Raw genomic sequence first — 60,948 nt, 5'->3', positions numbered from 1 at the left:
TGAGGGAAGCTGGCAGAGCTGGGTGTGTGGGGAGCTCAGAGCTGGGCTAGCAGGGGCCGTGGGTCAGGGTTAAAGGAAGTCGGTGGGGCTGGGTGTGTGAGGACCTCAGGGCTGTGCTAGCAGGGGCCGTGGGTCGGGGATGAAGGCGGTTGGCAGGGCTGAGTTCGTAGGGAGTTCAGGGCTGGGCTAGAAGGGGGCCATGGGTTTGGGTTGATGGAAGTCTGCAGGGCTGGGGGGTGGGCGGTCTAGCAGGGGCCATGGGTTGGGGTTGAAGGAAATCTGCAGGCCTGGGTGTGTGGGGAGCTCAGGGCTGCTGTAACGATGCTGCCTTTGGTGGGACACTTCTGAGAGTATCAATTCAGTACAAATTGCTTAGAGCAGGGCAGTTACAGCCCAAGGCTGGGGTTCCTTTGCACAGACAGGCAAACCAAACCAGCCAAACAGAGAAGACTTCAGTTTTACCCCACTGGCTAACCACAAGTCACACAAGCAATTCCCTTAGACACTCCACTTTCCCAGTATCACCACCAGTGCCACTCGTCATGGGGATGAATGGTTATGAAAACGAATACGCCAGTAAAAGAAAAAGGTCCAAAGGCCCAAGCCCCAGACCCAGGTCAATATACAAATTAGATCTTACCCACAAATCATGCTGTTGCCAATCCTTTAGAATCTAAAATCTAAGGGTTTATTCATAAAAGCAAAAAGATATAGATGAGAACTAGAATTGGTTAAATGGAATCAATTACATACAGTAACGGCAAAGTTCTTGGTTCAGGCTCGTAACAGTGGTGGAATAAACTGCAGATTCAAATCAAGTCTCTGGAGTACATCCACAGCTGGGATGGGTCATTCAGTCCTTTGTTCAGAGCTTCAGTTTGTAGCAAGATTCCTCCAGATGCAAGAAGCAGGATTGAAGACAAAATGGAGGAGTTTCCATGGCCTTTTATATTTTTTCTCTTGTGGGTGGAAACCCCTTGGTTCTCCTGTGCAAGAAGACAGTAAGATGGAAGTTTGGAGTCACATGGGCAAGTCACATGTCCATGCATGACTCAGTTCTTTACAGGCCGACGCCATTGTTTACATGCTAGTTTGAACCTTCCCAGGAAAGCTCAGATGTGGATTGGCGTCTCCATTGTCATTAAGTGTTTCTTGACTGGGCACTTACTGAGAACAGCCCCTTCTCAAGAAGCTGACCAAATGCTTCACAGAGGCTACTTAGAATTAAAACATATTGATATACAAGTACATAGCCAATATTCATAACTTCAGCAACAAAAATGATACACCCATACGATAGCATACTCATAATCAGCAAATCATAACCTTTCCATAGACACTTTACACAAGAACCTTAGTTCAATATGTGCTGCAAATATATGTGTGTTGCAACAATGATCTATATGGTCACAGGTTATCTCAGTAACATCACAGGGGAGCTCAGGGCTGGGCTAGCAGGGGCCCGTGGGCAGGGGTTGAGCGAAATCGGTGGGCTGGGTATGTGGGGAGCTCAAGACTGGGCTAGCAGGGGGCTGTGGGTCAGGGTTGAGGGAAGTCGATGGGGCTGGGTGTGTGGGGAGCTCAGGGCTAGGTTAGCAGGGGGCCACAGATTGGGGTTGAGGGAAGTCGACGGGGCTGGGTGTGTGGGAAGCTCAGGGCTGGGCTACCAGGGGGGCATGGGTGAGGGTTGAAGGAAGTCTGCAGGGCTGGGTGTGTGGGGAACTCAGGGCTGTGCTAGCAGGGGCCGTGGGTCGGGGTTGAGGGAAGTCGGCGGGGCTGGGTGTGTGGGGAACTCAGGACTGGGCTAGCAGGGTCCATGGGTTGGGTTTGAGGGAAGTCTGCAGGGCTGAGTGTGTGAGGGAGAGTAACAAAAGTGAGAATTGTCTGTAATACTTTTCTCAGGAAGAGGCATCTCCTTTCCGCCATTGGCCTTGGCATGGTCACCTGCTGGGTGCGAAGGGGTTTTCATTCTTCTCCTGGCACAGAGCCAGAGGCATGAGGCCTTTGGGATGGTAGCTGGCTGAGGTGGTAAGACTACACCATGATGAGCTGTTTGCAACTATCACGTGCTAACAGAGGAGACAATGGCCACAGCCAATGACCGACTATACCAGCCATCAGCCCCAGCAGGCGGAATGGGTGTAAAACCCGAGTGCCTACGGCTATGATCCAGGCAATCGCAGAGGGGCTCAAGGCAAAGAGGGGTCCCCTGAAAGCCAGATCTGGCCCGCCTGGCATCAGCTGCTCTGTCTGCTCACTGTCCTCTGTACAGCGTGGCCTGGCAGGTATCATATATGGGAGCACCCTAGAGTTGCTGTTGGAGCCCCCTGGCACAAACACCGTCACTGCTTCCGGTGACTGTAGCTAGATGGATGGACTCTTTCTTCTGTCTCCCTAGCCATGTCTACACTGGGGGTTAGGTCGGCCTAGCTGTGGTGCTCAGGGGGCGGGGTGGGGGGGTGCATTTTTCACACACACACGCACACACACACACACACACAGCGTGGCTTAGCTCGGTGGATCTAAATTTGGGGTGTAGGCCTGGGTGAGCTCAGCAGGACTGGAGGAGTCAGGAACCAGCATTATCAGGACAAGGTTCCCAGACACACAGGAGCTTGGCTTGGGACAGAGGCTGTGTCTACACTACCCAGTCTGTGCCAGCACAGCTCCCGGGGTAGACATACCGTAGGCCAGTGGAGGAGCCTTTCCTGCTGCTGTAGAGATGCCATCTCCCTGAACAGCGTTCACTAGGCCAATGGCAACATCCGTCCATCTGAGTCCACTCTGGAGGTTGTGCCAGCACAGCTACTCTGGGTTCCCTGATGTTGCCGTGCCAGTGTTTTAAGTGTAGACCAGGCCTGAGAGGCAAAGGGACGTAGCAAGCCAGAGCCACAGCGTGGCTGGCTGGGGCCCTGGCTGCTGCCAGGCTGAACTCGGTCTCTGTGCCGAGTGAAGCTGGCCCGCTTGGGGCAAGGCTGCCTGGTGCTTATGCGAACACAGGAAGCTGTGCCCCTGCCAAGGGGAAAAGCCTCTGCACCAGGCAGTGCTAGCGGGGAGAAGCAGGAGGGCTGGAGGATGCAGCTGTGTGGCCTGTCCGTGGGGAAAATCACAACTTCTTGGGGGGCTGGGCAGGAAGAGGCAGACCCAAAAGACCAGGGACAGGTCCCATGGGAGCAGATCTCTGAGACAAGATGGCTCCAGGCTGTAGTGGCCAAAGGCCGAGTGAGACCCGATGGCCGGAGATGGAGGCTAGAGAGATTCAGGGCAAACCTAAGGCAGGTTTGAACAGTGAAGGGGATTCTCCCTGGGGACAACTCACCCAGGCGGGGGCAGATGCTCCGTCACTCAGAGTCTTTCAGTCCAGGCTGGGGTCACTGTCCAGAGGCTGCGCTCTGGCTCTGCTGAGGGGGGAGGCAGGAGCCCCTGGGCAGGGCCGATGCCCGGTGTGACGCAGAAGCACAGACAGACGGCGCAATGGGCTGCCTGCTCTTGGAGTTTACGGAGCTCTGCTGGGACTAAAGTCAGTTCCATGGCAGAGCCCCCACATCAGCCCCCACTCATAGGCTTTAAGGTCAGAAGGGACCATCATGATCATCTAGTCTGACCTCCTGCATATTGCAGGCTAGAGAATCTCACCCACTCACTTCTGTAATAGACCCATAACCTCTGGCTGAGTTACTGAAGTCCTCAAATCATGATTTAAAGACTTCACATTACAAAGAATCCAAACCTGCAATTGACCCATTTCCCATGCTACAGAGGACAGCGAAAAAACCCCAGGGTCTCTGCCAATCTGATCCGGGGAGAATTCCTTCTCAACCCCAAATATGGCAATCAGTTAGACCCTGAGCATGTAGGCAAGATCCACCAACCAGACACCTGGGAAATAATTCTCTGCAGTAACTCAGAGCCCTCTCCATCTAGTGGAGTTTCTTCAGGTATGTTGGCAACAAGAAGAAAGCCAAGGAAAGTGTGGGCCCCTTACTGAATGAGGGAGGCAACCTAGTGACAGAGGATGTGGAAAAAGCTAATGTACTCAATGCTTTTTTTGCCTCTGTTTTCACTAACAAGGTCAGCTCCCAGACTGCTGCACTGGGCATCACAAAATGGGGAAGAGATGGCCAGCCCTCTGTAGAGATAGAGGTGGTTAGGGACTATTTAGAAAAGCTGGACGTGCACAAGTCCATGGGGCCGGACGAATTGCATCCGAGAGTGCTGAAGGAATTGGCGGCTGTGATTGCAGAGCCCTTGGCCATTATCTTTGAAAACTCGTGGCGAACGGGGGAAGTCCCGGATGACTGGAAAAAGGCTAATGTAGTGCCCATCTTTAAAAAAGGGAAGAAGGAGGATCCTGGGAACTACAGGCCAGTCAGCCTCACCTCAGTCCCTGGAAAAATCATGAAGCAGGTCCTCAAAGAATCAATCCTGAAGCACTTAGAGGAGAGGAAAGTGATCAGGAACAGTCAGCATGGATTCACCAAGGGAAGGTCATGCCTGACTAATCTAATCGCCTTTTATGATGAGATTACTGGTTCTGTGGATGAAGGGAAAGCAGTGGATGTATTGTTTCTTGACTTTAGCAAAGCTTTTGACACGGTCTCCCACAGCATTCTTGTCAGCAAGTTAAGGAAGTATGGGCTGGATGAATGCACTATAAGGTGGGTAGAAAGCTGGCTAGATTGTCGGGCTCAACGGGTAGTGATCAATGGCTCCATGTCTAGTTGGCAGCCGGTGTCAAGTGGAGTTCCCCAGGGGTCGGTCCTGGGGCCGGTTTTGTTCAATATCTTCATAAATGATCTGGAGGATGGTGTGGATTGCACTCTCAGCAAATTTGCGGATGATACTAAACTGGGAGGAGTGGTAGATACGCTGGAGGGGAGGGATAGGATACAGAAGGACCTAGACAAATTGGAGGATTGGGCCAAAAGAAATCTGATGAGGTTCAATAAGGATAAGTGCAGGGTCCTGCACTTAGGACGGAAGAACCCAATGCACCGCTACAGACTAGGGACCGAATGGCTAGGCAGCAGTTCTGCGGAAAAGGACCTAGGGGTGACAGTGGACGAGAAGCTGGATATGAGTCAGCAGTGTGCCCTTGTTGCCAAGAAGGCCAATGGCATTTTGGGATGTATAAGTAGGGGCATAGCGAGCAGATCGAGGGACGTGATCGTTCCCCTCTATTCGACACTGGTGAGGCCTCATCTGGAGTACTGTGTCCAGTTTTGGGCCCCACACTACAAGAAGGATGTGGATAAATTGGAAAGAGTCCAGCGAAGGGCAACAAAAATGATTAGGGGTCTAGAGCACATGACTTATGAGGAGAGGCTGAGGGAGCTGGGATTGTTTAGTCTGCAGAAGAGAAGAATGAGGGGGGATTTGATAGCTGCTTTCAACTACCTGAAAGGGGGTTCCAAAGAGGATGGCTCTAGACTGTTCTCAATGGTAGCAGATGACAGAACGAGGAGTAATGGTCTCAAGTTGCAATGGGGGAGGTTTAGATTGGATATTAGGAAAAACTTTTTCACTAAGAGGGTGGTGAAACACTGGAATGCGTTACCTAGGGAGGTGGTAGAATCTCCTTCCTTACAGGTTTTTAAGGTCAGGCTTGACAAAGCCCTGGCTGGGATGATTTAACTGGGACTTGGTCCTGCTTTGAGCAGGGGGTTGGACTAGATGACCTTCTGGGGTCCCTTCCAACCCTGATATTCTATGATTCTATGATTCTATGATTCTAGTGTCCTCTCACCAGCCCTTGGAGATATTTGCTGCTAGCAGTCGCAGATCAGCTATGTGGGCAGTCCCATCATGTCATCTCCTCTGTAAACTTATCAAGCTCAGTCTTGAATCTTAGGCTTTTTGCCCCCACTATACCCCTTTGAAGGCTGTTCCAGAACTTCACCCTTCTGACGGTTGGAAACCTTCACCTAATTTCAAGCCTAAACTTGGTGATGGCCAGTTTATATCCATTTGTTCTTGTGTCCACATTGGTACTTAATTTAAATACCTCCTCTCCCTCCCTGGTATTTATGAGCCATCATATCTCCCCTCAGCCTTCTTTTGGTTAGGCTAAACAAGCCACACTCCTTGAGTCTCCTCTCATAAGGTAGGTTTTCCATTCCCCAGATCATCCTAGTAGCCCTTCTCTGCACCTATTCCAGTTTGAATTCATCTTTCTTAAACATGGGAGATAAGAACTGCACACAGTATTCCAGGTGTGGTCTCAGCAGTGCTGTGTATAATGGTACTAACACTTCCCTATGTCAACTGGAAATACCTCTCCTGATGCATCCTAGCACTGCATTAGCCTTTTTTCATGGCTAGATCACACTGGCAGCTTAGTCATCCTGTGATCAACCAATACACTCAGGTTTTTCTCCTCCTTTGTCACTGGATATATCCCCAGATTATAGCAAAAAATTCTTGTTGTTAATCCCTAAATGCAGGACTTTGCACTATTAAATTTCATCCCATTTCTATTACTCCACTTTACAAAATTGTCCAACTCTTCTTGTATGATATTCCAGTCCTCCTCCATGTTTGCAATACGTCCCAACTTTGTGTCATCTGCAAATTTTATTAGCACACTCCCACTTTTATCAAAAAAGCTGACAATCATCAAAAACTGCATATAGGTAGCTGATGCAATGACAAGTGCCCATCATTGTTACCTTCATCTGCTCCTTACTTTTTGCTTTGACTGTTACACCCACTTTCTACAGCTTAACTTTAGACTGTTAAGTCTTTGGAGAAGAAACTTTTTACTACACATTTGTACAATGCCTAGCACAACAGAGCAATGATCACAATTATGTACTCGCCTCAATCACTTTGCCTATGATTTAGGTTTCAGAACTGTTACTAGTAAGCGTCCAGCAAATCACTCCTTTCTTCTTACAGCATATTCACACTTTTCTTGCTTTCTCTCATCATTTTCAGTACCCGTCATTTGGAGTTCAGAGGCTAAGGTCCAATCATAAAATTTAGTTGGATACAGCTATGTCAGTCAGGGACATTGTACGATAAGTATAAAATTAAAGAAGTAAAGTTAGCTTATTGGTTAAGAAAATATATGTGCGTTGTAAAGAAAGTCCCTGACTAGCAAGTAGAACAGGGGTTGGCAAACTTTTTGGCCTGAGGGTCACATCGGGGTTGCGAAACGGTATGGAGGGCCAGGTAGGGAAGCCTGTGCCTCCGCAAACAGCCTGGCCCCCACCCCCTATCTGCCCCCTCCCACTTCCCGCCCCCTGACTGCCCCCGTCAGAACCCCTGACCCATCCAACCCCCGCTGCTCCTTATCCCCTGACGGCCCCTCCAGGACCCCCCCACCCCTGAACGTTCCCCAGGACCCCACCCCCATCCAACCCCCCCTGCTCCCTGTCCTCTGACTGCCCCGACCCCTATCCATACCCCCGCCCCCTGACTGCTCCCCAGAACCCCTGACCCATCCAACCCCCCCCACACTCCTTGTCCCCTGACCACCCCGTCCCGGGACCCCCATCCCTAACTGCCCCCACAGGATCCCATCCCCTATCCAACCCTCCCTGCTCCCTGTCTCCTGACCGCCCCTCCCCCTGAACCTCCACCCCATCCAATCACCCCCTGTCCTGACTGCCCCCGGGACCTCATGCCCCTTATCCAACCCCCCCACCCCCTTACCATGCTGCTCAGAGAGGCAGGATAGGCTTATTGGAGAGCCTTGGAGGTGGGCGGGCGCAAGCCATGCAGCTGCAGTGGCATAGCTGCAGGGGGACAGCGGGGTAGGGGCTGGGGGACAGCCTCCCTGGCCAGGAGCTCAGGGACCGGGCACGGGCCATAGTTTGCCCACCTCTGAAGTCGAAGGAAGGCCTTGGAAAGAATGTGTTATAAGGTTGAAAAGAATGAAATAGGGAGGATATCTGGTTCAAAAAATAACTAATGAAATAGGGGGAAGTTTTGAAAAAGAAGGCCTGTGACTGATAGGGGTGACTGCAGATGGTTTTAAATTAAAACAAAGAATCTGTTTTAAAATGAGCCAACACAGCCCTTCCCCAAACCACACACTAACGTTAAAACCTGTGTAAACCCAGGTGCAAAGAAAAACTGTTGGTTAGCAGGAAGGAGGGGAAGAGATAAGGAGGAAGAGCCAAAGGAGTTTGTAAATCTTATCTGGATTAAGACTGGAAAAAAGGGTGAACTGATTCAAATTGTTTTTTTAGCTGAAGACAGTCATTGGCAATGACATCACTTGTTTGTTAAAGGGTATAAGAAGTAAACCCTTAAAGGGTTCATTGCTGATATCTGCCTGACCATGTTGGAGCCAAGCAATATGGGTCTAAAGCACCCGCAGGTTTAGCCTATTTGTAAGTATCTTATTCAAATGCTTATAATTCTTTTGTTACTGTTTGGATTTAGTAGATTGCTTATTAGACATACTTTTTAGACATGTTTAGAACAACTGTATAAATATCATTTGGCCTCTGGATTTAATAAAGGAATTTATGGTTACATTAGTGTTTGGTGGTTTCAAATATCAATATTAATAATTTCAGATATTAATAATTCCAACTACTGTAAAATTCCACGCCCCTGAGCAGTGTAGCTATGCCTACCGAACTGCCAATGTAGGCTCAGCTAGGTCAAGGGAAGGATGATTCTGTCAACCCAGTTACAGAATTGGGGAACTGGTGATTCCACACGAATGGAAAAAAAATCCCTCCATCAGAGTATGTTGCATCTACACTACAGGGTTATATTGGCATAACTATAGCATCATAGCTATCCTGGTGCAGTCCCTGGACCGTAGACCCTGAGTGTTGAAACAGTATTTCACAACAGTTGAAAAAGCAGTTTAAAGAATTTACTGAATGGAATTGGTGTTAACATCTTGTATTTCTTTGTTAGTAGATTTAACATAACTCATAATATTGCCATAATCCGAATTGAATGTTGGAAAACACAAATTTCAATTTAGGGGAGTAGGAGCAGAAAAAAAATCCCTTGTTTAAATTTAAAACTATAAAGATCTGGCAGTTTTGCATAGCCATGACCGTAAGAAACCTGCTGGTAGTTTTTGTGATTCCAGCTGGTTCAAACACTACAGGCTGACTGCTCTCTGGGCTCTTTGTTGAAAGAATGCATCAAACACATCACTGAAGGGCAGTTTTTCCACACAGTCAATATTTCTTGACCTGCTGTTCCCAAAGTACAGTGTTAAGGCTGTCAGTGCGTAACATGCCTCCTCAAAGGAGCCACCAAAAGTTCACTCAGGGTTCCACACGCTCTCCAGGGGTTGGAAGTAGGGCTCATAGCACCAGATGAACTCTGCAAGGGACACCAGTGCCAGCCGTGTGTGTGTGTGGGGGGGGCACTATGGGAAGTGGAGGAAGCCCATTTGTGCCCCAGGACTCAGCACTGGCTAGTCCCCCCAAGGTTCTGGGGTAGCTCGTAGGTCAGAGCTCAGACTGGGTGTGGGGGTGTCGCAAGCCATGAGGTGCGAGGGAGGGGGGAGGAGCACAAGGGGCTGGGAGCTGATAGTGGCTCTTTCCCCAGCTTCCTGTTCCAGCCCAATATAAAGGGCTGGGATGGCTGTAGCCATCGGAGCTTGCTGAGGACCCACAACCATCACAGAGGTGTGGGGGGGTCTCTGGGTGACCCCAGGGGCTATGGTGGGTGATGGGGACCTGCTCCAGAGTGGGGTCACTCGGTTGGGGCCTGGCTCTTACAGCAGCCAGCGCTGGTTTCCTTGGAGAGGTGACTGCCATTATTCACCTCTCTGCTCCTCCCTGCCTGACTCCAGGGGCTGCTCAGCTCCTGCCCTGGAGACTGAGATCACGATGCCTCACTGTTGGCCACTGAGGCTGCTCTGATGCCCAGAAAGGCCTGGCACTGCTCAGTGCTCTTGGCCCCTTGTATCCTGTGGCAGGATGTTCCACAGGCTAACAGTACGTGCTGGAATTTTCCTGACTGCTTCTGCCCATAGCCAATGTGTGCATGTACCCCCTTGTCCCTGTGTTTCTGGGCAGGTGAGTGAGAGCCCCTCTGCTCCCACATTGAGCCAAGGACCCGGGTTCCCTCCTCCCCCTTTGCTTGGCCCAGCCCTACCTTAGCTGGGAAAGGCTGCCTTGGTTGGGGGGTGGTCATCCACCCAGGGGAGCTTGGTGATAGGTCATGGCTCAGTGATTGGGGTGTCCCTAGACGGGGGGGGGTGGGGGGGTCAGTCTGAGCTAAGTGGAGGGAGGGAGTGGACTCTAGGCAGGGGCGTCAGTCTTGGCTCAGTGATTGAGGGGGTCTAGATCGGGGGGGTCAATCTGTCTCTGTCTCACAGCGGTCCACCCCCCCACCCCCCAGGTCTGCCCAAGATGAAGCTGTCCCTACTCCTTGCCCTCCTGGGGGCCATCTCTGCTCGCCAGCTCCGTAAGTCCTAGGGCCCAAGACCCCGTGGCTACAGCCCCTCCCCGACACTGTGGGGAACCTGACCCACAGGCCACTGCCTCCAATGGGAACCTCCACCCCCGTCCCCAGCAGACACTGCATGGACCCCATGGGCTTGGGTCAGACCCCAGCAAGCACTGTACGGGGCTCCGATACCCCAGACCTGTGCTCGGTTAGTCCCCAGCCCCACTCTGTTCCAGACATCTGGGTCCCCTGCCCCCAGTAACCTTCTGCCTCACCATAGCCTGGACACCAGGGTCCCCTGGCCCCGCAATGACGCCCCTACCCTCTCTATCCTGGACACCTGTGTCCTCGGCTGCTAGAGCTGATCCTGCCTCCAAGGATTGTTTGAGATCTGGGCTGCGTCTTGCGGCTGGAAGGGCCAATTTGTGTCTCTCGCACCCACCCTCAGATGAGGGCACCCCAGAGCAGGAGGTACCAGCCGAGCAAGGCGAGGAGGAGCTGGGGGAGCCAGAGCCACCATGCCCCATGGAGAGTGAGAGCTTCAGGATGATAGTGCCGAGCACTGAGGGCCACACCTGTCACTATGTGTTTGTGAACAATTGCCAGCCATTTTAGAGAGCCCAAGTGAGTGGGGCAAGGGGACAGGTGGTGGGGAGGACTCGCAGAAGAGTCAGGAAGTGGGGTGGAAAGCCCATGGAGCTGGTGAATGGCCCATGGAGGAGGCATGGGGCTGGTAGAGGGGTGGCATAGGGGTGATGGGGGCCCATGGAGGCAGTGGAGGAGGCACGGGGCTGGTGGAGGGGTGGCATAGGGGTGATGGGGGCCCATGGAGGCAGTGGAGGAGGCATGGGGCTGGTGGAGGGGTGGCATAGGGGTGATGGGGGGGCCCATGGAGGCAGTGGAGGAGGTATGGGGGCGGTGGAGGGGGCATAGGGGGTGATGGGGGGGCCCATGGAGGCAGTGGAGGAGGCATGGGGGTGGTGGAGGGGGCATGGGGTGGTGGCATAGGGGTGATGGGGCGCCCATGGAGGCAGTGGAGGGACAGTAGATGGAGGCAGTGGGGTAGTGGAGACAGTATAGGGGCAGTGGAGGGGACGAAGGGGTGACATGGGGGGCATAGGGGCAGTGGATGGTGCATGGGGCGGTGGCCGGTGGATGTGACTCTGTGCCTGGGCCCTGACTGCCCCATGTCCCCATCACTCTTTCCCCACAGAAACTGTGTACTCGCTGCTACCGTGGCCGCCTGGCCTCCATCCACAGCCATTCGACCAATGAGCGCCTGCGCTGCACAGCGCACGCCCACACCAACCGGGGCCAGGTGTGGATCGGAGGCGTCACCTCCCGCTGGGTAAGGAGAGCGTCTGGCCCTGCTGCCCCCGTTCCTCCCTGCCTGGGCCTGGCCCAGAACACACACACCCCGACTCCCTCATCAGGGCCCTGCCAGCTCTGAGGCTGGCCTCCCCTCCAGTGCAGAGCGGACAGGGGGATCCATCCTCCACTGCAGCTCAGTGTGTCCCCAGCTGGGACCCCGCTCAGGGCAGCCCCAGCCCACCCCCCGCTTGCACCCTGGGAGGTAGGCCTGGGCAGCTCAGGTGTGGGTCCCGGCTGACCCCCAGATAGCTGGCAGTATCCTTGTGACTCATTGACCTTGGCTGCCCATGAGGTGCCAGGGCTGGTGCCAGAGCAGAGACTGGTGCCAGCAAGTCACAGGTACTTCCCAGCAAATCCAGAGCCCCTCACTGTGGCCCCCGGCAGGCTCCAATGCAGGGGCTGGAGGGGAGGGGATTTCCTGGGACACTCTGCAGATGGGACAGCACAGATCCTACTCCAGCCACTTCCCCACAGTTCTGGCGTGTGCGCTCCTGCTGGATCAGCCACAGTCCCTGGAACTACTCCAGCTGGGCTGGAGGGAACCCCTGGTGCTTTTGGAAAATGTGTGTTGCCCTGTGCACTGCAGGTGAGGATCCCGCTGCGGGGGGAAGGGCGGAGGTGGTGATCTATTCACTGCTTGTGGGAACAAGAACCATTGGGCAGGGAAATCTGGGATCTGAGTGTAGGTGGGGTCATGGGGTGTAGGGCAGGGGATGCGAGGGGAGGTGAGGCCGTGGGGTAGGGGATCTGAGGGTAGGTGGAACCGTGGGGTGTGGGGCAGGGGATCCGAGGGTAGATGGGGCTGTGGGTTTGGGGCAGAGGATCTGGGTTAGTGGTGCTATGGGAGTCTGGGGCAAGGAATCCAGGGTTTGCTGTGAGCTGGGTGCCAGGTGCCAGCTGGGAGGGGACTAACCTCTCTCTCTGCCAGGTGATCACTGAAGAAGCGTCAGCTGCCAAACTCGCCTGCCCTTTACCTGCAAGTACTGAGGGGGCTGTTCCCCCCCACGGGATCCTGCTGCCCACACCTCTCCGCTGGCCTGAGACTCCCCACTCTGCTCTGCCAGAAACGCCCCTGCTCCCTGGACTCAGCTCTACTCCCGGCCCTGCCCCAGCTCCCTGAGGGGGCAGCCACTACCCTCCACCCTCGCTCATTGCCTGTGACTCACTGCAATAAAACAGTGCTTCACTCATCACCCCTGATATGCTCCTTCCTGCCCCGGGACAAAGAGGGCCCTCCAGGGGGCAGGGCCAGGGTGGGGGGAGGGCAAGAGGTGGCCTGGGGGGAGAGAGGCTGGGGGTTACCTCCACCCAGGGATGGAGTTGGGAGGGGGAGTTACCACTTCACAGGGCATTATGGAGCCTACTAGTGGGAACCGCATCCAGTTCTGGGGTCCCCCTACCCCCGGGACATTCCCAGCAAGCAAAGGGCTCAGAAAAGCCCAATCAGAACGGAGCTGAGGGCTGCAGCCCCTGCCATAGGCTGCACCATCAGGAAGTGCCAGCCATTTTGTTCAGCAAGAGCAGCTTTGGGGGTTTTTGTGCCCAGTCTGTGCGCCCCGTCGGTGGGAGGAGATTTCTCACAGCAGAGGCTCTTCAGTCTGGCAGGGGCTGGGCACAGGCACGCACCAAATTCAGACCACAAACAGGGGGCATGTTTTTTACATGGAGGGTATCTAACTCCTGGATCCTCTTCCCAAGAGATGGTGGGTTTTCCAGCGCCTGGGGGCACCGAATCAAAACCGGACGCCTGTCTCAGACAATACGCCATACTGGAGCCTCTTGGGGGGGGGCAGCGGGGGGGGAGAGCGCTGTGGGAGGTTCAGGCAGTCAGACAAGATGGGCACAAGCCGGGCAGAGTGGGCCAGGGGCCTCCAGTGACCTCTGGAGAAGGTTAAATGCAGATCTGGATTAGTTCCTCGTTAGCATTTATGTGATTTCAGGGAGGAAGGCGCTGGGGTGTCCTGCTCCCTCGCTTTTACAAAGAAGCACAGAAATAAATCTCTGTAATAAAAGAGAAGGAAATAGGGGGGATTGAAATACACCCTGCCAATAAGGGGAACTAGAATACACCTCCCATCCCCCCTCCCTCCGCCACACACCCTGGGAGGAGGGAGAGGGAAAGGCTGGATTTATACCAACCGAGCTATACAAAAACCTAGAAAATCAAGTATCTGTAAAAATAACCCATCGTGACCCCCCACCCTGCCGCTGGAGAGGAGCGAGTGTATGGCTGGAGCGGATGGTGACAATGCTGGGCTGGAGGGACACAGCTGGGGACTGGCTGGGGCTCAGCTGCACTCCTAATTCCCTTTCCTCATTCCCTTTTGGGCGGGAGGAGCCCTTGAAGATTCCTGCTGGGGGTGGGGGGTCTGTTGGATGACTCCACACCAGCCTTGGCCAGGGTCAGGGGGTGTGAGTCAACGTGTTGCTTTTTCTGCTCACTCTCCCGGTGCTGGTACTCCCGCAGCACCACCAGTGGGCTGATGAAGGCCAGGAGGATGACGATGATGAGGCCAATGTTCACCTGGATGGGAAAATCAGGTTCTGAACAACACAGAAGTGGGGTGTCAATAAAGTTCCCCAGGTCCTGTATGGGGCACCCCCTGTCTCTCACTGCAGGGTGTCGATAAAGTTCCCCAGGCCCCAGACAGGGCATTCCCCGTCTCTCACTGCAGGGTGTCGATAAGGTTCCCCAGGCCCCAGACAGGGCATTCCCCGTCTCTCACTGCAGGGTGTCGATAAGGTTCCCCAGGCCCCAGACAGGGCATTCCCCGTCTCTCACTGCAGGGTGTCGATAAGGTTCCCCAGGCCCCAGACAGGGCATTCCCCGTCTCTCACTGCAGGGTGTCGATAAGGTTCCCCAGGCCCCAGACAGGGCATTCCCCGTCTCTCACTGCAGGGTGTCGATAAAGTTCCCCAAGCCCCGACGGGGCACTCCCTGTCTCTGACTGCAGGGTGTCAATGAAGCTCCTCAGGTTCCAGATGGGACAGGACACTCACATAGAAGGGGTCATCGCTGAGTGGTCCCTTGATGAGTGCGAAGCAGGGGTATTGAAGGAGTGACACCACAGCTGACATGCCCATCACCAGCCCATATAGCTTCCCAAAATGGTCCAGTGGGAACCTGTGGAGAGCCGACCCGGGGGGGGCGGTAGGGGAGGAGGGTGTTACAGATGCGGGGGGCATTGCTGTGAGACAGGCCAGAGGTGTACCCTGCCCCACTGCCAATGGCTGGGCATCTCTGTGCCCTGCCATCCCTCCCCTCCATTTCCTTTCCTCCACCCCAGCTCTGCACCCCTGCCCCTTTCTGCCCCGTCCATGTCTAGGATCTTCCCTCCCCCAGCCTGTGTCCCCCAGGTGACTCACGCGATGGCCAGGAAGGCGGCATTGCCCCCGTACAGGAAGGAGCGGCTCAGCACCTGCAGGATGAAGGTGGCGTACTGCACTGGCAGCACTGGCACGGAGGCACACACCGAGAAGGCCACGCACTGCAGCACCGTCACTGCCAGCGACAGGACGCAGGAGTGCAGGTCCGCCAGGGAGTCCGAGCCACCTGAGAGACAGGAGACACACTGGCAAGAGGCAAGGGAAAGGCATGGGGCACTGGCTGCGGGGAAGCTCGCAGCACCGGGATCCCGGATGGGCACTGGCTGCGGGGAAGCTCGCAGCACCGGGAGGAGCAGCAGTGGGCAGAGCTGGGTCCAGCAGCTGGTGATGGATGGGGTGATTACCTTTGGCACTGCCATCCTTGCTCTTCCCACGTTTGTGCCGGTCTAAGATGAGCCCGTTCCAAGGGGCGCACAGGACCCCACAGAGCTGGGTGAAGGCGAAGGCATTGGTGTAGGTGCTCACTGGGAACAGAGACAGGCAGCAAGACATAATGCTTGAGACTCCACCCCGCATGCTCTGCTCACTTCCTGATCCACTGGACAGGAGGATGGCCTGCATTGGCCAGGCACTCCTGGGTCCCGCACCCAGCCCTGGGTGACCTTGGCTAAGCAACTGCCCCTCCGCCTGCCTCAGTTTCCCATGCGTGACAATAGTACCAAGCTCATCAGGTCACTCGAGACACTGGGCAGGAAGGGCCAAAGTTTGTACTTGTTCCAGCCTCCCTCCCCTCCTCTGAAGCCTACCCCATTCTCCCCTTCAGTTCTCCTCACTCCATCCATACCAATAAGTACAATGCATTCATCAGACAGCAGGGGGCAGAACTGCCCAGCTCAGAGACATCGCTGCCTACCCAACCTTACCTACAAAATCTCTCTTCATCCCACCTGTTCTATTTCCTCCCTGGTTCCCTCCATCATCTCTCTCCATTCCTGTCTGCTCCATTCCCTCTGACCTTCCCTCGATCATCTCTCTCCAGCCCCGCCTTCTTCATTCCCTCTGACCTTCCCTCGACCATCTCTCTCCATCCCTGCCTGCTCCATTACCCAATCTTTCCCTCAATCATCTTTCCATCCTTCCCTCTATCATCTCTCTCCATCCCCACCTGCTCCATTCCCCCGTCTTTCCCTCAATCATCTCTCTCCATCTCTGCCTGCTCCATTGCCTCCATCCTTCCCTAGACTATCTTTCTTCCCCCTCTGCCTGGTCCATTGTTCTGTTCTCCCCCTTCCCCTGTACCCCCGCTGTGGTAGGCCAGGTGCCCCGTACCTAGCGTGGTGTCACGGGCGGCCAGGTGCTCCAGCATGGGGTTCAGGGTGCCGATGAAGAGGTAGTGCCGCAGCTGCATCACCGACAGCCACATGAGGTGCCAGAAGAAGAGCTTGGAGAAGACACAGGCCCGGAAAGACATGGCAGGGAGCTCTCCATGGCCTGGCCCGGCCCCCGACTCTCCTAGGGATGGACACAGTGCACTCAGTATTAGCCCTAGATCTGGAGGTGGGGTGGGGGAGGGGGGGAGCCTGCACCCGGAGGGGGTGTAGTTTCAGAGTGGGGGCCCGTGCCTAGGCGATCCAAAAAGACAGGGACGCTGCAGGGGGCATGAGGGGAGCAAGTGACCTGAGCCTGTGAAGGCTGGAAAGAGAATGAGGAGGGAGAGTAGGGATCAGCTCCCGGCCCTGCTGGTTCACCCCACCCCAGCCCAGGTGGCGGTGGCTGTCCATCCTGGGATCCACCACAAACCATCCCCCAACCTCCCCCGCGGGCTCCTGTGGTCAGAGATGCCTGCCTAGGAGAGGGCCGACCCCAGGGAGCCCAGAAAGACGCCTGCATCTGGGCTGTGGCTCCCCGGGAACAAGAACAAAGGGCTGAGGTGGAGGTTAAGGGCGGGGGGGGTGTTAAATGTGGGCTGTTGGGAGCTGGAGTCTCCCCTGAACTGGGCCAAAAGCAGGGTCAGAGGGCTCAGGGCTGCCCAAACTGGCCCCTGTTTTACCTTTCCGTTCTCTCCAGATGTCGCAGCACTGGCTAGTCACTGCAGAGGCTGCGGGGGGGGGCTGCCCTGCTCCCTTGGGGGCACAAGGCTCTCCTCGCACCCATCTCAGACGGAGTCACTGAAGGGAGCTCACGGCATGAAGCAGGGGTGCTGGAGTCTCTGAGGTTTGGGCCCCAGAGGCAATGGCTTACCCCAGTGACAGAGTGAGAGCCTAAAGGGGGCGGTCCTCCAGGGTCTGTCCCAGAGCACCAGACCTGTGGATCCGTGGGGGGCTCACTGGAGGCCATGGGTGTTGCAGAGGCAGAGGGTATTTTGGGGGCATTTCTTGGGTGGGGCCCCAGGAGGCAGAGGAGGAATTTGTGGTGGTGGGGGGGACTTCTCCAACCCTACCTTTGCCCATGACGGCTTTGCCGGCATCAGCACCTCCTGGGCCCACCTCCGAGCATGGGTCGCTGGTCTCGTGAGCTCCATCGCCCAGGCCTGGCCGCTGCTCCTCATGGGTATGGTACGAGCACCCCTGCCTCTGGCACCTCAGCCTGTGGGCACAGCAAGCCAGTTACTGCCCGCCACAGCCCAGGGCATGGGCAGAGACAGCACCCACCCAGGCCCACCACTAGGACCAGCGACCCCCATGCAAGAGCCGAGGCTCCCCAGCACCCACCAGTGCTCACCTGCAGCATGGGAGCAGCCCCGAGGCAGCATGGCCTTGGGGCCAGGGGAGAATCGCTCCCAGGGGTTCGGCACTGGTGCTGCCAGGACTGAGCCCCATTCACCCAGCAGAGCCTATTCCCTGAGAGAGGGCAGCAAGGGTGCAGTGGAGTTACAAGACAGACTGCGATGGAGGCATCCATGGGAAGCAGACTGGGGGGCACAGAGCCCAAATGGGGGACAGAGAGGTCCACAACAGGCAGATGGGGGGGTGGAGGGGCTTGGGGGAGGCAGATGTGGGGACAAAGAGGTGCATGGGACACAGATGGGGGATGGACAGCGCAGAGACACCTTTTGGAGGCAGATGAGGGGTGATGGGGCCCATGGGGAGCAGAGGGGCCCACAGGAGGCAGATGGGGGATGGAGGGACCCATGGGGGGGCAGAGGGACCCAGGGGAGGCGGGGGGGGGGTGGATGGAGGGACCCAGGGGAGGCAGAGGGGCCCACGGGAGGCAGACAGGGGATGGAGGGACCCATGGGGGGCAGATGGTAGGGGTAGTGGGTGACTCACCCGTATGTGTATCCTGGGGGCAGCGGGTAGGGGATGTGCCACCTAGGCATCAGGAAGAAGGTGCGGGTCAGGTGCCAGGCACTGCAGGCCGAGAGGAAGAGGAACATGTCTCGCAGGGTCAGGCCTTGCTCGTACATCAGCTGGGGGCGAAGGAAGTTGTCAGCGGGTGCATACGGGGCCAACCTAGACTTAGGGTGGCTCCCAGAGGCTGCAGCCAGGATCGGGGCCCCCATTGTGCCAGGCCCTGCACAGACCCCCACTGAGATCAGGGCCCCCATTGTGCCAGGCCCTGCACAGACACATAGCAAGAGACATCCCGTGCCTTGAAAAACTCAGTCTAAACAGATAAGGGGAAACTGAGGTATGGGGAGGGGAAGTGACTCAACCTGCCCCCCGAGTCAGTGACAAGGCCAGGAATAGCTCCCACATGGCCCTATTTCCAGACCCGTTGTTTAACCACATCCACACTTCGTCCTGCCCTCATCCCAACAGCCCAGCACCTGTCTGCCCCCAAGTGGCTCAGGTGCCCTTAATACATTTCAGCACAGGGCTGGAAGATCATCACAGGATTATTTCTCTCAGCCAGCCCTCGCTGCGGAGACACAACTTCAAGTCGGTTGTTCCCACGCAGCGCGTAAATCCCATGGCAGGGCATGGCCTGGAGAAGGGTAGGGGGGAGAGGAACAACTCACAGCCCAAGCCAAGGGAAAGAACATGGAAGCAGTGGGAATCTCCGCAGCTAGGATCTGTGCAGTGTCCAGCCCCACAGGGCCCTGATCCTCAGCTGGGGCAGGGCCTGTCTCTCCCTGTGTGTCTGTGCAGCACCTGGTTCAATGGGGACCTGATCTGAGCTGACGTTCCAGGAGCTACTCTACATGCTGTAGTGTCATGAAGTGGCTTGCCCATGGGCTGGAGAACTGGGGCTAAGCCAGCCCCTTACCTAATGGGTCCCATCTGGGAGGAAACAGGGCTTCCGCGGCTCCCAGCACGCGGGGGTGACAGAGAGGAGATGCTCAGGCTGAGCCAGAGACACAAATCTGAGACACTGTGGCTGGCTTGAAGCAGCAAGACTGGCTCCCGAGGAGAAACGGCCCAACTCTGGGAAAGAGGGCCGGGAACCCCCTAGCTAAGGGGCCTGGAGGGCTGGAGTGTACCAAGGGACTGAAGAAATTGGGTGGGAAGTGTTTCAGTTTTCCTCTGGCCTGTGTGAAGTTGTTGGCATAGGGCGCCCTGTGAAGGAGACCGCAGGGGTGGGTTGCCGCAGAGGCACCTCTGACCACGAGGGGGTGCACGGGAGACAGTCAGTGGACAATGTGCTGCACCTGGCTTCAAAACGGCTGCCTGGGGTGGCTGCAGATGTGCAAGGGGTGCAGGGCACCCTAAGCCAGTAAAGCCTCTCTCAGGAAGCTGATCCCAGCTACACTCGCAGCAGAGAGAAATGGGGTACTGGAACCTGAAGACTCGGAGGCATAGGGGCCACCTGGCCTGGTGGGGGGCACCCAGCACACTAAAAATGCACCACCAGGGGCAGAGCACCTCAAGGCCTCTATGGAGATCAGAGCCACCCTGCGCTAGGTACTGTAATCCAGAAAGAAAAGGAGGACTTGTGGCATCTTAGAAACTAACAAATTTATTTGAGCATAAGCTGTCTTGAGCTACAGCTCACTTCATCGGATGCATTCAGTGTAGCTCGCGAAAGCTTATGCTCAAATAAATTTGTTAGTCTCTAAGGTGCCACAAGTCCTCCTTTTCTTTTTGGGAATACAGACTAACACGGCTGCTACTCTGAAACCTGTAATCCAGAAGGAGACAATTCCTGCCTCGGTGAGCCAACGCCATCTACATGGACAAAGGGCAGGAGGGGACACTGAGGCACAGAGAGGGGGTGGGACTGGCCTAAGGTCAGAGCAGGAGATAGAAGCCAGGTGTCCTGAGGTCCAGCTCTGTGCTCTCTCCACTGGGTCACACTGTCTTTCCACTCTCCTGGCTACGGACAGCCCCAGTCCTGCTACACAAACCAGTGGTTTTCTCTGGTACCCTTGCTGGACTAGAGCTGACTTGCAGCCCAATGTTGCTCCCTCAGAGGGGCAGCTGGGGCTGGGTGCTGGCTGAGCTCAATCCTGCACAGGTGAGGCCGTCTGGGGGAACAAGAACACAGTGCAAACCCCAGGGGGTGTGCAGGAAGGGTGATAAGAACCTGAACATTTGCATGTCACAAGGTTTAGGAGGTGGCTGTATCTAGGGAACTCCTTGCTTAATGGACCCCAAACATGCACCTTTAACCCTGCCCTCGGCCCCCATGCAGCAGAGCTAATTTTGATACAATCCAAGTTGGCACGTGGGCGCTAAGACAAAACAGTGCTTAGACAATGTGAGAGCTGCAAGCTTAACTCTAGCAGCTGCCTCTTGTCGCTGGGCCAGCCAACATGAAACTCACCCCAGCGCTACCAGGTCAGGGGTTTTGAGGGGAACCCCAGAACACACCCAGCATTCCCCCTGGTCAGCTGTCTCCCTCTGGGGGATCCCAGAGCAGGCCCCACATTCCCAGGGTCTCTGGGGGAATCCCAGAGCACATCCCACGTTCCCAGGGGCTCAGGCCTCTCCCTCTGGGGGCTCTCAGAATACATCCCACATTCCCTGGGACTCAGGCATCTCCTTCCGGGGGACCCCAGAACACTCCCTGCATTCTCCAGGGCTCAGCTCTCTCCCTCCGGCGGATCCCAGAACACACCCTGCATTCCTAGGGTGTCTGGGGGGATCCCAGAGCACTTCCTACATTCCCAAGGGCTCAACCCTCTCCCTCCGGGGGGGATCCCAACCCTCCAGTTGCTGGCTAATTCCACCACTGGTGGGACCCGGGACCTGCCAGATCCAGATTGATGACAGAGGAGACATTATCTGATATTGTGACACTCAGGCTGGGGTTTCCAGGAGGTGTTCTGACCCACTCCTCCCACCCTCCCTATTGCTCTTTCCTCCAGCCACCTCCTCTCCCTCCATCCCAGGAGCTAGGGCCCAGGGGCTCACCTTGACCACTAGGAAGACGGCAGAGGACGAGTCGAAGGCCCCATTGTAGAGGGTGATGATGGTTGAGCGGTGCTTCCCAAACAGGTTCCCCACCTGAAGGAACGATACACCCCCACACCCAATCAACACCACCCCAAGGGCACCCCAGTCCTGCCAGGCCACAGGGACCATGGGATGGGGGCTGATTGAGCACTGTGGGGTCTGGGACCCACAGGGAGCTGGATGGGGGAGGGTGGCACCATGTGGCCTGGGGTGCCCTAGGGAGCTGGGCTGTGGGCTCCTGCAGGGTCAGGGTTCCCCCAGGAGGCTGGGTTGTGGGAGTGGCACTATGGGGTATGGTGTCCCTGCAGAGTTGGTCTGAGGGGGGCGCTGTGGGGTTGGAGATCTCCTAGGGAGCCAGGCTGGGGGGTGCTATGTGGACTGGGGTCTCTGGGGAGCCAGGCTGAAGGAGGGCTTGTTCTCTGCCTCCATTATTCAACTGGCAGCTGTTCTGGCAGGGCAGCTGGAGCTGGGGGTATCTGCTCCCATGAGGACGCACTCACCCCCAGCTCTCTGCTTTTCTGCGGGGGGCTCTGATTCTATATACCATATATAAGTGGGATTTTGATTGGATTCATGCTAACACAAAAAAAGAACAAAACAATCATTTGTGGCCTCTGCTGACACTGATTTTGTTCCCGTTTCTGAAGCTTTCACACTTCAAGTGTAATTAATTTTTTTCAGAGACTTTCAGTTGCTGGAGACAGGGGTATGAATTGGTGGCACTAATCGCCATTTTCCGGCTGCTAATGGTAGTACTGCACAGTGCTTTATTAGTATTGTTTGAACCTCCCTTCAACTGGATGTCACGTTCGAGAAGGAACGCTAAAGTTAGAAAGAGAAAACACTAAGCAAGCTACCCAAATGTACAAACTATTTCTCTGCTAGTACGGCTTCTAAATCAGCTTCCAAAGATACCAGGTCAGATTACTCCAAAAATGATAATCACAGTGAAGCTATGGCTTTGAACTTCTTCCCTCAGGAGAGGGCAAAAGAAAAGGCAAGCATTCCTGAAATCCAGGACAAAATGTCATGATGAAAGAGAAGACCCACTTTTCCTTCCACCTGTCTGAACAGAAGGTGGAGAGACGAGTCGTGATAAGGAGGATAAAGTGGCCATTAAGATAAACGAAGATCTGGATAAATGGCCTTTGATAATGGAGGAGTTTTGCACGCAGTGTATGGAGGAAGGTCGGCTCTATTTTTGAACTGCATCCTGGAGGGAAGTTTTAAGGCTTGTTGTGACAATTGAGCTTCTCGCTGAATGTGGTTTAGCATTTAGAGGACATTATCGGCTCTCCTGAAAATGGAAATTATCAAGGTATTCTTGAAGCTATTGCCCGAATATGATCTGTGTCTACGTGAGTGAGTTAAACACAATGGAAACATCCTACTTGTTGAAAACAATCTGTGATGAGTTCATTGAGCCAATGGGATGTAAGGTTTTGGAATTCATTGTAAGTGAAGTCAAAGAGGCGAAATACTACTCTTTGATCACAGGTACAACTCCTGCTATCACTCATGTTGGACAGTTATCTGTCATTTTCCGATATGGCTTGCTCATATCTGGCACTGTGTGTCTCGTTGGGTTTATACCCATCAAAAGCCACACAACAAAGTCGCTCTTCCAGCCCGCGGACCCTTTATTGGACACAAACAACACTGCTATTGAAAACTGCAGAGGTCAATCCAATGATAATGCAAGTTACAGCTCTGGAAAGTATGAAGGTCTTCAAGCTCAGATCAAAAGACTAAGCCCACTAGCTGGGTACGTGCCACACACAGCTCATCTCTGAACGTAGCTGGAACGTGTAGCATTGATGCATGCATGAAAGCCATAAACTTTCTCTGTTTTGTTCAGAAACTAAAATGTTTTTGTTTTGCAGCATCGCCCAGGCGATGGCAGCATCTGTGCAAGAGGCTGACCAAGAGTAACCAAGTAACTCTCCTTGTCCTGAAAACCCTGCCAGATACAAGCTGGTCCTGTCAGGCTGAATCTTGTAAAGCAATTGTAGTGAACCGTGAGGACATTCAACATTGTTTCAAAGAACAATGGACAATGCCAAGGAAAAAAGTGAAACTCAAAGGAAAGCGCAACCACCTGCACCTTATAAGTGCCCTATGGAATGGGATATTAGAAAGGTTGGACAAAATTAGCCTAAGGATTCAAAAGCCAGGCCTGGGTCTTGTCATTGCTGTTCATTTGCTGCCTTCCTTGCAAGAATTCACCACAAGCTTCCGATCTCAGTTTGACTATTTTGAGATGCAAGCGAAAAGAATTGGGAAGTGAAGGTGATGAGTCCTACATGCAAACCACAAATGTTCTGTAACCCAAATACTTCCAGATGGCAAAGTGAGGAAGGAGGAAATCGGAAGTTGAGTGCTGTTCTCCTCTCCTCCACCAGCTAAGCTGGGAACTGAAAAGAAGAAGTGAACGTTGTGCTGAACTGTCATGCATGCCAGCACTACTCGACGCTTACCCAAATGATTTAGAGCCTCAGCTTGTCCCCGAAATGGATCAATTTTCAGCATTTATAAGATACTGTGATTTCAGGAGCATACTCATCCTGCACATCATCACATTTTTGCACGACCAAGGCCTGAGTAATGTCTTCCTGACTGTTTGCATCATGTTGAGGCTGTATTGGGCTGTGCCCATTGCCAGCTGCGGAGGAGAGCGAGCGTTCTCAAAGCTCGCCTTAATACTCAAAGCTTGGGGGGAGGGATAGCTCAGTGGTTTGAGCATTGGCCTGCTAAACCCAGGGTTGTGAGTTCAATCCTTGAGGGGGCCATTTAGGGATTGGGGGCAAAAATTGGGGATTGGTCCTGCTTTGAGCAGGGGTTTGGACTAGATGACCTCCTGAAGTCCCTTCCAACCCTGATATTCTATGATTCTATGAATACAAAAACGTCTTCTGCCAACGATGGCAGAAGCAAAGCCCAGAGCTCTTGCTATGGTGGCCGCTGAACGGTATGCATTTCGCACACTGCCATTTGAGGGTACAGTCGCTGAATTTTGCGGCACTTAAAGCTTGCAAGATGCCAGTTGAAACGTTCAGCCTTTCATTTGACTCGCATTGTTCTATGTTTATCCAGGCGGTATGTACCCTGCTCAGCATCTTCGCTTCTCTTTCTGTGTCACAACCAGGTGGGCCTTTCTCTGGGGCCGTCTCAGTGTCCCCTCCTTTTCCAAAGCTCTCTCCCCACTTCAGAACCGTACTCCAGCTTTCCTGGGTTCTCCGCTGTGGGGGTCTCCCACTTCAGGGGACGTTCAGTCTCATAGGCTCCTTATAAAGATCTAATTAATATATGGAGGTCCGGCATGGCTGGACCCTGGGTGTCTGTTGCGGGGCAACAACTCACTGCTGTGGTGCCTCCTATTGGTTGTCCAGGGAATTAGCTCATTTCAGCCAGGAGCGCCCTCCGCCGGTCGGTGTCTCACCTGCCACTGGCACTGTGCCCGTCCCAGACCCCGGTGCCCTTCTAGCTTAGGGTTCTGCCCCCTGGCAGTACCCCCTCAGTCTGGGTCTCCTCTCCCTGGGGGAACCCCCAACCCCAATTCCCTTCTTTGCCTCAGTGGCTACTGTCAGTCATTGTCTAGCCCCCGCTTCCTGGGGCAGACTGCAGTCTGCACCACTCATCATTGGCAAGGGCCGGGGGGGTCGGACCAGCTGCCTCTGTCTAGGTCTGGGCTACTCCTCTGCAGCCTTAGTACCCTTTCGTGGGCCTTTACCCCGGCCTGCAGCTCTGCTAGGCTGGAGCTCCCCAGCTCCCTCTGCCCTTCCCCAGCACTGCTCAGCCCTAGGTACCCTCCTCAGCTTCCCAGCAGCCAGGTCCTCCTCTCTCCATGTAGTTAGAGAGAGTGTCTCTCCTTCTGGCCCACTGCCCTCTTATAAGGGCCAGCTGGGCCCTAATTACACAGGCTACAGCTGTGGCTGTTTTACTAAACAGCCCAGTTTTTTCCCCTCTCAGCCCTCTCCCAGGCATGGGAGCCCTTCAAGGCATGGCAGGGGGGACCACCCCACCACAGTGTCCCATGGTGATGAGTTTACCCTGGATCTCCTAAGTCCATGTGGGCGGCCGAAGCTTGTCAGCTGTTCCCTCTCTCTGCTCTGTAGCAAGAGAAGGCTACCTTTCCTCCTGGCTGCCGCCCCGTCTGTGCCAAGCTCCCCTTTTAACCTTGCTGCCTCAGGCTCTGCAGCTGGGCCGATCCGGTAGCGCTTGAGGCCAGAGGAGCTCCTGAACCTTGCCCAGATCGGGGTGGGGGCATGTTCCATCCCAGCCCTTATTCAGTCATGTACAGGACTTGTTGATTGCCTCCAAAAACCATTAGCCCTGGGCCTGCAATCTCATCAATCCAGCCTTGCTCTCCCCAGGGGGACCAACAGGAGGCAGCAAACCTACCCCCTCTCAGTAGGCCCCTTCCTCAGTGCCCAGCTAGAAATCACTCAGCCCTTGCCTGGGGCAGCCCCCATCCCATGGCTGGCACCCCCGGGGGAGCTCAGACGGAGGGGGGTGGGAGGGTCAGACCTGCATGTTGGTGAGGATGAGGAGGATCCCACCGATGGAGAGCAGACACATAGCTGGGAAGAGGATCAGCGCAGTGGCTGCAGGGGACACACAAGCACCACATGTCAGGGAGCTGCACACCACAGACACGCACCATACACCGCACACACCAAGGCACCCGGCACGCACACAGACAGCAAGTGCAACACACACACAGGGACATACACTATCGGGCTTTTTAACAAGCCCCAGTGAGTGTAACACACACACGCATGCACAATCATGAGATATAACAATTCCTTGTGAGTGTAGCACACACACACCCATCTGGCCTCAACAAACCCCAGTGAATGTACACACACACACACACAGAGTCAGGTCTCATAACAAGATGCAGCGTAACACACACATGCACACACACAAAAGTAGGCCTCATAACAAGCCCCAGCGAGTGTTTCACACACACATACAAACACACACACCCACACACCATGTCGGGCCTCCTAACAAGCCCCAGCAAGTGTCACACACACAAAATTGGGCCTCATAACAAGCCCCAGTGAGTGTCACACATACACAGACCCCGTCGGGCCTCGTAACAAGCCCCAGCAAATGTCACACACACACACACACACACACACACACACTGTCAGACCTCATAACAACCCCCAGCAAGTGTCACACACACACACACACACACACACACCCTGTTGGGCCTCATAACAAGCCCCAGCTAGTGTCACAGACACAGACACATCTGTCAGGCTTTGTAACAAGCCCCAGCGAGTGTCACACACACAGACACAGAGGTAAGTGCCCAGCCACACTCGCCCAGAGGGGACTCCAAGTGACGGTGGCTCAGGACTGGCTCTCTTTGCCCAGCAGGAGGCAGAGCTGTGCCCAGAGCCCAATCACAAGCGGAGACAGAGTTACCGGCCCAGTGGGGGTGCTCCTACACTGAAGGGCTGGGTCCCCCCAGTGCTGCCATGAGGGTGCTTGGTGCCCCAACCCCAGCTCGGGTCATCAGGAGGTACCCTGCCCCATTGCGCCCCACATGCAGAGGCCTCACCTGCTGTGGAGAAGGCAATAAGCAGTGTGCCGCTGGTGTAGAGGGATCTGAAACACACATACACAGGGCTATGCTGGGGGAGCGACCGGGGGTGTGGGGCAGAGGACACCCCCCACCCCCTCCCCACTGTGGCTCCTGTCCCACATGAGGAGGCTGCAGCTCCCATCACAGCTCTGGGGGTGGGGGGAGCAAGGGAGGGCTAGCTGAAGGCAGTGGTGGAGTAGACAGTGGGGGAGCTAGACACTTGGGGTGCAAGGGGGGCAGGGAGAGGGAGTGGAAGGAAGAAGGAGGACAGGGAAGGGCTGATGGTTGGGGTGGGGGGCAGGGAAGGATGGGGGACAGAGGCAGGATTTAACCCCACAGTCAAGGCGGTGGAGGGCAGGAGACAGGGCTGGGAGGGGGGCCCAAGTGAGCCAGGAGCCGCAGGCCAGAAGCTGCAAACACTGGTTGTACCCCAGGGGATGCTGGGAGCAATAAGAGTGGGTTGGCTGCGCACGACAAGGGACGCTGGCGGAAGGGATGGAACAGGTGACACTACGTGGTGGCTGGGGCAGAGCTGGGTTGGGGTCAGGGGGCTATTAGTGGGTGTTGGCAGCTGGGGCACAAATGGTCACAGCATGGCCCTGGACACTGGGGCTCAGGCCAGTCAGCTTGTCTGCACCTGGGAGACTGACCCCAGTACTGCAATGCTCTAAGGAGTGAAGAACCGGGTCCCCCAGGGAGTTACCCTGGCCTCAGGACAGCCAGGAATGGTACAGCCTGACTGGTTAATATACCTGGGCAGACCTGCCCTCAGTTAGTGCCCTTCCTGAATGGGATAGATAGATGGCTAGATGGATGGGGTGCTTGTAGACAGATGGATGGATGGATGGATGGATGGATGGATTGGGTGTATGTAGATGGATGGATAGATGGATGGATGGGGTGTATGTGAGTGGAGGGATGTATGGGATGGATGGATGGATAGATGGATGGATGGATGGATGGATGGGGTGTATGTAGATCGATCAATCAATGGAGGCTATGTCGATGGATGGATGGATGGATGGATGGATGGATGGATGTGGGGGGTGTATGTCAATAGATGGATGGATTGGGTGGGTGGGGTGTATGTCAATAGATGGATGGATAGATGGATGGATTGGGTGTATGTGGATGGATGGATGGATGGATGGATGGATGGATGGATGGAGTGTATGTCGGTGGATGGATGGATGAGGTGTATGTGGATGGATGGATGGATGGTGTTAGGACATAGATATTCAGGCCTGTCTGCAAAGGCCTATACTTTAAGAATGTAGGTATATGTTTATCATTTAGCTAGTTATAGAGGAATAAAAGAAAGAATCAAAATCACTGTCTGACTGTATAAGGCCTTTTCTCACTGTGACAGTCTGAGGCCCTGTTCTTAGGCTAAGGCCTTTGGCTAAGACGCAGAGGCAGCCTTAAGCTGGGAAGCGAACGGTCACATCCTCACATTCCAGACCAGTCACACTGAAATAAGGTGCTATTGGGCTGTTGGGAATACAATCCTGTCCTGATCGTGCCTATCACCTCCAGAGAAAGGGAAGTGCCTAGAAGGCACTTTTAAAAAAGGGAAGAAGGAGGATCCTGGGAACTACAGGCCAGTCAGCCTCACCTCAGTCCCTGGAAAAATCATGGAGCAGGTCCTCAAGGAATCAATTCTGAAGCACTTAGAGGAGAGGAAAGTGATCAGGAACAGTCAGCATGGATTCACCAAGGGCAAGTCATGCCTGACTAATCTAATTATCTTCTATGACGAGATAACTGGCTCTGTGGATGAAGGGAAAGCAGTGGATGTGTTGTTCCTTGACTTTAGCAAAGCTTTTGACACGGTCTCCCACAGTATTCTTGCCAGCAAGTTAAAGAAGTATGGGCTGGATGAATGGATTATAAGGTGGATAGAAAGCTGGCTAGATTGTCGGGCTCAACGGGTAGTGATCAATGGCTCCATGTCTAGTTGGCAGCCAGTATCAAGCGGAGTACCCCAAGGATCAGTCCTCGGGCCGGTTTTGTTCAATATCTTCATTAATGATCTGGAGGATGGTGTGGATTGCACCCTCAGCAAGTTTGCAGATGACACTAAACTGGGAGGAGTGGTAGATACGCTGGAGGGTAGGGATAGGATACAGAGGGACCTAGACAAATTGGAGGATTGGGCCAAAAGAAATCTGATGAGGTTCAACAAGGACAAGTGCAGAGTCCTGCACTTAGGACGGAAGAATCCCATGCACCGCTACAGACTAGGGACCGAATAGCTCGGCAGCAGTTCTGCAGAAAAGGACCTAGGGGTTACAGTGGACGAGAAGCTGGATATGAGTCAACAGTGTGCCCTTGTTGCCAAGAAGGCTAATGGCATTTTGGGATGTATAAGTAGGGGCATTGCCAGCAGATCGAGGGACGTGATCGTTCCCCTCTATTCGACATTGGTGAGGCCTCATCGGGAGTACTGTGTCCAGTTTTGGGCCCCACACTACAAGAAGGATGTGAAAAAATTGGAAAGAGTCCAGCGGAGGGCAACTAAAATGATTAGGGGACTGGAACACATGACTTATGAGGAGAGGCTGAGGGAACTGGGGATGTTTAGTCTTCAGAAGAGAAGAATGAGGGGGGATTTGATAGCTGCTTTCAACTACCTGAAAGGGGGTTCCAAAGAGGATGGTTCTAGACTGTTCTCAGTGGTAGCAGATGACAGAACAAGGAGTAATGGTCTCAAGTTGCAGTGGGGGAGATTTAGGTTGGATATTAGGAAAAACTTTTTCACTAGGAGGGTGGTGAAACACTGGAATACGTTACCTAGGGAGGTGGTGGAATCTCCTTCCCTGGATGTTTTTAAGGTCAGGCTTGACAAAGCCCTGGCTGGGATGATTTAGTCGGGGATCGGTCCTGCTTTGAGCAGGGGGTTGGACTAGATGACCTCCTGAGGTCCCTTCCAACCCTGATATTCTATGATTCTATGTAAAAGGAAACTTAGTTTGATAGCATCCTGTGTGGCAAGAACTCACGTATCAATAGCTGGGATGTGAAATCCTCATTTCTTTCAGAGTAGCAGCCGTGTTAGTCTGTATCCGCAAAAAGAAAAGGAGTACTTGTGGCACCTTAGAGACTAACAAATTTATTTGAGCAGCTCAAATAAATTTGTTAGTTTCTAAGGTGCCACAAGTACTCATTTTCTTTTTCCTCATTTCTTTGTTGTTCTATCACTGTAGTCCCCATTTCCCTATTGTTTGTCTGCATAATCTCTGTCTGGTTCTGTGATTCTTTCTGTCTGCTGTATTATTCATTTTTTCTGGGTGTAAACTAATTAAGGTGGTGGGATATAATTGGTTAAATAATCATGTTACAATATGTTAGAATTGGTTTGTTAAATTTCAGTAAAATGATTGGTTAAGCTATAGCTAAGCAGAACTCAAGTTTTACTATATAGTCTGCAATCAGGAAGAAAGAGGGGGAATGGGAATGGGGGAGGGGGAACTGGAATCATGTTTTGCTAAGGGGGAGGAAATTGGAATCATGTTTTGCTAAAGGGGGAATGGGAACAGGGACACAGGCAAGGTTCTGTGGTGTCAGAGCTGGGAATGGGGACACTAAGGAAGGAAATTGGAATCATTTCTTGATGGAAGTTTACCCCAATAAACATCGAATTGTTTGCACCTTTGGACTTCGGGTATTTTGGCGCTCCGTTCATGCAAGAAGGACCAGGGAAGTGAGCGGGTGAAGGAATATGCCCCTAACAGATGGATGGATGGATGGATGGATGGGGTGTATGTTGGTGGATGGATGGATGGGGTGTATGTAGATTGATCGATCAATGGAGGGCATGTCGATGGATTGATGGAGGGTATGTCGATGGATGCAGATCAATCAATCGATTGATGGAGGGGATGTTGATGGATGGATGGATGGGGTGTATGTCAATAGAGAGATGGATAGACAGGTAGCTGCCTGCATTCTTTCACCTCTCGGGCGCGGATCAAGACCTTGGGAGGGCAAAGGCATATGTCAGAGGCCCAGGCAGTGGGTGGCTAACCTTAGTCCTGTGGCAGGGCCTGGATCCCTAGGAGGGGGCTGGCTGAACCCTGCCAAGCACAGGGGGAGTAGATGAGCCCTAGTGAGGGCAGGTGGCACCTGGAGCCTTTTGCCTGGAGGCCTGTGGGTCCAGTTAGTGCCCGTACCCCCCACCTCATAGCCGGAGCCTCCTCCCCAGCCCAGGCAGCAGGCCTTTGCTTTGACTGCCATGGGCTCTGGGGCTGGCCCACAGCATCCTGGTGAGGGAGCTCAGCTGAGCGGGAGGGACTGGAGCTGCAGAGCTCCCAGCAGAGCCCCAGAAGCAGCAGCCCCAGCTCTGCAGTGTGGACGGGTGAGGGAACAGCTTGTGGGTAAGCAAGCAGTGAGCACTTCCTTCCGGGCACTTGTGCAACCTTAGCAATAGCCTGCTGGCCATGCTCTGGGGTGCAGGGGAGTTAGCCCAGAGCCAGCTGCACCAGTGCCCCTGGGCCCAGTCGCATACAGGACCTGCTGACTTAGTCCCTGGCCAGTTAACAGATACTAACTCAGCCAAGGAGAAACAAATGAGCTGCAGGTTCCCTGGAGCCCTAAGGGCAAGGGACAGCTGGCAAACACCGGTCCCAGCTGTGGGGAGGGGCCTGTGCTGGGGGGGCTGACCGTGTGAAAGTGTGGAGGGGGGCTGTGCTGGGGGGCATGGTCTGTGAGGCTGGCTGCTACAGGCACTGATCTGTGGGCCCAGGCAGGGCCGTGCTGGGCGGGAGGCAGATGGGCTCACTGGATAACCTGGGCTGGGCGTGGTCCCTGATTTTCACCGCATTGTGGGGAGAGCGAGGAAGAGAAACAACCAAAGAAAGAAAGAGTGGGGAGGGATGGGGATCCTGTCCTGGGGAACCTTCTCCCCTCCCCCCGACTCCATGGGGTTTATCCCACACACACACACTAGCCAGACTCATGGAGATGAGGCCTGGCTCCAGGGGGGAGAGTGCCCCATCCCCCATCCCCGGGTCCCCAGGGATCCTAGGGGAGGGGTTCCGGAGGGGATTCAGTTCATGGGGAGGGATCCAAGAGGAGGGTCCCAGTGGGGTGGGGTGGGACCCAGAGAAGGTCCTAGTGGAGGGGGGTAAGGGTCGCAGTGGGGGTGGTGCAGCAGCCCAGTGGGAGTATCCCACGGGGTGGATCCCTGGGCCCCCCTCCCCCACACTCACATGGCCAGCAAGCGGGCTGGCACAGTGCCAAAGCGGTCAAAGATGTAGCCGGTGGGGAAGGTCATGAAGTTGTTCATGAAGGAGCCGACAGTGAAGATGAGTGACAGCTGCTCGTCCTGTGCCCGGCAGTCTGGGGAGAGCATGGCCTGAGACACTGAACTGACCAACCCACCCCCACAGCTCCCACATGCCCCTCATGGACTCTGACACCCCCCCACACACCCCTCTACCTGGATCCCAACACCCCTACAGGACCCTAACATGGATTCACCCCCAGACACGGACCCCCTGCCCTGACACCCCATCCCATCCCATACACACGTCCCCCACGCCTGATACCCTCCCTCACACCATTCACTCATGGCCCCTCACATGCCCTCTCCTCCGCCACACCCATGGCCCAAGAGGGTGTCTAGGGGAAATGTGTGGCACTGGGCCAGAGGGGAGCTCAAGGTTGGGAACCAGAAAAGGAAGGAACCTTAATTTAGGGATATGCAAATGAGACAATGCATAGTCCTGAATATGCAAATAAGGGTGTTGCATTATTTGCATAGCCTCGTCAGCCTTCTGGCCCCGGTGCAGCACCTGAGATGGAGACATCCCCCTATCCCCCCGGCCCCTGCTTTGCTGCCCCATCCCCCTCCAGCACTGCCCACTCCCCTGCAACGGCTCACCCCTGTCACTCTAGTGCTGCCCCCTGCCGTACCTGGGCCCTGCGTGCCATTGCCCGTGCCATTAGCCGCCGGCACACACAGCTCCTCGAAGTAGTGCATGTCCTTGAGCACATAAACCAACGAGGCCCAGCCAAAGATGATGCCGGCAAAGCAAATGCATTCCAGCAGGCCCGAGAGTAGCGTGCCCAGCCGCTTGGCCAGCCCTGCGCCCTGCTCCTCCATGGCACCCTGTTCGCTTCCCTTCTGCTCCTGGGAGGGTCCCTTTCTGAGCCTGGAACCACAAAGAGACACTCCAGGAGGTCAACAGTTTGCAGAGAGAGCCCATGCCCAGTGCTGAGATGCAGCTGCTTCTGGGGAAGGGGGGGATCAGATGTTCATACAGGGTTCCCCCACCCAACACTGAGATGCAGCTGCCTCGGGGGAAACCTATATCCTAATATGTGGGCTAGGAAAGATGTTGGTAAAGTACAGGTGAGGAACAGTCAAATGTAAGCATCCCGTTTAAACACAACACATGGAGGTAAGCACCTGCATATAGACAACATGAACAAGTGCTTATACACAGATGCTAGACATCTAAATACTAAGATGGATGAACCTGAGTGCCTGGCATTAGTGCCAGTATCCCCCACCTGATATAACAGGCAGCACAGAAATTTGATGGAATGAGGATAATCCATGGGACACAAATACCAGGTAGGAGGGTATGAGAGAGCAGGGCGTGCTGGTGGGGGAGTGGCACTGTATGGGAAAGAAAGCAACAAGTCAAATAAAGTAAAAATCTTAAACTACTCAAACAGTTCGATGGAAACTCTATGGATAGAAACTCCATGCTTGAACAATGAAAGTACAGCAATAGGGATATACTACCGAACATATGACTGTGAAATGCTCAGGGACATCAGGGAGGCTAAAATAACAGAAAACCCAATAATAATGGGGATTTCAACTTTCCCATATTGACTGGGTACATGTCACCCAAGACAGGATGCAGAGATAAAGTTTATAGACACCATAAATGGCAGCTTCTTGGAGCAGCTAGTCCTGGAACCCACAAGGGGAAAGAGGATTCTTGATTTAGTCCTCAGTGGCACACAGAATCTGACCTCGGGGTGAATACAGCTGAACCACTTGGTAATAGTGGCCACACTGTGGTTAAACTGTGCAGCCACGTAGGGGAGGAAATACCAAAAAACCCACCACACTCATACTTAACTTTACAAAGGGGAACGACAAAAATGAGGATGGTAGTTAGATGGAAATTAAAAAGAGTAGTGCCAAGGGTAAAACACCTGCAAGCAGCATGTAGATACTTACAAACACCATCCTAGAGGCTCAGACAAAACCCACCCCCCAAATCCAAAAAGATGGCAGGGGGGCTAAACAGCGAAGTAATGGAGACTGCTAGAGGCAAAAGTAAGGAACAAAAGATGTATCCAGCTGGAACCACAGGGAAATTGGGTGTGGCAAACTGGAATTAACCCTCTGGGAAACAGGCCAGCGCATGGGGGGAGGTCTTCCTCCTCGTGAGCCTCTGCCCTGCTCCCTGAAGCACAGCGCCCCCTAGAGCTCAGGTCTGCACTGACTCTGAGGAGAGTGTGCCCTCTACTGAACCATTTGGGTTTCTCCCAGTCCCCCATCCCAAAGCCCCCCCGACTTAGTGGGAGGCCTGCAGGGTCAGAGCGAGTGTCACTTCCCCAGCGGAGACGTCTGTATTAGCTGCCACCTGCACAGAGCCAGGGGCCGATGGGTGTTGGAGACCCCAGGGCATGGCTGCTAGTTAAGTCAAGGGGATGGAAGGCCATAAGGGTCGAGGAAGTCTCCCTGCTGTAGGCCTAAGGGCTTCTTGTCAACCCCCCTTAATAGAACTCAGGCCTGGCTGGTTTGAGTAAGCTCTTTTGCTCTTAAAACAATGTTGCAGTTGTAGATAATGCCTCATAGTGTAAGGTTTGCTGATGCCAAGTTAAAGATAACAGGAGAGACAGCTACGAGGCCAGACAGGATGTGCTGGTTGTTTAAGTTGCTAGGAATGCTTGTTAGAGGTTGCAGGAAATAAACATTGTTTAACCCATATAAGGAAGGCAGAGTATTTGTGCAAAGCTTTGATTGGCTGATGTGTAGTGCAGTAGCATTAAGGAATATAAAAGTGTGTGTAATGACCTGCTCTGATGTGCAGGATTTGAGATATCTCTTCCTGTACCTTTCTTTGGAATTCCAAATAAACTTTTATGCTTCTCCACCCTGTTGTGTTTATTGGGTGACGCACACTGGGCAACGAACCCCTGCTGTTGTTTTGCCTCTGGGCACTGGGTGCCGGCAACATGGGGGATCAGTAGGGGACACGTGCTGAGCTCAGTGCAAATGAATGTGGCGGTGGGGAAAATGAGGGATATGGATCAGGGAACCAACAAAAGCCTCCCCCTCCGTCTCCCATGCTCCTCCCCCTCCTTCTCTCTGTGCCTCTTTGCCCAGCCTGGACTATGTTGGGGGCTCTGGCACTGTGCCCAGGCTGAGGAGGAGCCAGTCGGGTTACTCCCTGCCCCCCAGTGCCGAGAATCAGCTCTTCACCCTGGGCAGGCTGTGCTCTGGGGACGATAAGGGCCTGGCTGGTGCTGGCCGAGCGTGGGAGCCAATGCCTTGGGTACTGGCAAGGACAATCCTGTCAGCAGGATTTTAATGCTGAGCTAGGAAGGACACAGGGGGCACTCAGGGGCAGGGCCATGGGCAGTGATTTATGGCATCCCCAGAGGACCAGTTCCCTGGAGCCCCTTGGCAGGGTGATCTGGACTCAGCACTCCAGGACCCTGGTGGGATTATAGAGACAAAGCTGGGGGGCCAGAGGCAGAATGGCCCAGGGTCCAAATCACTAGCCTGCCGCTCAGGAGATTGGGTTCTAGTCCTACCTCTACTGGGTCAAGTCTCTGCCTATGGGCAAATCACTGCCCTGCTCTGTGCCTCTGTTTCCCCATCTGCCTTGTCTAATTGGAGTGTGAGCTCTTTGGGGCAGGGCCTGACTCTCACTGTGTCTGTGCAGCGCCTGGCACAACAGGGCCCTGATCTCAGCTAGGGCAGGGCCTGTCTCTCGCTGTGTGTCTGGGCAGTTCCTGGTGCAAAGGGGCCCAGATCTCACTTGGTGCAGGGCCTGTCTCTCACTGTGTCTGTGCAGCATCTGGCACAATGGGGCTCTGATCTCTGGGTGCTATTGAAATAGAAACAGCAGCCAAGCGGCAGATGCCCGCAGAGCCCAACAAATCGTTCCCACTGAATCGTTTACTCTGAGCATTTCCATCAGCCCCAGTCACAGGGGATCTGTCTGCAGGGCTGTGACCAGGAGGCTGGTGGGAATCCAGGCAGGGCCGCCCACACAGTGCAGTTTGTGATCCCCACTTGGGCTCATGTGATGTAGCCACGTGGCACGAACACTGCAATTGCCAGCACCATGAGGACAGAGTCCATCTGGAAACCAGCTGTTAGTGGCAGCAGAGCCCCTGGGCTGTGTAAAGGGACCAGGAGCAAGGCGGGGCTGGAATGTGCTTCCATAGTGCCAGGGAGAGGGGTCACAGGATTCCCTGCTACCCACCCACCCATCGCCTCGCCCTTTATCTATCCCATATGCACCCACTAGCCTTCCACCCTTCTGTTCCTGTATTCCATCCGCACCTGCCAACCCCACACACTGCACCTGTCCCCTACTCACCCTCTGTCTATCCATCCAGCCCCATACACTTCATCTTTCTTCCCATCTATCTCCCGCCCTTCATATGATGGTCATTATCACACTGTCTGACCACAGTATATACACCAGCGGGAAGGAAGAGGCAGGTGTATTCTTTACATAGATAGATAGATAGATAGATATCCCAGCCCCTAGGTGACAGCCTTCCCCAGCTCTGGCCTCTAGACTGGAGGTGCACGGGTGACTCATTAATGGCACGTTGCTGTACTGAAGCCTGTTCCTCTCAGCTGTGGGTGGTGGGAAATGTTATAAATAATCATCTGCATTTCTATGGCAGCGCCACATGCCACTCGCCAGGCGCTCCCCCCTCCCCCATGCATGGAGCCCCATCCCCATGGTATGTGCCTGCTCCCCAACTCCCCGAAACTCAGGCACAACCAGGGGCTGTCTCATTCCAGGCTACATACCCTGGAGCGAAGGCCGGATCCCCCTCAGCCCTGACCCTCATGCACCCTGCGTGAGTTGGCATGCATATATGTGACACAACTGCCATGCAGCCTTTGTGAGATGTCACACATGTGTGTGATACAACTGCCACGCAGTGGGTGTGTGGTGTCATGCGTGTGTCATACAACTGCCATGCAGTGTCTGTCAGGTGTCACATGTGTCAGACATGACTGCCATGCAGCATGTGAGATGTCATGTGTGCGATACGACTGACATGCAGTGTGTGTGTGAGGTGTCACACGTGTGCAATGAGACCCTATGTAGCATGTGTGCAACACAACTGCTGTGCAGTGTGTGTGCAACATGTCACATGGATGTGCGTGACATGACAACCAGGCAGTGTGTGTGTCATGCCCCCTTGCAGTATGTGCAACACAACCCTATGAAATGTGTATGTGCAATGTCACACGCATGTGTAACATGACAACTGCGCAGCCTGTGTGTGACCCAACAGCTGTGCAAAGTGTGTGGAGATAGATAGATAGATCCAACACTGACAATTTTTCAATCAAGGGGGGCCGGTTTCTAATGATTTGGGGGCAGGTCTCTGGCCTGTGTTATCCAGGAGGTCAGGCTAGATGATCAGAACGTTCACGTCTGGCTTTGGAATCTATATGTGTGTAACACAGCAGCCACGTAGAGTGCCAGACACCAACCCGTGCAGCATACATGTGCCATGTCACTTGTGTTACCCGACCTCTGTGCACCATGTGCACCTGGGATTCTTCGCTTGCTGTCACCACCAGGGGCCCTGCTTTTCCCCAGGGCAAATGCCCACCCAACTCGCAGCCCCCAGCTTTCCCTGCAAGGAGCAGCCTTCCAGCCTGACACAGCCCAAGAGACACAACGTGCATTGCCCTGGGGGAGGAATGGCAGTGTCGGGACCAGCTGGCTGCCAGCCCCCCACTCCCTACGCGTGTCATTAGGCATCACTGCTCTCTGCCCTTGCACATGCTCCGAGCTAGACAGACACAAACCCAGGGGCGTTCTCCCCACTTCCCAGGGAGTCTGAGATCCCACATATAGGGCAGGGACACTACCAACTACCCTGTCCCTATCTTCCCTGGCTGGGGCACAGGGTCAGCGAGCGTAACAGGGGTGGGGGCTGGAAGGGTGGTGGCACCAAGGCACTGACCATGGCCAGTGGCCTGACTGCCCTGCTCCACCTGCAACCCATCCCTCCCTTGGTGTCTCTCCCACTTACCTGATCATCTACCAACTCCATACATACCCCTCCATCTATCCATCCATCCGCAACACCCCATCTATCCATCCATCCAGCCATAGAATCATAGAATATCAGGGTTGGAAGGGACCTCAGGAGGTCATCTAGTCCAACCCCCTGCTCAAAGCAGGACCAATCCCCAACTAAATCATCCCAGCCAGGGCTTTGTCAAGCCTGATCTTAAAAACCTCAAAGGAAGGAGATTCCACCACCTCCCTAGGTAATGCATTCCAGTGCTTCACCACCCTCCTAGTGAAAAAGTTTTTCCTAATATCCAACCCAGACCTCCCCCGCTGCAACTTGAGACCATTACTCCTCGTTCTGTCATCGGCTACCACTGAGAACAGTCTAGATCCATCCTCTTTGGAACCCCCTTTCAGGTAGTTGAAAGCAGCTATCAAATCCCCCCTCATTCTTCTCTTCCGCAGACTAAACAATCCCAGTTCCCTCAGCCTCTCCTCATAAGTCATGTGTTCCAGTCCCCTAATCATTTTTGTTGCCCTCCGCTGGTTGCTTTCCAATTTTTCCACATCCTTCTTGTAGTGTGGGGCCCAAAACTGGACACAGTACTCCAGATGAGGCCTCACCAATGTCGAATAGAGGGGAACGATCACGTCCCTCGATCTGCTGGCAATGCCCCTACTTATACATCCCAAAATCCCATTGGCCTTCTTGGCAACAAGGGCAAACTGTTGACTCATATCCAGCTTCTTGTCTACTGTAACCCCTAGGTCCTTTTCTGCAGAACTGTTGCCAAGCCATTCGGTCCCTTATCTGTAGCGGTGCATGGGATTCTTCCGTCCTAAGTGCAGGACTCTGCACTTGTCCTTGTGAACCTCATCAGATTTCTTTTGGCCCAATCCTCTAATTTGTCTAGGTCCCTCTGTATCCTATCCTACCCTCCAGCGTATCTACCTCTCCTCCCAGTTTAGTGTCATCTGCAGACTTGCTGAGGGTGCAGTCCACGCCATCCTCCAGATCATTAATGAAGATATTGAACAAAACCGGCCCGAGGACTGATCCTTGGGGTACTCCGCTTGATACTGGCTGCCAACTAGACATGGAGCCATTGATCACTACCCACTGAGCCCAACAATCTAGCCAGCTTTCTATCCACCTTATAGTCCATTCATCCATCCATCCATCCGCATACAATATATCTATCTGCATACACCCCTCTATCAAACTATCTGCATGCTCCCCATCTGTCTATCTGCAGATACTCTATCAATCTATCTGCTTACACCCTATCTAATCTATCTATCCCATGCACACCCCTTTCTTTCTTTCTTTCTTTCTTTCTTTCTTTCTTTCTTTCTTTCTTTCTTTCTTTCTTTCAATTCTCCTCTCTCCCTCTCTCTGTCCCCCATCCCCAGATTATCTGGGAACCTCCTGAACAGTAACGCCTTCCCATCTCTCCCCCCTTTGCGCCCCATGCCCTCCCCCCAGTGTCTGAGTCACTCATCCTTAGCAGCAGCCAGAGCCACCCACCCCTCCCCCTACATCACTCACGATGCATCTGTTTTCTCTTAGACTATCTCTACACTAGCACTTTTGTCCGTAAAACTTTGTCACTCAGGGGTGTGATAAAAACACACCCCGACTGACATACGTTTCACCAGTAAAAGCGCCGGTGTGGACAGTGCTGTGTCGGCGGGACATAGCTACTGCTGCTCATTGGCGTTGGTTTAATTAGGCTGGCAGGAGACTCTTTCCCATGGGCATAAAGCGGCTACGTGGGAGACGTTACATGGCGCAGCTGCTGCGATATAGCTGTGCCGCGGGAAGGTCTGTAGTGTAGACACAGCCTGAGCCACGTCACCAGCTAAGTATTTCCAAAGCCCCCCACACCCTTGCCCCTCCCCCATCCACCCTTCCCTATGTTGTCCCCCAGGTGCCTGGCTGGGCACTTGCGAGATCTGGGGTGGAGGGTGTCAAGCAATGGGGAAGCAGATGGCAGGGGGGAAGCAGTGCCAGAGGGACACAGCCTACCTGACCCCTGCACAACCAGCATCCCCCTCCTCTGCTCTTGCCCCTCCTCCCGCAAACCTCTGGGCCCCTCCCAAAACAGGTGGACGGGGAGACTCACCGTGGGTCACCAGCTCAGGAGCAGGGCTGTTTGCATGGGGCTACCAACAGCATGAGAGCACAGCCAAGAAACTCCAGGGAACGCCCTCTCCTCCCTCCCTGCTCTGTCTCTCTCCCCAGCTCCACCCCCGCCTCTGTCCCCTCCCAGGAAACAGATGTTGGAATGAGCACTCACTGCTCGCACGCACACATGCTCATGCATGCACACAACATGCACACACAGCACACACACACACACACACATTTGTATGTGCACACACAGCACACACGAATACATGCACACACATACATACACCCAGCATGTATACACATACACTCCACTCATACATGTACACACACGCACATACATGCTGCATGCACACACAACACACATGCTCACACACACACACACGCAAACACACACACTGTTGCAAATCTCTGCTACCTCCCCCTGCCCCCCCAACACCCAGTTGCTCTCAGGGGCTGTCACAGGGCACTGTTAAAAAAGGGATTGTCCCTTTTGCATGTCACAACATTGTATCAGACATGGCCCACTGACCTACCCCTTCTTTCATCGCCATCAGGTGACAAAAAGTCCTCAGTACCACCCTTGTTCACCTGGTGTACCTTTGGCCCCAGCCCTCCATGCGGGGCAAGTTTATAACCCTTAGCCTCCTGGCTGAGGCAGACAATAGCAGTCTGGGGCTCCAGCCCTCTGGGCAGGGCAGAACAGTCTATAGCAATGATCCCCGGCTGTAATGCCTAGTGGCAAGCACGGGATGAGGGTAGGGATATCCGGGTCCATCCTACTCCACTGGGTTCCGACCAGTGCTTAATTTGTGACAGGGCTTGGCAGGGCTAAGCTCTAGCACCTCCGGGCTTGGCAGTTCACAGTCCCAGCCCCACTGGGCTTGGCAGTTCACAGCCCAGCACTTCTGAGGTTGGCCGTTCATACTCCAGCACCTCTGAGCTTGGCAATTCACAGCCCTGGCACCTCTGAGGTTGGCAGTTCACAGTCCCAGCCCTGCTGGGCTTGGCAGTTCACAGCCCCAGCACTTCTGAGGTTGGCCGTTCATACTCCAGCACCTCTGGGCTTGGCAATTCACAGCCCTGGCACTTCTAGGTCTGCCGTGGCAGTTATGAAAGTAAAAAAATTGCTTAAGCCCCAGCACCTCTTTCATTACAAATTACGCCCTGGTTCTGACCCAGGATCCTGTGAAAACTGTAACCTGCTTATTAAGTATTCAAGTGTCAGCTCCCAATGCAGTCTGTGGGTCACTTCTTACCCTTGAGCCTTCCGCAGCTTTGTCTTCCCTGGGCAGCGGCTTGGCGTCTCCGTAGCTGGTGGATCCCCTGAGGGGTAGTCTGGGATACCCACCTCAGCAATCTGGAGAGCTGACAGTTCTTCAGCAGAAGCCTGCGGCACGTCCATCCTCCTCCTCAGCCAGCCCCAACTGAACTGACCAGTTGCCTTTTATTTGTTCTCTCCACCAGGAGCATGCAAAGCAGGGGCGAGCGGGCATGGCCTCCTCTGCCCAAAGTGATTTGTTACCCCTCTCCTGACCAGTGCTGGGTTTATACACCCTGTCGCACATCCTCCCCCTCAAGTTAGGGCCCGATGTTACCCCCTCTCACTCAGGAGAAGTCAGCATTCGCATGAGCCCTACCCAGATGATGAAGGACCTGGAACTCATAGGGCTGGAGGGAGAGGTACCACCTCGTAACCCTGGCGTTGGTGTCCTTTGTGGAGTTAATGCACCGAAGGAATGTATGGTCAGTGATGAGTTGGAAAGGGCTCCCCAGCAGGTAATACCATAGGGCTTCGACTGCCCACTTGACTCCCAGGGCCTTTTTCAATTGTAGAATATTTAGTTTCACGGGGGAATAACTTCCTGCTTAAGTAAAGTATGGGGTGCGCCTCCCCATCCCACTACTGGGATGGAACAGGACTGGTTCCTGTCTCAACCGGCCCTTAAGGACCTGGAAGCCCTGTTCAGACTCCTTTGACCACTGTACTTTCCATGGCCAGGAGTTTTTCGTCTTTCTGTAAGGGGCGCAGCTAGGTGGCGAACTCGGGCACAAAACGCCTGTAGTAGCCAGTCAGCCAGAGGCACTGCCTCACGTGCCTCGTGGTCATGGGCAGTCTCTCAGGACTTGGATCTTTTCCACAATCAGGTGTAACTGACCCTGTCCCACCATGTACCCTAGGTATGTTACCTCCCTTTGCCCTAGGTGACATTTAGCCAGGTTCACAGTTAGCCCGGCTTCCCCAAGTGCTTGCAGCACTGTGGTGAGGTGTCATAGATGATCTTCCCAGCTGGTATTGTAAATCACGATATCAGCAACATAAGCCGCTGTGTACTGGTTATGAGTCATCAGTCATCAGGTCCTGTCCTCTCAGATGAAAGAAGGGTACCGTAACGTGGGTGGACAATGGAAGCTGTCAAGGTTCCTTCCCCACTCTGAACTCTAGGGTACAGATGTGGCGACCTGCATGAAAGACCCCCTAAGCTTATACTTACCAGCTTAAGTTAAAAACTTCCCCAAGGTACAAACTTTTGCCTTGTGCTTGAACAGTATGCTGTCACCACCAAGCGTTTTAAACAAAGAACAGGGAAAGAGCCCACTTGGAGACGTCTTCCCCCAAAATATCCCCCCAAGCCATACACCCCCTTTCCTGCGGAAGGCTTGATAATAATCCTCACCAATTGGTACAGGTGAACACAGACCCAAACCCTTGGATCTTACGAACAATGAAAAATCAATCAGGTTCTTAAAAGAAGAATTTTAATTAAAGAAAAGGTAAAAGAATCACCTCTGTAAAATCAGGATGGTAAATACCTTACAGGGTAATCAGATTCAAAACACAGAGAATCCCTCTAGGCAAAACCTTAAGTTACAAAAAGACACAAAAACAGGAATGTACATTTCCTCCAGAACAGCTTATTTTACAAGCCATTAAACAAAAGAAAATCTAATGCATTTTCTAGCTAGATTACTTACTAACTTTACAGGAGTTGTAAGGCTGCATTCCTGATCTGTTCCCAGCAAAAGCATCACACAGACAGACAGACTCTTTGTTCGTCTCCCCCCCGCTCCAGATTTGAAAGTATCTTGTCCCCTCATTGGTCATTTTGGGTCAGGTGCCAGCGAGATTACCTTAGCTTCTTAACGCTTTACAGGTGAAAAGGTTTTGCCTCTGGCCAGGAGGGATTTTATAACACTGTATACAGAAAGGTGGTTACCCTTCCCTTTATATTTATGACAGAAGCGTTATAAGGACTTGCTGAAGGACAACCTAAAAAAATGTAATATTGACATTGACACTTGGGAGACACTTGCCCAGGATCGCTTAAAATGGAGTGAAGTCCTTCGTGATGGTCCCCTTCATTTTGAACTTGCTTGCTGACAAGCCGAAGAGGACAAGAGGCACAGGAGGACGGAGAGACTGGTCTCCAGTCATGGTCAACAGCCTCCTCCTGAGCCTGAAAACATCTGCCCTCATTTAATAGAACTTGTGGTTCAAGGATTGGCTTTATTAGCCACCTGAGGACCCATAACTCCCACGGAAGATGATCGTACTTGGTAATGAGTGATTGCCCATCTTTGGTTATGAGGTGCAGCAGCTGGTCCGTTAGCCATTGAAAGGTCGCTGTGGCCTCATGGAGTACGAACAGCAAGGTTATAAACTGGAAAAGGAATGGCAAAGACTGTTTTCTCCCGTAATGTTGGGGTCAGGGGAATTTGCCAGTATCCCTTTGGATATATATATCAGCATGGATATAAATTCCCTAGAGGTTTGAGTAGCTTGTGGCACTGAGGTTTGAGTAAGCATCGAAATGCAAGACAACACCGACTTTCATAAAGTCGATGCAGAATCTCATTGACCCAGATACAATGGGGCTCCTGCACTCCCTTCAAGACTCTTCTATGACCCCCATGGCCAGCATTGCTTTGAGCTCCTCTTGGATGTCTACCCACATCTTCTTGGGTAGTGGCTGATGATGGTCTTGAACCTTCTTCCCTGGGCTGGTGGCAATGTGATAGTGCGTTAGGTTCATCCATCCGGGGCAGGACGATAGCATGGCTAGAACAGATTGGACCAGTTGTCGCATCTACTGCTGCTGCTCTCCACTGAGCTCATGTACGATTGACACGGGAGTCGGATCAGATAAGCCTAACGCTATTGGCACCAGTTCTGGTTCGGAGGGGTAGGGGGCAAACAACAAACCATCATGGGCCTTCCAGGCCTTCAACAGGTTAACATGGTACATACAGGTCTCTCGTCAATGCAACTGGACTTCATGGTCTACCAGCCCCACTTTGGATCACTTCCAATGGTCCTTGCCACTTAGCTAACAACCTGGACTTGGCTGAGGGCAGCAATAATAGGACTTGGTCCCTGGGGTTTGAAGGTCTGTAATTTGGTCCCATGGCTCTATCTATGCTCCTGGGACTGCTGGGCTCATAGTAGTTTCTCCCGGGCAAATTCCCCAAGCTTGTTAGGAATTCACAAAGTTGTAAGATGCTTGGAACCAACCCCATGACTCCCAGGTCTCATGGAGGAGGTACAGGATTCCCCTGGGGTCCCTCCACAGAGCAGTTCGAACAAGGAGAACCCCATGAAGGCTTGGGGGACCTCTTGTATAGCGAACAATAAGGCAGGTAGTAGTTTTTCCCAGTGTCATGGATCATCGTCGACGAACTTCCTGAGCCTTGATTTCAGGGTCCCTTTCTACTAGGCCATCCGTTTATTGTTGGTAGACAGATATCTTAAGGCCATGGATGTCCAATAGCCTGGACAGTTCTGCCATGAACTGGGATGAAGAGTTAGTCCCCTTGTCCTTCAGTATCTCTCTTGGTATCCTGACCCAGGTGAAGATGTTCAGGAGCTCTGCCACTATCATAGGTGCCATAGCCATACGCAATGGAACAGCTTCGGGATACCAGGTTGCGTAGTTTACCACCACGAGTATATGGCAGAACCTCAACCCGCTTCTTTCCAGGGGCCCCACTAGATGCATGCCGATCCTTTCGAAGGGCACTCCGACCACAGGGAACGGGATCAGGGGGGCCTTGGGTATACCTTGGGGACCAGCATGTTGGTATGTTGGGCATGAGGCACAAAAATCACTCACCTCCTTATGAATGCCAGGTCAGAACCTAGGTGCCACTCACTATAAGGTCTTCTCTCTCCCGAGATACCAGGCCCAGGGCACCGAGTGAGCTAAACGCAGCAGACTCCGTCAGAATCTCCAGGTTACCAGTAGCTGTCGGTGCATCTCTTGGGTTTGCAGGTCCCTGGGTAGAACGGGATAATTGGTTGTTGTGGACCTCAAAGCGGGGCCCTTGGGGTATCCGTCAGTTGGCGCTCCCCTCCTCTTCAGAGTCAGTCACTTCTTCCCAGATGTGACTTAATGTTGGGTCTTCCTTCTGCTCCCTCACAAAATCTCCACCAACAGCTACTCTGGCTCCACCCGGTATCTCTGTCTTGTCAGGAAGTGGTTCAGGATCTTATCATAGAATCATAGAATATCAGTGTTGGAAGGGACCTCAGGAGGTCATCTAGTCCAAAGCAGGATGAATCCCCAACTAAATCATCCCAGCCAGGGCTTTGTCAAGCCTGACCTTAAAAACTTCTAAGGAAGGAGATTCCACCACCTCCCTAAGTAATGCATTCCAGTGTTTCACCACCCTCCTAGTGAAAAAGTTTTTCCTAATATCCAACCTAAACCTCCCCCACTGCAACTTGAGACCATTACTCCTCGTTCTGTCATCTGCTACCACTGAGAACAGTCTAGATCCATCCTCTTTGGGACCCCCTTTCAGGTAGTTGAAAGCAGCTATCAAATCCCCCCTCATTCTTCTCTTCCGCAGACTAAACAATCCCAGTTCCCTCAGCCTCTCCTCATAAGTCATGTGTTCCAGTCCCCTAATTATTTTTGTTGCCTTCCGCTGGACCCTTTCCAATTCTTCCACATCCTTCTTGTAGTGTGGGGCCCAAAACTGGACACAGTACTCCAGATGAGGCCTCACCAACGTCGAATAGAGGGGAACGATCACATCCCTCGATCTGCTGGCAATGCCCCTACTTATACATCCCAAAATCCCATTGGCCTTCTTGGCAACAAGGGCACACTGTTGTCTCATATTCAGCTTCTCATCCATTGTAACCCCTAGGTCCTTTTCTGCAGAACTGCTGCCTAGCCATTCGGTCCCTGGTCTGTAGCGGTGCATGGGATTCTTCTGTCCTGAGTGCAGGACTCTGCACTTCTCCTTGTTGAACCTCATCAGATTTCTTTTGGCCCAATCCTCTAATTTGTCTAGGGCCCTCTGTATCCTATCCCTACCCTCCAGCGTATCTACCTCTCCTCCCAGTTTAGTGTCATCTGCAAACTTGCTGAGGGTGCAATCCACGCCATCCTCCAGATCATTAATGAAGATATTGAACAAAACCGGTCCGAGGACCGACCCTTGGGACACTCCCCTTGATACCGGCTGCCAACTAGACATGGAGCCATTGATCACTACCCATTGAGCCCGACAATCTAGCCAGCTTTCTATCCACCTTATCGTCCATTCATCCAGCCCATACTTTTTTAACTTACTGGCAAGAATACTGTGGGAGACCGTGTCAAAAGCTTTGCTAAAGTCAAGGAACAACATGTCCACTGCTTTCCCCTCATCCACAGAGCCAGTTATCTCGTCATAGAAGGCAATTAGATTAATCAGGCATGACTTGCCCTTGGTGAATCCATGCTAACTGTTCCTGATCACTTTCCTCTCCTCTAAGTGCTTCAGAATTGATTCCTTGAGGACCTGCTCCATGATTTTTCCAGGGACTGAGGTGAGGCTGACTGGCCTGTAGTTCCCAGGATCCTCCTTCTTCCCTTTTTTAAAGATGGGCACTACATTAGCCTTTTTCCAGTCGTCCGGGACTTCCCCCGATTGCCATGAGTTTTCATAGATAATGGCCAATGGCTCTGCAATCACATCCGCCAACTCCTTTAGCACTCTCGGATGCAGCGCAACCAGCCCCATGGACTTGTGCTCATCCAGTTTTTCTAAATAGTCCCAAACCACTTCTTTCTTCACAGAGGGCTGGTCACCTCCTCCCCATGCTGTGCTGCTCAGTGCAGCAGTCTGGGAGCTGATCTTGTTCGTGAAGACAGAGGCAAAAAAAGCATTGAGTACATTAGCTTTTTCTGTCACGAGGTTGCCTCCCTCATTCAGTAAGGGGCCCACACTTTCCTTGACTTTCTGCTTGTTGCTAACATACCTGAAGAAACCCTTCTTGTTACTCATAACATCTCTTGCTAGCTGCACCTCCAGGTGTGATTTGGCCTTCCTGATTTCACTCCTGCATGCCTGAGCAATATTTTTATACTCCTCCCTGGTCATTTGTCCAATTTTCCACTTCTTGTAAGCTTCTTTTTTGTATTTAAGATCAGCAAGGATTTCACTGTTAAGCCAAGCTGGTCACCTGCCATATTTACTATTCTTTCTACACATCGGGATGGTTTGTCCCTGTAACCTCAATAAGGATTCTTTAAAATACAGCCAGCTCTCCTGGACTCCTTTCCCCCTCATGTTATTCTCCCAGGGGATCCTGCCCATCAGATCCCTGAGGCTGTCAAAGTCTGCTTTTCTGAAGTCCAGGGTCTGTATTCTGCTGCTCTCCTTTCTTCCCTGTGTCAGGATCCTGAACTCAACCATCTCATGGTCACTGCCTCCCAGGTTCCCATCCACTTTTGCTTCCCCCACTAATTCTTCCCGGTTTGTGAGCAGCAGGTCAAGAAGAGCTCTGCTCCTAGTTGGTTCCTCCAGCACTTGCACCAGGAAATTGTCCCCTACACTTTCCAAAAACTTCCTGGATTGTTTGTGCTCCGCTGTATTGCTCTCCCAGCCGATATCAGGGTGATTGAAGTCTCCCATGAGAACCAGGGCCTGTGATCTAGTAACTTCTGTTAGTTGCTGGAAGAAAGCCTTGTCCACCTCATCCCCCTGATCTGGTGGTCTATAGCAGACTCCCACCACAACATCACCCTTGTTGCTCACGCTTCTAAACTTAATCCAGAGACACTCAGGTTTTTCTGCAGTTTCATACTTGAGCTCTGAGCAGTCATACTGCTCTCTTACATACAATGCAACTCCCCCACCTTTTCTGCCCTGCCTGCCCTTCCTGAACAGTTTATATCCACCCATGACAGTACTCCAGTCATGTGAGTTATCCCACCAACTCTCTGTTATTCCAATCACATCATAATTCCTCGACTGTGCCAGGACTTCCAGTTCTCCCTGCTTGTTTCCCAGGCTTCTTTCATTTGTGTACAGGCACTTGGGATAACTTGCTGTTTGTCCTGCTTTCTTAGTATGAGGCAGGAGCCCTCCCCTTTTGCGTTCTCCTGCTCGTGCTTCCTCCCGGTATCCCACGTTCCCACTTACCTCAGGGCTTTGGTCTCCTTCCCCCGGTGAACCTAGTTTAAAGCCCTCCTCACTAGGTTAGCCAGCCTGCTTGCGAAGATGCTCTTCCCTCTCTTTGTTAGGTGGAGCCCGTCTCTGCCTGGCACTCCTCCTTCTTGGAACAGCATCCCATGGTCAAAGAATCCAAAGCCTTCTCTCCGACACCACCTGCGTAGCCATTCGTTGACTTCCACGATTCGACAGTCTCTACCCAGGCCGTTTCCTTCCACGGGGAGGATGGACGAAAACACCACTTGTGACTCAAACTCCTTTATCCTTCTTCCCAGAGCCACATAGTCCGCAGTGATCAGCTCAAGGTCATTCTTGGCAGTATCATTGGTGCCCACGTGGAGAAGCAAGAAGGGGTAGCGATCCGAGGGCTTGATGAGTCTCGGCAGTCTCTCCATCACATCGTGAATCCTAGCTCCTGGCAAGCAGCAGACTTCTCGTTTTCCTGGTTGGGACGGCAGATAGATGACTCAGTCCTCCTGAGGAGAGAGTCCCAGACCACCAATACCTGCCTCCTCCTCTTCGGAGCAATGGTCGTGGAACCCCCGTCCCTAGGACAGTGCATCTCATGCCTTCGGTCGGCGGAGTCTCCTTCTGTTCCCTTCCCTCAGATGTATCATCTAGTCCACTCTCCGCATTAGTACCTGTGGAGAGAACATGAAAACGGTTGCTTACCTGTATCTGCGCTGATGGTACATGGACGCTCCCCTTTCTTCTTCTGGAGGTCACATGCTGCCAAATTTCTTCACCGTCCTTCTGTCCCCGCAGTGCAGCCTGCTCTGAATCTTCAGAACATTGTGCCCATAGAAGCATATCCTGACATCTGTCCAGGAAATCTTCAGTTTCCCTTGTGCAACGCAGGGTCGATACCTGTTGCTCCGGACCTTGAACCTTCTCTTCCAATATGGAGGCCACCTTGTACTTTGTACAGACAAAGTTGCATTTGTCCTGTGGAAGAAAGACAAACATAGCACATCCAGTGCAGGTCACAACAGCTGAACTCTCCCCATCCACATTACCTTTCTTCTACGAGCTTCCTCAGGAGTTGTAGTAACTACTCAGAGAAGCCGGCAAGATGTAAGCCTCAGTGGGCTCTCCCCAGGCAAACTCCCAGGCAAACTCCCTCTGTTAGCCTCTCTGCTGTTCGCCACTCAGCTGGTTCGCAGCTGACTGGCTTTTTATAACAGTCAGGCCCACTCAAGGCTCACCTGGAACAAAGCACTCCCAATTCACACTTTTCAAACAAACAACCAATCAAGCACACGGTCAAACTGTCAAACTGTCCCCACAACAGACACTCAGATACTCACCAACACAGCCTCCCTAATGCAGCCCTTAGCGTACCTCCTCTCTTCCCTCTGTTCCTTCGGTCTCCCTCTGGCCCAGGTCTCAGATTTGTTTCTGCCAGCAATTGGCCTCCCCATTTATGCAAAGCCTCCCCAAACCATCTCCAATCACATCCCAGGATCACAGGTACGAAAGTACCATGGCCAAGCCAACCCAGCACATTTGATCATGTCCAGGATGGTTGCCTTCATCATAGAGTAATCAAGTGTGTCCGTGGGGTCTACTTACTGATAAGAGGACTGCACAGGCCTGGTCAAGTATGGGGCCACTATGATAGACCAATGCTCTGGAAGCCAGCAGATCGCAGTGGTGACCCATTCGATAGAAACCAGAAAGGCCTCCCCATTTTGGCTAGTCATTATGGTAACCCGGTTGAGGTGTTCTCCATCCCGATACACACCTCTCCATCTACCCATTCATCCCCATACACCCCCCGCCCCACCACCCATCAATCCCCATGCACATCCCTCCAGCCACCCAACCATCCCCATACACACCCCTACAGCAACCCATCCATCCCCATACACACCCCTACAGCCACCCATCCATCCATGTCAATACACAATCTCCATCCACCCATTGTGATGGAATAGGGATTGGGGCGGATTGACTTGGGAATATTGCAGGGGAGTTTTATTGGGACTGTCTGCATTGGTGATGGGATACCAGGGTGTGACTTCACTTGAGGGACAACACCTGAGCATGTAACCTGAACCCAGAAGGGGGGTTGGGGCCAGGTGACACCTTTTGCCCGGGAAACTGGACAAAGGCTGGAGAAGGAGCCAGGGGGAGGCTGGGTGAGACTGCTGGAGAGAGTTTCAGTTTGGAGCTGGCTGGGGAAATGGAGGGAGGCGTAGATGGGGCTCTGGCCTCCCTGCCCCCAAGATGGACCTGACTGAGGGGTCCTGTTGTCTGTACCTACATGCTCTGTTTTGGACTGTGTTCTTGTCATCTAATAAACTTTCTGTTTTACTGGCTGGCTGAGAGTCATGGTGAATCGCAGGAAGTGGGGGGTGCAGGGCCCTGACTCCCCCACACTCAGTGACAGCCATCCATCCACATACACTCCCCTCAGGCCACCCATCCATCCATTCACATACATACCATTTCAGCCACCCATCCATCCATCCATCAATCCACATACACACCCCTCCAGCCACCCATTCAACCATCCCCATACCCAGCCCTCCAGCCACCCATACATACCCACACACACCCCTCCAGCCACCAATCCTTCCATCTCCATACACACACCTCCAGCCACACATCTATCCATCTCCATACACACACCTCCAGCCACACATCCCTCCAGCCACCCATCCACCCACCCCATCCAACACCCCTCCAGCCACCCATCCTGCCATCCCCATAAACAACCCTCCAGCCACTTATCCAGCCCCATACACACTGCTCCATCCCCATAAATACCCCACCAGTCACCCATCCATTCATCTCCACACACACCCCTCCAGTCCCACATCCCTCCATCCCCATACACACCCCTCCAGCCCCGCAACCCTCCATCCCCATACACACACATCCATTCATCCATCCACATCCACACCCCTGAAATGACACATTCATCCATCTCCATACACACACCTCCAGTCACCCATCCTTCCCTCCCCACCCCAAAAGCCACCCATCCACACCCATATATAGCCCTCCATTCAGCCATCCATCCATCCCCATACACTCCCCTTCCTCCACCCATCCTTCCATCCCCATACACACCCCTCCGGCCACTCACCCATGCAGCCATCCATCCCATTTTCACCCAGGTCACATGGTCCTCCTTCACTCCATGATTGGGTGAAGGGAACTCAGAGTTGGCTTTCCAGTACCCATGCCCTCCAATGCTATCCTGACCCGGCCTCCTCACTTGACACTCATCCTAGCCCAACCTGGGCCCCTCCACACCCACTCCACCCCCTACTTTTCCCAGGCTCCCCACTCCAGGCTGTGCCCAAGGCTGTCTGCTCTCATCTCCCACATCTGCACTGACCACCACCCAACCATCCCCGCTCAGCCCTCGATGCCCACCCCAGCCCACCTGCCCCATCCCCAGCACTATGTCCCCCTCTTCTCCGTCACATCCTGCGGCCTGCCCGGCGAGTCCCCCAGCTGCATTGCTCCACCCTGCCCAGTCTCTGCCAGCTGCACCCACCTGCCCTGTTGCTGCTCCACTTGCTCTCAGCAAAGCTGCTGCCTGATCCCCTTGCCACCCCCACCCCTTAGAACCTACCTCTACCAATCCCTCCCCCTGGCATCAGCCTGGCAACCAAACCCCCCAGAAACACACACACATTCCTGTTTCCTCGGCAGTTGCATCCCTGCTGCCCCTCTCCCCTCCCCCAGCCTGTTTCGTCCTCTGGCATTGACTGTGGGAATCCAGGGCAGAGAGCTCTGCTTTATACCTCTGCCCAGCACCCCCAACGGGCTCTCCCCACCTCTAAGCCCCCTCCCTGGTTGGGGCCCTGATGGGCTACTGCAGAGAGGGATCATCCTCATTGTCATTACACCAGAGAGGCAGTGTGGCCTAGTGGACACAGTGCTGGACTGAGGTTCACACAACCTGTGCCCTCTGTCACTGTGCCTCTCTCCCACCCTGTGCCTCAGTTTCCCCATCTGAAGGGATAACGATAGTGACCTTTGGAAGGCATTTTGAGGTCTACAGATGGAAAGCACTAAAGATGAGCTAGGTAGTGTTACAATCTACCTGTCTGTCTCCACACACCTAGCTCCATTTTCATGCTGTGCCCCTCATCATGGCACCTGTGCAGCTCAGCCCCTAGAACTTGCACCCCAGCAGATTCTCCCAGGCTCCAAGCCTCTCCGATGAGACAACCCCCCCTCCACACACACACATTGTGTGTGGCAGCTGGCACTTACCAAAGCCAACTTCTAATCCACAGCGCTGCACTGCTCCCCATTGGGTCGGGATCAGCTAGCCATCCCCTTCTCCCCACAGGTGCTGGTCTCTGCCCTGACACCGGAGCCCAGTCCCACACCCAACTAGGAGCCTCCTGCTGGGCAAGAGCTGAAATCCTGGACAAGTCTTTGGACCTTAGCCCATGGTTATTTCTGTCGATTAACAACTCTCAATGAGGGCTCCTTATCTCCGGGGTTGAAATGTCCAAACAGTTACATCCCTGGGGATGCTGGGAGCTGCCAAATGTGCCAAGAGCTCGCAAGCTTTCGAGACAGCTGGAGCCTCGCGCCTTCTATTTCTCATGGGCTATTTTTAGATAACTCAGCAGGCTGGATGTTGGGGTGAAAGCTGCTTTCAGCGGCTGAGTGAAAGTAATTTTGACCCAGGGTATGAGAGAGATTAGGGGAGTGAGGAGGAAAGTTAATGGAGGAAGAAGGAGACAAGCAACAAAGGTAGGCAGTATGGCCTAGTGGGTGGGGAGCTGGGCTCAGACTCAGAAGAGCAGGGTTCTAGTCCTAGTTCTGTCACTGGGCACGTCACTTCCTCTTGCTATGTGCCTCAGTTTCCCCAGCTGTATAATAGGAATAATGCTACTGACCTGCTTTGTAAAGTGCAGTGAGATCGAGGCATTATGATTGGAAAGGGGGCATTACCTCTAGCCTCTTCAAGATCTGAGCTCATCCAGCAAGCCTGCCACAACATCCGTGCTGCTAGCTTCAGCATGCTAACGCGTGTGTCTGCCTTACTTGGGCTGGGAGATTGGCGCCCAGCTGAAGCCCAGATATACCCTGTGAGCTCTGGGGTAATGGATTTGGCTACAATGAAGGATGTGATCGAGTCACATGGCATCATTTTTCCTCCTACAGAGGGAAAGTCCCAAGCCAAGTTGATATCATGGGTAACTCACCTGATATTGGTTGGGATATAAGGGATGGTTTCATAGAATCATAGAACTGGAAGAGACCTTGAGAGGTCATCTAGTCCAGTCCCCTGCACTCAAGGCAGGACTAAGTATTATCTAAGTATAATCTTATTATAATATTATAAAATATATTTTATTGATTATATATTAATTATATATTAATTATTAAATTATATATAATATTATAATATTATAATACTATCTAAGTATTATCTAGACCACCCCTGACAGGTGTTTGTCCAACCTGCTCTTAAAAATCCCCAATGATGGAGATTCCACAACCTCCCTAGGCAATTTATTCCAGTGCTTAACCACCCTGACAGTTAGGAAGTTTTTCCTAATGGCCAACCTAAACCCCCCTTGCTGCAATTTAAGCCCATTGCTTCTTGTCCTATCCTCAGAGGTTAAGAAGAACAATTTTTCTCCCTCCTCCTTGTAACAACCTTTTCTGTACTTGAAAACTGTTACCATGTCCCCTCTCAGTCTTCTCTTCTCTAGACTAAACAAACCCAATTTTTTCAATCTTCCCTCATAGGTCATGTTTTCTAGACCTTTAATCATTTTTGTTGCTCTTCTCTGGACTTTCTCCTATTTGTCCATGTCCTTCCTGAAATGTGGTGGCCGGAACTGGACACAATACTCCAGCTGAGGCCTAATCAGCGTGGAGTAGAGTGGAAGAATTATTTCTCGTGTCTTGCTTACAATACTCCTGCTAATACGTCCCAGAATGACGTTCGCTTTTTTTGCAACAGCGTTACACTGTTGACTCATATTTCGCTTGTCATCCACTATGACCCCCAGATCCCTTTCCACAGTACTCCTTCCTAGGGAGTCATTTCCCATTTTGTATGTGTGCAACTGATTGTTCCTTCCTAAGTGGAGTCCTCTGCATTTGTCCTTATTGAATTTCATCCTATTTACTTCAGACCATTTCTCCAGTAGGTTCAGATCATTTTGAATTTTAATCCTATCCTCCAAAGCACTTGAAACCCCTCCCAACTTGGTATCGTCCGCAAACTTTATAGGTGTACTCTCTATGCCATTATCTAAATCATTGATGAAAATATTGAACAGAACCGGACCCAGAACCAATCCCTGCGGGACCCCACTTCTTATGCCCTTCCAGAATGACTGATCAGTGAACCACTGAGAGCTACTCTCTGGGAATGATTTTCCAACCAGTTATGCACGCACCTTATAGTAGCTCCATCTAGGTCGTATTTCCCTAGTTTGTTTATGAGAAGGTCATGCGAGACAGTATTAAAAGCCTTACTAAAGTCAAGATATACCACATCTACCCACGAGGCTTCCCCCCTACCCAACTGTTGGAAATGGTTACCACATCACCGTAATTGAATTGGTCTTGTTAGCACTGCCCCCCCACTGGGTAAGGCAACTCCCATCTTTTCATGTGCTGTGTATTTATACCTGCCTACTGTATCTTCCACTCCATGCATCTGATGAAGTGGGTTATAGTCCACAAAAGCTTATGGCCAAATAAATTTGTTAGTCTCTAAGGTGCCACAAGGACTCCTCAGAGTTGAATTATTGTTTGCAGATGAGATTACCCAAAGATATGGTGTACAGGGAGAAGAGAAGGGAATCATGGACACTGCCCTGTGGACCCCCACAGAAGGCTGGAGGGGTGATCCTCTGAAGGACGTGCTGAAGGAGTGACTAGAGAGGTAGGAGGAGAATCAGGAGAGGACAGGGTCATGGAAGCCAGAGGAGCAGAAGATCTCAAGAACTGTGTGGTCAACAGTGTTAAAGGCAGCTGACAGGTCAAGGAGGATGAGGCTGGAGTATGGTTCTGAGCTTTGTCTAGGAAGAGCTCAGGAGAGACGGTTTCAGTGGAGTGCAAGAGGCAGAAGACAAACTGAAGGGGTTCTGGGATGGAACTGGAGGAGAGAAGCTCCAGAATGCGATTATAGACAGCGCATTCAATGGCAGCCGGAAGGGAGATGGGGCAGTAGCTGTAGAGGCCAGCGGGGTCAAGGGTGGGGTTTCTGAGATGGCAGCTGTTACCCGACATAGGGCCAGCTAGTAAGCTTAGGGAGGACTAATGACGCACCAGAGTTTGGCAGAAAGCAGCAAGTTTATTATACTGACAGCTAAGCTCAAAAGAAGTGAGGGGAGGTCACACTCACACTTGCATACTCACGCTCCCAGGACAGGCACGGCACTGGAGATGTCAGGATCCTTCAAGGTAAGTGTTCCACAGCGCAGCAATGGATGGTGCGATGAAGGTAAGTCTTCCCGAGGCACAATGGAATGCAACATGGAGAACCACTGGCCAGGCGGTCCGGGCGAAGGGCCTTCATGGGAGGTACAAGCTTGTGAGTGCACTCCTAAGCACATGGCCCCTTCCCCTTTTAAGGACCTGCTCCTCATGGCCTGCGACTAGAGATGACTTGGCAATGTCTAGTTGGTCACACTCCATTTCAGACAGTGTCCATGCAGTGTCCATGCATTAGGGGTGTGAGCACTGCCTAATCAGAGTGTCATGACCTATGACTAGAGATGACTTGGCCGCGTCTGGTTGGTCACACTCCACCTCGGGCAGTGTCCATGCATTGGGTGTGTAATCGCTGCCTAATTAGAGTCCCAGACACCTTGTCTACCTGGGAGCTCTTCTGATCTTCCAGCTGTTCAACCAGCCCATTCATCCCACAAGCATTCCAGGTGGGAGGAGGAGCAGGGAAAGCCACTTCACAGGTATTCAAAGAGGGAGAGGAGACAAAAGGGCGGGGGGGGGGGGGGGAAGAGGTGTAACAGACCTTTTGAGCATACAGGTTATACATAGCATAGTCATACAGAGCATACAGATCACTGCTGCTCCTACAACACTCCGCTCCTTGATCTATGATCATTACAGTATTCCGAGTAGCAGCCGTGTTAGTCTGTATTCGCAAAAAGAAAAGGAGTACTTGTGGCACCTTAGAGACTAACCAATTTATTTGAGCATAAGCTTTCGTGAGCTACAGCTCACTTCATCGGATGCATTGGCACAGGTCATCTGTTGCAAACAAACCAAACAATCATAACCAGGTGAATATAACTAAAACCATTACAATTGACTAAACACCAGATATAATATAAACACAAATGCAAACAATCACAATTATAATAATTGGGAATACAATAAAACCATCACCATTAATGATATGATCACGTGTTATTTTTTTTTCCATAGGACCCCGGCCCTGGTGAAGAATCAGGACTGTGCAGGGAAGGGGGCTGCTGTCTGCAAGACCCCTGCCTCGTTTGTTGCAGAAGCTAGAAGGTATGTTGCACGAGAGGCAGGGTATCGGGGCGGGGGGCGAAGGGGGGGCAGAGAAGGGAGGGTCTCATGGCCAAGGCAGCTCAATGCCACCCTGGAGAACTGGATTCTAGCCCTGTCTCTGCAAGTCATGTAAACCAAACTGAGCACTCCCAGCTGCATCGGACATCAGTGGTAGCTGCCCTCTGAACACACAAAGTGGCAACCTAGCACTAAGTGTGCTGGGAAGTCAGGACCAGGCACCTCAAACTGGGCACCCACAATTAGTGGCGACAAATGGGTGACAATTTTGGCTTTGATCTCCATGCCTCAGCACCCCACCTGCAAAGTGGGGATATGCCCACACCCTCGCCTCCCACGGGGACAGTGAAGATGGGGTCACTAGTGATTGTGAAGCTCTCCAATGCTATAGTGACAGGCACCACAGAAACGCCCAAGAGGAAATTAAGAATTCTGTCTTCAGAACTGGGTTAGAATAGAAGGCAGTCAATCAGATCAGGGGTCATGCACTGAACAATGAGGATACAAAGAAATATTGAACAGCTACTCAGTGAACAAGCCCCATCCATCCTGTGCGCTGAATGAGGCAGGGACCCTGTGAAAAAACTCTGTGATCATGTAATTAAAGACCTGATTGTAATACACAAGAGGGGTGAATTTAGATTGCTCTGGCATCCTGAACTCTGGCATTTCCTAACTTGGCAGTGCTTGGCACTGCAACCTCAGTGTTCTTTTAATGTAGCTGTTTCAGACAAAATAGCTCAATCGATATGTTTCTCATGCAAGAGAGTTTGGCTCTTTAGAAAATAACACACAGCTTGTCAGAGAAGCTTCTGATAAAGAGCAGGAATACATTATTTTATTTTGTATAAGAAATGTTTTATTATCTTTTTGATCATATCACCCATGGAAACACAAGGTATTAGCTACATCACACAACGTGCAAACCCAATGCCACTAGCAGAAGCTCCGACTACCCCACCATTTCCTCTCCACTTCAAGAAGCTACATTACGGTAATGAATTCAAATCACCAAAAGAAAATATTTTCTGCTGCTCATCAGATTGCTAAGCATCAATGGCCATTTATGCCGGTGAAAAGGAAGTGCAAAGCGGATGGACGTTCACATGAGTGAAATTGCCACCAGTGCTATGAGAGTGCTGAGTGGAAATGAATAACTGAGAAGTCAGTAGCTGAAAAGGCTTACAATAAATAGGAATAATAACAACAGACCAGGAGATCTGAGGAGCATCTTTGGCTATCTGAAGCTGATCAACATGACTCTCATGGATAGACTTTCTTTGCTGAGCATACAGCCACCACACCACCCCAGAATGACAAGAATGATTAAGGTTCCAACAAGCACTCAAGAAAGATACCATCTTATCCAACCAAATTAATGAACAGCGCTCATGATACCAAACAAAGTCCCATTATAATCTCTTTGCTGGCTAAATCTCCACTAATCAGCTGGCAGAAACCACAACTGTCACTGATAAAGAAGATCTAGGCCCCTGCCACCTTGATATAGCAGGAAACGTTCACAGGATTCTCTTCCAACAGCGAGAGACATCAGCGCATTGGAGCCTGCGGGTCTGGACAGATTTGCTCCATCATTTCCTATTTTGTCGCTTTCAGAGTTTTTTGAGAACTAAACAGCTCTCTCCAATCTTGGTCCTTTTGCCTCGTTGGCTCAAAAAGGCAAATACTTGTTATGCAACAGTTCATAGATTGCAAGGCCAGCAGGGGAGCCAGCAACTGTGACAAAGTGGGAATTGTTTGTAATGTTTTTATAAATGCCGTGCATGGCAGTGGCTCACTTATCTAGGGACTGCTCCCCCCTGGGTGCAAAAAGGTTAAACAGCTGTTCCTGGGGCAGAGCAAGGGACAGAAGGGGTGTGTGTCTCACAGCCGGGTGGGGAGCTACAAATGGGTCCTTAAAGGACTAGCTGAAACCGACCCATAATTATGAAGGATCTGGCAAGACAGTGGGAACCCCAAGCGTCGGGGACATATTAGCAATCAGCAGCCAAGAGGAAGCAGATCTCCCCTCATCTTTCTGCACAGAAGCAGAGCAAAAGGTTGGAGCTGGAGAACAAAAGATTAAGTGCAGGGCCAGCAGCTCTCACCTTGGACTGACAGACAGAGGGAAAGAAAACTAAAATGGATTCAACAACAGCTTGGCTGGGGAGGGGCCTCATGCTGGCCAGTTTGAACTCTAGCTCAGGGGTCCTCAAACTGGAGCTCAGGACCCCTCAGGGGGTCATGAGGTTATTACATGGGGGGGTCGCTATTACATGCGAGCTGTTAGCCTCCACCCTAAAGCCCGCTTTGCCTGCAGCATTTACAATGGTGTTAAATATATTTAAAAGTGTTTTTAATTTATAAGGGGGTTTGCACTCAGAGGCTTGCTATGTGAAAGGGGTCACCAGTACAAATGTTTGAGAACCACTGCTCTAGCTTTACCTTTGCTTCTTTCTGCTAACCCAAGGCCTTGAGATGCTGTGCACCAATCACAGACCCTTATTTGGTTTGCAAAGGCTGCCCCGTGTCCCTGCACAATACATGCTCAGGAGCACTGATCTCTGAGGAGGGCAAAAGATCTCTGACCAGGATGCCTGTCTCTGTTGGACTTGCTGGGCAGAGCTCACCGCATGAAGCAGGAGGGCTAGGTACTTATAGAATATGATCAAGTCACCTCTGAACCTTCTGTCCCTCACCAGAACAAGGGCCGGGTTCAGTATCTAGGGGTTCCATTCCAATAACACAATGCAAAACCGGCTCAAGCCCCCACCCAGTGACCTGGGACAAATATATACAACCCCCGCTGGACGCCTCCAAGAGGCAATACTTCCCCTCTCGCAAGCACAGAGTCTGAGTGTAGCAAAAGCCTTTTAATAACAGAGAGAAACAATGTGGCATTATGTTGTGGAAACATCACCAACAGGATTCATAACACAACCCATGAGCAAAAAACCCACCCCAAGCAAATTGGGCTGTGTCCTTTCCCTTTGGTTCTTGAGTCCAGCATCCCAAAGTCACCCAAAGTCCCAAAAGTCTCTGTCCCTGGTCAGTGCAGCACCCGAGTTCAAAAGTTCATCTGCAGAGTTTTACCTCCCAACCTGAGTGGAGATGGAGTGGGGGGAGGGGGTTAAGGGGCACCTTACACCATCTAAAAGCCACTCCACTCTCACTCTGGCAGCCACTCCCATGAGCTGCTCCAGCTGTCTTGCAAACTGCTCTGCAACATATCTTCAGGCCCCCCCACTACCTAACACAGCGCTTAGTGACTTCAGCTCTTAGCACGTTTAGCTCTTTTGTGATTTCAGCTTGTAATAGGGGAGCCTCAGTGCTGGTGCACCATTGTCCCAAAGTAAATGCAGCTCAGCAGCCTGTAACTAGACTCCCAATATAATCAAACTTAGCTCTGATACTCCACAGTAGAGATAGAAAGTACAATTAAAATGTAAGACCAACCCTGCCTGCCTGCCTGAATTCACTGAGTTTTGGAACCCATGTCCCTTGCCTAGCGAGTGCTACTTAGTTGATGGTGAGTCCCTCCATCATAACAAAAGGCCAAGTACAGTTCCACTGTCCTTGATTCACATAATTATTTATTTATTCTTC

At 52.7% G+C, this 60,948-nt stretch overlaps 1 protein-coding gene, 2 long non-coding RNA genes and 1 pseudogene across 4 annotated transcripts; 2 read left to right on the top strand and 2 right to left on the bottom strand.

Moving 5' to 3' along the window:
• Positions 1-665: 665 nt before the first annotated feature.
• LOC122466275 lies at positions 666-9,954 on the bottom strand. Its single transcript, XR_006291665.1, has 3 exons — positions 9,944-9,954; positions 6,776-6,780; positions 666-892 (listed from the first exon to the last, which is right to left on the bottom strand). It is a non-coding gene; the product is annotated as an uncharacterized LOC122466275 (long non-coding RNA).
• A 383-nt stretch (positions 9,955-10,337) lies between these two features.
• On the top strand, positions 10,338-12,874 carry LOC114021366 (annotated as a pseudogene).
• A 779-nt stretch (positions 12,875-13,653) lies between these two features.
• SLC43A3 (solute carrier family 43 member 3) lies at positions 13,654-40,485 on the bottom strand. 2 transcript variants are annotated; one of them, XM_027830364.3, is made up of 14 exons: positions 40,391-40,485; positions 32,926-33,164; positions 32,220-32,349; positions 26,986-27,032; positions 25,938-26,014; positions 21,369-21,461; positions 18,342-18,481; positions 17,513-17,658; positions 16,402-16,584; positions 15,477-15,596; positions 15,112-15,298; positions 14,746-14,869; positions 14,188-14,269; positions 13,654-13,746 (listed from the first exon to the last, which is right to left on the bottom strand). In XM_027830364.3, the coding sequence occupies exons 2-14, from the start codon at positions 33,113-33,115 to the stop codon at positions 13,721-13,723; spliced, it is 1,545 nt and encodes a 514-aa protein (XP_027686165.2). In that variant the 5' UTR covers positions 33,116-33,164; positions 40,391-40,485; the 3' UTR covers positions 13,654-13,720. The 2 variants fall into 2 exon arrangements, with proteins under 2 accessions (XP_027686165.2, XP_027686163.2); XM_027830362.3 differs by having other exon boundaries at positions 13,654-14,269.
• A 19,063-nt stretch (positions 40,486-59,548) lies between these two features.
• On the top strand, positions 59,549-59,752 carry LOC122466274. Its single transcript, XR_006291664.1, has 2 exons — positions 59,549-59,591; positions 59,626-59,752. It is a non-coding gene; the product is annotated as an uncharacterized LOC122466274 (long non-coding RNA).
• The last annotated feature ends 1,196 nt before the right edge of the window (positions 59,753-60,948 follow it).

Source organism: Chelonia mydas, chromosome 6, assembly GCF_015237465.2.
Source record: "Chelonia mydas isolate rCheMyd1 chromosome 6, rCheMyd1.pri.v2, whole genome shotgun sequence".
Lineage (NCBI taxonomy): Eukaryota > Metazoa > Chordata > Testudines > Cheloniidae > Chelonia > Chelonia mydas.
Note: the sequence above shows the minus strand (reverse complement) of the source record. Positions and strands in the feature narration are given on the sequence as shown.

Excerpts from the sequence above, each read along its gene's own strand:
- SLC43A3 (XM_027830362.3), bottom strand. The coding sequence starts at position 33,115 with ATGGAGGAGCAGGGCGCAGGGCTGGCCAAGCGGCTGGGCACGCTACTC. Across the intron at positions 18,482-21,368 it reads CCGTCTTCCTAGTGGTCAAG|CTGATGTACGAGCAAGGCCT; the intron begins GTGAGCCCCTGG and ends CTTCGCCCCCAG. Across the intron at positions 14,270-14,745 it reads TCAGCGATGACCCCTTCTAT|GTGAACATTGGCCTCATCAT; the intron begins GTGAGTGTCCTG and ends TTTCCCATCCAG.